At 41.7% G+C, this 72,089-nt stretch overlaps 3 protein-coding genes across 10 annotated transcripts in view; all 3 read right to left on the bottom strand.

Moving 5' to 3' along the window:
- Positions 1-906, bottom strand: part of LOC131400322 (protein ARMCX6-like) — a 1,269-nt gene extending 363 nt beyond the window's left edge. Inside the window, exons 1-2 of the mRNA XM_058535093.1 lie at positions 900-906; positions 1-806 (exon numbers count right to left, since the gene is read on the bottom strand). The exon at positions 1-806 is cut by the window's left edge and continues 363 nt beyond it. Of these exons, the coding sequence (XP_058391076.1) occupies positions 250-806; positions 900-906 (564 nt within the window). The 3' untranslated portion in view covers positions 1-249. The remainder of the gene's footprint in view (positions 807-899) is intronic.
- A 32,590-nt stretch (positions 907-33,496) lies between these two features.
- Positions 33,497-56,795, bottom strand: ARMCX1 (armadillo repeat containing X-linked 1). 5 transcript variants are annotated; one of them, XM_058536363.1, is made up of 4 exons: positions 56,682-56,795; positions 54,528-54,635; positions 36,200-36,321; positions 33,497-35,945 (listed from the first exon to the last, which is right to left on the bottom strand). In XM_058536363.1, the coding sequence occupies exon 4, from the start codon at positions 35,803-35,805 to the stop codon at positions 34,429-34,431; it is 1,377 nt and encodes a 458-aa protein (XP_058392346.1). In that variant the 5' UTR covers positions 35,806-35,945; positions 36,200-36,321; positions 54,528-54,635; positions 56,682-56,795; the 3' UTR covers positions 33,497-34,428. The 5 variants fall into 5 exon arrangements, with proteins under 5 accessions (XP_058392346.1, XP_058392343.1, XP_058392344.1 ...); XM_058536360.1 differs by lacking the exons at positions 54,528-54,635; positions 56,682-56,795 and adding exons at positions 37,109-37,269; positions 38,071-38,172; XM_058536361.1 differs by lacking the exons at positions 54,528-54,635; positions 56,682-56,795 and adding an exon at positions 38,071-38,172.
- Positions 56,796-59,524: 2,729 nt separating this feature from the next.
- On the bottom strand, positions 59,525-70,621 carry ARMCX4 (armadillo repeat containing X-linked 4). 4 transcript variants are annotated; one of them, XM_058536355.1, is made up of 6 exons: positions 70,352-70,621; positions 69,813-69,882; positions 68,974-69,063; positions 68,555-68,638; positions 68,155-68,261; positions 59,525-67,804 (listed from the first exon to the last, which is right to left on the bottom strand). In XM_058536355.1, the coding sequence occupies exon 6, from the start codon at positions 67,657-67,659 to the stop codon at positions 59,863-59,865; it is 7,797 nt and encodes a 2,598-aa protein (XP_058392338.1). In that variant the 5' UTR covers positions 67,660-67,804; positions 68,155-68,261; positions 68,555-68,638; positions 68,974-69,063; positions 69,813-69,882; positions 70,352-70,621; the 3' UTR covers positions 59,525-59,862. The 4 variants fall into 4 exon arrangements, with proteins under 4 accessions (XP_058392338.1, XP_058392336.1, XP_058392337.1 ...); XM_058536353.1 differs by having other exon boundaries at positions 68,986-69,063; XM_058536354.1 differs by having other exon boundaries at positions 68,986-69,063; positions 69,813-69,879.
- Between the last annotated feature and the right edge of the window lie 1,468 nt (positions 70,622-72,089).

The raw sequence follows: 72,089 nt of genomic DNA, 5'->3' as shown, positions 1-72,089 counted from the left end.
ACAATGTGCATTGCCTGCAGACTGCAGAACCAAGAAGTTACTCAGAGCTCCGTGGGAGCCCTGCCTGCCTGGCCACTAAGAGTGTGGTCCTCTGTTTAGCAAGTGTTAACTTTTACCCCATGAGGTGCTGATTGGCTAAGGCTGGATCTTCAGTAGCACCCACTGCAGATTCTTTGACCGAGAACACAAGGGTGCGTTCGCCCAACGGGTTTGGGGTGGATTCAGTCCCATTCTGTTCCAGATAGCCATTTAAGAGGCCAGGGTGTCTGGGAGAACCTGTCTGTTTCCGTTCCTGATAAAGAGGGACGTGAATGAGAGCAGCATTTGGGCACCCAGCAATTCCCCTGCCAAGACTGGCTTTTCAGACAAACCCATCAACGATTTCAAAACCTGAACCTCAGCACATCCACTTCCCTCTGATATCAAAGGAAACTTCAAGTCTGAAACGGACTTGGCAAGCATGTTATTAATAACTGTCATGCTTATTAACAAGTTTAATCCGGCCTGCTGCAGAAATGAGTTGCAGCAATGTGACACAGTCTCTCGACACACTTCATTGATGTACATCTTAATTTGGCCCTGATTTTCGACACTCGCGTTCAAGTTATTCAGGGCACATAATGCCTTCTCCTTAACAGCGGGGTCCGGAGTGCGGATCAGGTTTCCAACAATGGAGAGGCTGGCCAAAGGACTATTGATATCGTGGCTAAATGAAAAGCCAGCTTCCTTGGGCTGAGCAAACAACATTTTTCCCTGAATGAAAGGACACTTGGAGAGGTCAAGAACACAACTGAAATTTTTAATTTCTTATGCATCACAAAAAAATGCCATTGCCATTATGGAAATGGTAATTCTTCTTTATTGGGATATGTCCTCTTTGGAAGACCCTTGGTCCTTACTGCCCATGGTTCATGTCAGCCTCATCCCCAGGACTTTGCTTCTCCTGGATCTTTGACTACAGACCAGAGCCCTTACCGGTTCTCCTCTTTCTGAAGCTCCCTACTCTTCTGGTCTTTTCTTACTGTGGTTGCACCCTCCTCTGATTAGTGGGTAAACACTGTGGCAACTTCTAGCCCTGACCTTCAGAACTGCTTTCACTAAATCACCAGTTTGAGCACATACCACATCTATGACAATTCACCGAAGATTCTCACTCTTGAAAAAGCCATCTAGTTGTGGTGTTCTAGGGAGGAGATTGTTGGAAGTTATTTTCCTGGACACAAGATGCCCTAACTGCCATCCAACATGGACCTAGGGGCAATGAAAATACATAGAGCTTTGATATTAGTCTCTGCAGATAAACATGTCAGCAGTCAGGATACAAGAATATCAGTATTTCTCTTTCCTGATTTAGGGCCTTAAATTTTAAATGTTTCTTCCTTGGCATTTACCTCCCTTTGAGCTCATTCCTGCTGTTTCCTCAGAGGTACAGCATTTGACCTTTCCAGCACCAAAGTAAGAAAGGAGGAGAACAAAGGCTGGGGGAGGGAGAAGCTGAATTGCCTCTAGACCCTGTATTCTGACTCCTACATCCCTACCCTTACCCCTTATCTCCAGGATATCACACTGTGTGGAGCAATTTCCTTCCTCCCTTGCCTAGAGTTAGGTCTACAGCTAGACAGATAAGAGACAATAGAGATTGTTAGATGTACAGGCACGTAGATGCCCTCTCTCCAGAGTAAAAAATCTAGCTTTCAATTGTCTCCCATTTAGGTCTCAGGCACACCCCTCACCCTGCCCTTCAGCCACTTTCATCACCCTGCCCCTCCTCCACAAACGCCCACCTTTTCCACTCCCCTGTCCACCAGCCACTCTCTTGACCTCGCTCTCTCCCTTCAAATGCCCACTTTTCTGCTCTACTCTCATTTCTGCCCCATAAATATTGATGTTGCTTCCCCAGAGCCAAAAAGTATTGGGCTTAAGTAATGTTTTTCTGAAGACAGGATAGGAGTGGAAGAACAGGTTCTGGTTTCACACTTGCCTCTACCACCCCCTTGTGACCAGTTCAGGCCCCACATTTCCTTGATGGAACGCTCACTTGCTTCAGTTTCTACTAAATATCCTATAATTTTCTTCCTCTTCCTTCCTCTTGGATTGTGCTGCTCCCAGCAGACAGACAAACGAACCAACAGATAAGGGTCGGTGAACATTTAGTGCTGAGTGGTAGGCCACAGTTCCTACCTTTTACTGATTCAGGGCTCTGTCAAATGATTCTCACCTCTCACTCCCAGATCCCAGCACCAGCCTTCCCCCCGGCCCCATGCACCATTTAGAGAACTAAAATGAGTTGGTGGGCATCCTGGCGGTGTAGGGAAAGCTGACTCTGTCCCTTCGGGTCTCTGCTCCCCAACCCCACCCTGACCCCAAGACTCCCCAGGCAATACTCAGTCTCACACCAACCTGCACACAACCAGAGCAGTCTCTTCCTTCTTCACTCAGCTACAAACACATCTCTCTAAGGTCAACAGAGGCTGATGGCTGGACCAAAAAGATCACCTCTCCACAAGTCTTGGTCCCCTGAGATACATGTTACCAATGAGCCATGGTCCCCAAGTTCCCTTCCCACCAGCGGGATTAGCAGACATTTGGCCCTGTCCAAAACGTCCATGGAGACATTTGATCCACACCAAAAGGTCCTTGGAATTTGGTTCCATCAAAAATGTCCATGAGCATATTCGGTTCATGCCAAATGGTCCTTGATACTTGGCCCTGTCAAAAACGTCCATGAGTAGAAAACATCCTTAGGTTCAAATAGCCCATAATGTTTATTTATATTTTTGGTTTATAGGATTAATACATAAAAAATATCATCTGTTTTATTGGTCCAATAATTGTATTATGGCTATATTGCCAATAATAACCCTTCTTGCCTCGGTAGCCTAGGTGGTAATGGCCCATGGGGTTAGGTAGATGGGTCCTGGTTCGAATCTTGCAGGAGAGCAGGATTTATATTAACTATGTGTTAATATAACTGTAGGACCGAGGAAGAGTCCTACAGTTAGAGAAATGCACAGAGGACAACAAGTCGAAGATGGGATCTCGCAATGCATGGTGCGTTAACATGTCACTGGGCATTTGGTTGGATGTGGCTGGGTCGTTCAATAAGAGCAGAGTTTGAAAGGAGGAGCTTGGTCAGGCTGCTATGTAAAACGGGCAGCAAACACATTGACATAAACACTTTACAGAGCTTCTGGCTCGTTCGGGAGGGGTGAGAATGGATGTGGCTCTCTTACTACATAGCAGTCTCATGTAACAGCCACCATAGGGGGATACGAGGCATCTAATTAGTCCATTAGTCCCCCTACAACTATCCCATTGCCCAGGGTTAATGGGCAATGTTTCCCTTGAATCAATGTCCTATAGAGGTAAGATCAGGGTAAACTGCAAGAAGTATCTGCTGCTATTTGGAGAGGTTTTAGTGGGTGTGACTCCCACACTTACCTGCCAATCGGCAGTGGACCACCACACCCTCAGCTGGTGCCTACCTACTGGCTGATCCAGCCTGGCTGAACCAGGTGTGGAATCCATAAGACACCAGTGAGGTTTTCCCCTACCAGTAAACCAGTGACCATTGGTCAGACAGCTACAAAACAAAAAAAATGAATAACTCTTCTTCTGTTGCTTGGCAATATGACATCTTTATTTGAAAATTCCCAGCAGAATATGGCAGAAATAGTATACTCACAAAAAGAAAATAAAATGCTACATTATAGTGGTTTTCGTTACTATTTCCATTCCTTTAACAGAGATAGGAGTAAATGGTACTGCTGCTGTGAAGAGAGGAGAATCTGCAATGCCCGATGCACAACTAGTCAGGATCTGGATAACATTACAATCGTTCAAGATGGGACAGAAAAACATCCGCACAATGTTGGTGTTGAAAGAGAAGTAAGGATAACCTAAATAGGTTAAAACGTCATGTAGAAGAAGAACCAAATGCAACACCATCACAGGTACATGGAAGAACTCTTTGTGATATTCATGATGAAGAGGTCCTATTAATGCTACCAGAAAGAAACTCATTAAAGAGGTAAGTAAATAGAATTCAAAACAGATATCAACCTCCAAACCCAACTTCATTGCATGAAATTGAAATTCCAGAGGAGTATAAAATAACCAGATGTGGAGAACCATTTCTTACGCACAATTCCAGTGCTCAAGATGGTGAAAGAATTCTTACTTACACAACTTACGACAATATTTGATATTTAAGTGCCAGTACCACATTATTCAGTGATGGCACCTTCAAGATGGCACCAACACAGTTCAATCAGTAATTTACTGTGCATGGTACAGTATTGGGCTATACTGTGCCATTGATTTATGCACTAACATTGAAAAGGCAAGAAGACCCTTAAAGATATCTATATGAGAAAGTACTTGCATTTGCACGGGAAAGAAATTTTGACATTAACCCTTCATTGTGCATGATAAATTTTGAGATTGCAAATATGAATGCATTTCGACTACTCCTACCAAATACACAAGCAAAAGGATGCTTGTTTCACTTTTCACAATCACTGTGGCGAAAAATATCTTTGGGGGTCTAATATGTGAGTATATGATGATGAAAAATAACACCTGTAAGTGTGCACTCATGTTGTTTGGACTTCCATTTGTGCCTCTGGAAGATGTAAATGAAACTTTTGAGTACATTGTGGAGAATGCAGAAGAAAATTTAGATGATCTAATGGATTGTGTTGAGAGAATGTATGTTCGTGGAAGGCATGGCAGAGGCAGAAGACCAGAAGCTCCAAGACTTCCATCAAAAACTTGGAATGTTTATACATCGGTACTGAATGGTGATCACAGGATGAACAATGCAGTGTAAGGCTGGTATAGCAAATTTCAAAAGCTGATGGCAGTGCATCATCCTTCAATCTGGAGATTTACTGAAGAGTTAAAAGATGAACAGCAATGAACAAGTTATCACCCAGGTTTTCAGTGGTCACATTCAAATACAGCCACCAACTTCACAATGATACCGACAAAGTCAAATTTGTATAACTAAAACTGTTGACAGATATAACAAATATAAAGCCAATAATCAGGTCGATAGCAGGTCGGCCTGATGGCATAGTGGTTAAGTTCACACGCTCTGCTTCAGCAGCCCGGGGCTCGCAGGTTCGAATCTCAAGGGCTTGATGCACCACTCATCAAGCCATGCTGTGGTGGCGTTCCACATACAAAATGAAGGAAGATGGGCACAGCTCAGTGACAATCTTCCTAGGCAGAAAGAGGAGGATTGGCAAGAGATGTTAGCTCAGGGCCAGTCTTCCTCACAAAAGAAAAAAAAATCAGGTACCTATATACTTGAGAGCAATTGTTCATCAACTTAAGAAAAACCCTGCCAAACTTCATGACCAGGAAGAACAAGGATAAATGTGAAATCCAAAATTCATAGTGAATTACAATAAAAATAACAAATACAATTTTAATGAAGTTAAGTGTTTGTATTATTTAAAGAATCATGGACCAAATGTCTCAATGGACATTTTGGACGGGACCAAATCTCAAAGACCTTTTTGGCATGGACCAAATGTCTCTATGGATGTTTTAGACAGGACTAAATATCAAGGACTTTTTTGGTGTGGACCAAATATCTCCACAAACATTTTGGACAGGACCAAATTTCAAAGATCTTTTTGGCAGAAGTAATATATGAAGAAATGATGGTTAAGAATTTTCTGAACTTTCCAAAACATCAAGCCACATATTCAAGAAGCCCTTCAAATCTCAAGCAAGATAAAGTTTTAAAAATCACATCTATGCACATTATATAAAACTACTGAAAACCAAAGACAAGGAAAATATTTTAAAATCAGCCACAAAACAAAAACCTCAGACTACCTTCAAAGAAGCAACAATTACCTGATAGCTGACTTCTCAACAGGAAAAAATGAAAGCCAGACAATGAAAGAATATTTTTAAAGTGCTGAAAGAAAATTACTGCCAACTTAGATTTATATGTCCATAGACAATATCCTTCACCTATATAGGTGAAATAACGGCCTTCTCAGACAAAAGAAAATCATCACTAGCAAATTCATACTAGAAGAAATACTAAAAGTTGTCCTTCAGGCAGAATAAAAATTTATCTTCCTACAAAGCAAGAAAAAAAGAAGCACAAGGGAAAGAGTAATTATGTGGGAAGATCTGAACAATTTTTGACTATATACAACAATATAAGAATGTCTTGAAATATTGAAATACATGGAGAATTAGGCTGAAAATATATAGAAAGTTGGAATACATGACAACAATGGCAGATAAATTGAGGTGAGGATAAGTGGAGTTAGTATTTTAAGTCCTGTGAGTTATCTGGGAAGAGAGTAAAAGGATCAATTCATAGTAGATTTTGAAAAATCAAGAATGTGTGCTGTAATTTATAGGGTAACCACTAAACAATAGTAAATTAGTACAACTTTCAAGCTAATAGAGAAAAAGGGAATGATGAAAAAATCTCAATACATCCAAAAGAAGATGAGAGGAAAGAAACTGGAATACAGAGTAGGCAGGTCAAATAGGAAGCTTCAAATAAGATAGGAGATTAAACCCTAAATGTATGAGAAATTACATTAAATAAAAACAGACTAAATGCTTCAATTCAAAATAATACTGCAAGATTGGATAAAAGTAACAAAACCCGCTATATGCTAGTCACAAAAGATACATCTAAAACTTAAACATATAGAAAGTTTGAAAGTATAAGAGTGGAAAATATATACTAACCAAAAGAAAGTCAGTGAAAGTATACTAACATCAAATAAAACGGGCTTTAAGTCAAAAAGTGTCACTCCGGATAAAGATGGATACTCCATTAGGAAAAAATTGTATAGTTCACCAGAAAGATACAACAATTCCAAATTTGTATGCATCTAACAACATGACTTTAAAATATATAAAGCAAAAATGAACAGAACTATAAGAAATAATAGAGGTCCCCAATTATAGTGGGAGATTTTAACATACTTCTTTTCATGGCTGACAGAATAAGCAGAAAAAAAATAGCAGAGATACAGAAGATTTGAACATTAGCAAATTTGACCTAGTTAATTCAATCCCTGATTGGCATAATGCTACACTCAACAACTACAAAAGATACATTCTTTTAAAAAACATATGGACTATGTATAAAAATTGATCATATACTGGGCCATAAAGCAAGTTTTAACAAATTTCAAAAGATTAAAATCATACAGAGTCTGTTCCCTAACCACGGTGCAATTAACTAGAAATAAATAATAAAAATATAACTAAAAATCCTCATATTTTTGGAATTAGGAAATGCATTTCTAAATAACCCATGGGTCAAAGAAGAAATCGTAATTAAAATTAGAAAACATTTTGCATGGGATGGTAATGAAAATATTACATTCAAAGTTGTAGAGAATAGTCTGCTTCTGGCTATGATGGTCTACTACTAGAAGAACAATCTTTCCACTTAGAAGGACAAGAAAAGCTGAAAAATAAATTGTTATTATATTTAAACAAATTAAATTGCTTAAAGACATTGGAGAGCTACCAAAGCAGGCAGGATTTGAGAGAAGGAAACTCTGGAGAGAAGGGAAACTCAATGAGACGAAATGGACGTTTGACATGAATTTTCTCCTTGAGGCATTTGCCAATTCATTATCAACATAGGTGGAGAGACTGAAAAAGAAGGTGCCAAGAGGCAGAAAACCTGAGTAGAGATTTCAGCAGTTACACAGAGCTAAGGATTCAAAATCTAGAACTCAGGGCTAACTATACAGCAAGGATTTGATGGGCTAAGATCCTGGAGAAAAGGAAATTACAAAGAAATGAAATGGGCAGTCTGAGCTAATTTTCTCCTTGCAGCATTCCCAATTCTTAATAGGTGTAGAGCTAGAAGCAAAGAAGCCAAGTAGAAAGAAACAATTAAGAGGCTGGGAAGATAAACAGAGCTATTGTCAGCTTCATAGTGCAGGCAAGATAGAAATTGGAGTTTGGGGACTTCCAGGGTTGGGGGACCTGATGAGCTTCCCACGCTGTCGGTTAGAACCCCTAGCAGTAATGGTGAACTGGAAATAGAATAGGTCTGACAAAGATTGAAATCCAACCTCAAATTAGTTCAATTCTTGATTGGCTTAAGGTAATTTACTGCTAAAATGCCTTCCCAAAGCTAAAGAAAATTCTCTACAAATCAAGAAAATGTCATCTAGATTTTCTAGATTTTTTTATTCATAATGTTAAGCATTCAAACAAAAGCATACAAAGAAACATGACAGACAGAAATTTTTGTAAAGGAGGAAAAGAAACCAAGAGAAAAAGAAATAGACAATAGACCTATAGAAGATCAAACTATTAGAGGTATCAGGCATAGACTTTAAAATAATTGTGATTAATATGTTCAAGAAAATAGACTACAAGATAAATAATTTCTCCCAAGAACTGAAAATGTGAGGGAAAAAAGAATCAAATGGAAATTCTAAAACTAAAAAGTATAATAGTGATTTTCAGTTTCAACTCCAACATACAAAAAGCTTGGAAGTCCTCACTACCCTCCTCATAATAAAAAAGATGCTGAACAAATGGAAAATCAACAACTTTTCTAAGATCTATCAGAGAATTAAGGTCACAGGACAAACCAACACCCCAAAATCTGGAGATACAGGCAGAATCACAGCTAAGACAATCTTACTTGAAGCAGAAGGCTCTGGAGCCAGTAACTGGTTAGAACATTTAAATGGCAATTTTGATTAATTGCTAAAGGTTAAGTGTGAACTAGCTTAAGAGCTAAAAATTTATAGGGGGGTGCTTTTGGGGAGAGTCCTACACTTTCATTGATTTTACCTCAAGGAACCCCAACAGGTTCTCACAATGAAGATCAGAGAAAAATTCCCTTGTGTTTCTGACAGGGGAGGGAAAAACAACCACTGTGAATTAAGCCCAGGGGAAAAGTAGCCATTTTGAAATACATCCAGAGTGTTCTCCATAACAAAGGCTGTCCTGAAAGGGAAACTACTTTACCAGGGCCTTATCTGACCTGGGGGAAGAACACCTAGCCAGCTCCAGCCCCTTCTAGACTTCCTGTCTCATGTAAAGGGAGAAAAAAAGCACCATTAATCAACTGGATCTAATTAACATATGTAGAATACTTCATCCAACAGCAGTAATAGAATACACATACTTCTTAGGTTCACATGAAATATTCACCAAGACAGACCACATTTTAGGCCATAAAACACACCTTAACAAGTTTAAAAGAATAGAAAGCATACAAAGTATCCTCTCAGACCACGTGTAATTAAATTAGAAATCATTACCAGAAAGATAACTGCAAAATCTCAAAATATTTGGAGATTAAACAACACACTCCTAAATAAAACATGGTCAAAGAAGAACTCTAAAGAGAAATTTTAAAATATTTTGAACTAAATGAAAATGAAAATACAACTTATAAAAAATTGTGGTATGCAGTGAAAATAGTGCTTAGAGGGAATTTATGAAATTTAATGCATATATTAGAAAACAAGAAAGACATAAAATCTATAATCTAAACTTTCACCTTAGAAAACTAGAAAAAAGAAGAGCAATATAAACCTAAAGCAAGCAGAAGAGAAGAAATAATCAAAATTTGAGTAGAAGTCAATAAAATTGAAAACTGAAATTAATAGTGTAAATCAATGAAACCAAAAGCTGGTTCTTTGGAAGAATCAATAAAATTGATTAACCTGTAACCAGGCTAACTGAGAAAAAAAGAGAAGATACAAATTACTTATATTGGAAGTGGAAGACAAGTCATCATTATTGATCCCATGGATGTTAAATGGATAATAAAGGAATATTATGAAAAACTCTGTGCCCACAAATTGGACAACAGATGAAACTGACCAATTCCTTGAAAGACACAAACTACCAAAACTCACACAAGTAAAAATAGATCTTTTAAATAGGCCTATATTTATTAAAGTAATCTAATCAATAATTAATACCCTTCCAAAAAAGAAAAGACTAGGTACTGATGGTTTCATTGATGAATTATACCAAACATTTAAAGAAGAAACGATACCAGGGCTGGCCCCGTGGCTTAGCCGTTAAGTGTGCGTGCTCTGCTACTGGCGGCCCGGGTTCGGATCCCAGGTGAGCACTGACACACCGCTTCTCTGGCCATGCTGAGGCCGGGTCCCACATACAGAAACTAGAAGGATGTGCAACTATGATGTACAACTATCTACTGGGGCTTTGGGGAAAAAAAAATTAAAAAAAAAAAAAGAAATGATACCAATTCTTTATCACCTCTTCTAGAAAATAGATACATAGGGAACACTTCGTGATTCATTCTACAAAGCCAGCACTACTCTAATGCAAAAACTAGACAAGGATATTATAAGAAAGAAAAACTATAGACCAATGTCTCTCATAAAGATTGATGCAAAAGTCCTCAACAAAATATTAGCAAATTGAATCCAACAGTGTATAAAAAAAATTATACACTATGACCAAGTGGGATTTATTCCAGGTATGTAAGACTGGCTCAACATTAGAAAATCAATTAATGCAATCCATCACATCAACAGGCTAAACAAGAAAAATTATATGGTCATATCAATAGATGCAAAAGAAGCATTTAACATAATCCAACACCCATTTATGATAAAAACTTTTAGAAAACTAGGAACAGAGGGGAATTTCCTCAACTTTAGAAAGAATATCTACAAAAAACCTACAGCTAACATCATACTTAATGGTGAGAAACTACATACATCCCCCCTAAGATCAGGAACAAGGCAAGAATGATCCCTCCCACCACTCCTATTCAACATTGTACTTGAAGTACAATTAAGACAAGAAAAAAAATAAAATGTATACAGATTGAGGAGAAAGAAATACAACTATCTTTTGTCCTCAGAGAATATGATTATCTATGTAAAAAATTCCTAGAAATTGACCAAAAAAAACTCCTGAAACCAGCAATTGATTATAGCAAAGTTGCAGAAAACAAAGTTTATATACAAAATTCAACTGCTTTCCTATATACCAGCAATGAACAGTTGAAAATCTAAATTAAAAACACAACACCATTTACATTAACATCAAAAATAAGAAATACTTAAGCATAAATCTAACAAAATATGTACAGGATCTATATGAGGAAAACTATAAAACTCCAGTGAAGGAGATCAAACAAAATCTAAATAAAGAGATATTCCATGATCGCGGATAGGAAGACTCAATATTGTTAAGACGTCAGTTCTTTCCAACTTGATCTATACATTCAACATAATTCCAATGAAAATTCTAGCAAGTTATTTTGTGATTATCAACAAACTGATTCTAAAGCTTATGTGGAAAGGCAAAAGATTGAGAATAGCCAACATAATACTGAGGAAGAACAGCAAAGTCAGAGGTTGCCACTACCTGACCTCAAGATTTACTATGACTCTACAGTAATCAACACAGCATGGTATTGGTGACAGAATATTCAAATAGATCAATGGCACAGAATAGAGAGCCCAGAAATAGACTCAAGCAAATGTAGTCAATTGATCTTTGACAAAGGAGCAAAGGCAATCCAATGGAGAAATTCAGTTAATGGTACTGGAGTAATTGGATATTCATAGGGCAAAAAAAAAAAAAAAGAACCTGGACACAGATATTACAGCTTTCACAAAAATTAACCCCAAATGGATCATAGAAGTAAATGTAAAACTATAAAACTTCTAGAAGATAACATAGGAGAAAATCCAGGTAACCTTGGTGATGAGTTTTTAGATACAACCAAAAGCATGATCCATGAAAGAAAAATTCATAGGTTGGACTTTACTAAAATTAAAAACTTCTGCTCTGCAAAAGAAAGAGAATGAAAAGACAGACCACAGACTGAGAGAAAATATTTGCAAAACACATATCTTATAATGGGCCTGTATTCAAAATTTTTTTAAAAACTCAAGAAAACAAAAACCCAATTTAAAAAATGGGCAAAATATCCGAACAGGTACCTCACCAAAGAAAATACACAAATGGCAAATAAGCATAGGAAAAGATGCTCCACATGAAATGTCAGGAGGGAATTGCACCCACCACAAAGAAGAAATGGTAACTATGTGATGGAGGTGGTAGTTAACATGATGGTGATAACAATTTTGCAATTTATAAATGTATCAAATCAACATATTGTACACCTTAAAATTACACAATGTTATGTGTCAATTATATCTCAATAGAGCTGGGGGAAAAATAAAACAAAAAAGAAAAAAAGAAGGGAATTGCAAATTAAAACAACAATGAGATACCATCATACACCTATTAGAATGGCAAAAATCCAAACAACTGATAATACCAAATGGTGGTGAGAATGTGCAACAGGAACTACTCTCATTCATTCCTGGTGGGAATGCAAAATGGCATAGCCAGTTTGGAAGACAATTTGGCAGTTTCTTATGAGACGAAACATAGTTTTGCCATATGATTCAGCAATCACTCTCCTAGGTATTTACACAATTGAGTTGAAAATATATATACACACAACAACCTGCACCCAAATGCTTATAGCAACTTTATTCATAATTGGCAAAAACTAGAAGCAACCAAGATGACCTTCAATAGGTTAATGAATAAACAAACTGTGGTACATCCATATAATGGGATATTGTTCAGTGATAAAAAGAAATGGGCTATCAAGCCATGAAAAGACATGGAGGAACTCTAAATGCGTATTGCTAACTGAAAGAAGCCAGTCTAAAAAGGCTACATACTATATGATTCCATCAATTGCTATTCTAGAAAAATCAAAACTATAAATACAGTAAAAAGAACAGTAGTTGCCAGGGGTTTGAAAGGGATGAATAGGTGAAACACCATGGATTTTTAGGATGTGAAACTATTCTGTATGATACTGTAATAGCCAATATAAGACATTATACTTTTGTCAAACCCATAGACTATACAACACGAAGAGTGAACCTTGATGTAGACTATGGATTTTATTTAATAGTAATGTATCAATACTGGATCATTAATTGTAACAAATGTACTACACTAATGCAAGATGTTAATAACATGCAAAACTGGCAGGGGAGGGGCTGTATGGAATCTCTCTGTACTATCTGCTCAATTTTTCTGTGAATCTAAAACTGTTCTAAAAAATAGTCTATTAATAATATATATATATAATTTAAATGAATGCAATTGATGGGATTAATAACAAGTTTGAAACAGTTAAAAGAGGGAATTAGTGATCTGAAAGACAGATCCATAGAAAATATACAGACTAAAGCAAGAGACAAAGAGATAAAAATACAGTTGGCACTTTTTTGTAAAGGCCAGATAGTAAATATTTTAGGCTTTGCCGGCCTTGTAATCTATATGGCAACTACTCAAGTCCACATTTGTAGAGCAAAGGCAGTCACAGACAATACATAAATAAATGAATGTTGCTGTGTTCCAATAAATCTTTATTTACAAAAACAAGTGGTCAGCCCACAGGTCAGAGTTTGCTAACCTCTGATCTAGGATCACCGCTATAAGAAGGGTAAAATAACATAATTTAAAAGTTAATATGGGAACAATATGAAATAATAAAAATATTTGTTTAATCAAAGGGAGAAAAAGACAAAGAAAGGAAAAGAAAATGTAGAACAGATGGGCCAAATAGAAAGCAGTGTTAAGTTGGTAGACTTAAACATAAATATTTTAGTATAATTAAACTAAATATAAATGGAGTAAAGTGATGAGTAAATGAAAAAATATAAATAAATTTGCCAATTAGAAGAAAAAGAATGTCACACTGGACAAAACACTAAAATCCAATTCTATGCTGCTTACGAGAGATGCAACACAAGTATAAGGACACATAAATAACTAAAGTAAATGAAGGGGAAAAAATACACCATAAAAATATTAACCAAAAGAAAGACAAGAAGCATTAGTTGAGACAAACGGGAGAATTTTATAATGATAAAAATGTCAATCAACCAAGGAGATATAATTCTAAATTTTTATGTAACTATCGCACAGCTTCAAATATATAAATGGACAGAATTAAAGGTGAAATAGGCCAATTCATAATCATAATAGGGGATTTACTATACCTATCTCAGTAACTGATGCAGCAAGCAGACATTAAAAAAGCAGTGAAGATACAGAAGATTTGAACAACATGATCAACAAACTTGACTAAATGGAAATATAAGAACATTTCACTGAACAATCACAGAATACACATGATTTTTGACTGCTTGTGGACATTTACAGAAATTAATCAAATACTGGATCATAAAGAATGTTTCAATACATTTTAAAAGATAACAGAGTATATTATCTGACTACAGTGGAATTAAAATAGAAATCAATAAGTAAAAGATAACTAGAAAATCCCCAAATACTGGAAAACTAAGCAACACACTTCTAAATAATCTATGGATTAAGGAAAATGAGTGAATGTAAATTTTAAAATATTTTGAACTAAATGATAATGAAAATACAAAATATCAAAATTTGTGGATGCAACTAAAGCAGTGCATAGAAAGAAATTTATAATCTTTGTCTGTATAATGCATGTTTGTCAAGGAGAAAGGCTAAAAATCAATGATCTTAGAAAAAAAACAACAAATTAAACCCAAATGAAAAAAGAAGGAAGTAAATAGTAAAGAGAAGAGCAGAAATTAAGGAAATAGAAACAAGCATATGAGAGAGAAAATCAACAAAGTCAAAAGTTGTTTCTATAAAAAGGCTAAAAAATTGATAAACCCTAGCAAGAGTGATTAAGGGGAAAACAGAGAGAAGCACAATATCAGGAAAACCAGTATCAGGCTTGAAAAAGTAGGCATTGCTACAGCTTCCACGAACATTGAAAACTCAATACAAAAATAAATGGATACAAGCAGAGATACAAAATTTGATTAGTCCTCTATCTATTTCTTTTTAATTGAATCTGTAAAAAAATCTTCCCACAAAAACCACTCCAGCTACAGATGGCTTCTCTGAATAATTCATCCAAATATTTAAAGAAAAAATCATACCAATTTTATACAAACTTTTCCAGAGAAGAGATAAAAGGGAACAACTACCTGTATTAGGATTCTTCAGAGAACAAAACCAATAGGAGATATCAATAGATATAGATATGCATATAAAGAGACAGATTTTATTTTAAGCAATTGGCTCACACAATTGTGGAGGATGCCAAATCTAAAATCTATAGTGCAGGCCAGAAGGCTAAAGACTCAAGAAAAAGTTGATGTTGCAGCTTGAATCTGAAGACAGTCTGGAGATGGAATTCCCTCTTCCTCGGAAGAACTTTAGTCTGTTTTTCTTTCAAGGCCTTCAACTAATTGGATTAGGCCCACTCACTTGATGAAGAATTATCTGTTTTACTCAAAGTTTACTGATTTAAATGGTAATCTTTTTTTTTATTGATGTCATAATAGTTTATAATATTGCGAAATTTTAGTTGTACATTACTGTTTGGCAGTCACCATATAAATGCGTCCCTTCACCCCTTGTGCCCACCCTCCAATCTCCTTCCCTCAATAGTAACCACCAAACTGTTCTCTCTGTCTGTGTGTTAGTTTATCTTCTGCATATGAGTGAAATCATATGGTGTTTGTCTTTCTCTGTCTGGCTTATTTCACTTAACAAAATACCCTCCAGGTCCATCCATGTTGTTGCAAATGGGACGATTTTGTCTTTTTTAATGGCTGAGTAGTATTCCATCGTGTGTGTGTATATATATATATATATATATATATATATATATACACACACACACACACACACACGCACACCACATCTTCTTTATCCAATCATCAGTTGAGGGACACTTGGGTTGCTTCCACTTCTTGGCTATAGTGAATAATGCTGCAATGAACATACGGGTGCACAGCCTCTTTGGATTATTGATTTCAGGTTCTTTGGATAAATACCCAGTAGTGGGATAGCTGGATCATAAGGTATTTCTATTTTTAATTTTTTGAGGAGTCTCCATACTGTTTTCCATAGAGGCTGCACTAGTTTGCATTCCCACCAGCAGTGAATTGGGGTTCCCATTTCTCCACAACCTCTCCAACATTAAATGGTAATCTTATCTAAAAAATACCCTCACAGCAACATCCAAACTGGTGTTTGGCCAAACATCTGAGTACTGTGGCCTAGCCAAGTTGACACATAACATTACCCATCACACTACTCACCTTGTTTTATGATCCTGGCAGAAATATGATACCAAACCTGAAAAAGATATTACCAAAAAAAGTAAAATTACAGGTCAATCTTTCTTATGAACATAGATGCAAAAATGCTAAACAAAATAAGAGCAAATCAAATTGAGTGATATATGAAACAGATAATATATGATGACCAAGTTGAGTTTCTTCTATAAATGCAAGGTTGGATTAACATTTAAAAATCAATCAATGTAACTTGCCACGTTAATGTAATAGAGGAAAAAGACTTATATAATCATCTCAATAGATGCAGAAGAGGCATTTGATAAAATTCAACCTCCCTGATTTAAAACTTTTAGCAACCCAGGAATAAAAGGGAGCTTCCGTAACCTGACAAACACTATCTACAAAAACAAACAAACATCATAGTTAATGTTGAAATATTGGGAGATTTCACCTGAGATCAGTAACAAGAAAAGGATGACCACTATCACCATTTTTATTCATCCTCATACTGGGTATGCTAGACAGTGTAGTAAGGGAATAAAAAGAGATAAAAGCTTTAAGAATTGGAAAGGAAGAAAGATAATCATAATTCACATGCAAAATGATTGCCTATGTAGAAAATCCAACAGAATCTATAAATAAACTATTAAAAGTAATAAATGATTTCAACAAGGTCACTCAATACAGTGTCAATATATTTTTTAAAATCAACTCTATCCCTATATACCAGCAGGAAACAATTAGAAAATAAAAAAATTTAAAACCAAGCCATTTAGAATAGCATTGAAAACCCAGAAAATCCTAGAAATAGTTCTAACAAAATATGTGCAAGTCTGAAGATGAAAGTTCATATATTATTGAAAGAAATTAAAGACCTAAATAAATGAAATGCTATACCACATTAACGGATTGGAGAACTCAATATTATAAATGTATACATTCTCTCCAAATTGATTACAGATTAAGTGCAATCTCAATCAAAATCCAAACAGGTGTGTGTGTGTGTAAATTGCAAAGTTTATTTTAAAAATTTATATAGAAATATAAAGGGCCAAGAATAAACAAGACAATCTTAAAAAAGAACAATAAAGAGGATTTATACTACCAAATACCAAGATATATTATAAAGCTACAGTAATTATGACAGGATTCAAGGACATTGGTGAAAGGATAAACAAATACACCAATGGACAGAATAGAAAGTCCAGAGATAGATCCATACATATATGGAAACATAATTTATCACAAAGGTGACATTGTAGTGTACTGGGGAAAGAATGATCTTCTCAAGAAATGGTGCTGGGTCAATTGGATATCCATATGGGGAAAAAATGGAATCTTGACCCTTACTTCACACGACATACAAAAATAAATTCCAGGTAATCATTTCAAAATATATCTAAATCTAGCCATCATGCTATACGCCTTAAACTTACACAGTGATGTATGTCAATTATTTCTCAATAAAACTGGAAAAAAAATAAATTCTAGGTGAATTGTATATCTAAACGTGAAAGGCAAAACAATAAAGTTTCTAGAAGACAATGTAGATATTCTTCATGATCTTATGGCATGGGACATTTTCTTTAAAAAGAATACAATAAAGGAAAATATTGACAAATTTCTCTTTATCAAGACATCATTATGCAAGTGAAAAATCAAGCCACATGATCTTAACATCAAAACTTGAAGATGATATAAAAAGAAAACTATAGATTAATTCCACCAATGAATGTACATGCAAAAATTCTAAATATAAGAATAATAAATAGAAGGGGAGGAAGTCAAGACGGCAGCGTAGGCAGACTCCGAACTCACCTCCTCCCGCGGACACAGCCAATTTACAACTACTCGTGGAAAAATTACCCCTGAGACAGAACTGAAAACTGGAAAAGAGAAATTCCTGCAACAACGGACAATCCTAACTGAGGTAGAAGAGGCAGAAACTCCCTTCTGGAGAGGAAAAATGCCGCCTTCACAAGCCGCAGCGCCTCACGGCTGCCCGGGAGCAGCCCAAAGGTACGCAGCCCTCCCTGGAGCCGCGGGGCCCTGAGCCAGGGAGCGCCCCCGCTGTGGGCATTTTGTGGACCCAGCACAATCCAGATGAGTGGCATAATATCTGACTTTGCCTGCTACTAAAACATTGGGGAATACCCCCAGAAAAACTGGTTCACAAAGACATTAAAACCGGCTCTTAAAGGGCCCACGTGCAAACTCACCCGTTTCAGAAAGCAACCTAAAATCACCAGAAAGAAAGGTGCACCGTGCTTTGGTGAAAAGAGACTCACATAATAGGTCCTGTGTGCATCTCGGTGAGAGGTGAGACCTCTCCGGGGACTGGGACATTGGTGGTGGCCATTGTTGTGGCCTATGGTGTGGGCGTGCTGACACAGACGCCATAGGAGTTCTCCCTGGGGCCTGCTAGCCCAGGGTCTGCCCCACCTGCTAGAGCACCGATTTAATCCAGCTCAGCCAGGGCAGGCAGCCCACCCTAGAGACTGGCCCCACCCAACAACAAGCCCTCAGGCAACTTGTGGGGCTGCATAGATTGGTGACGGGATTCTCTGCAGCCTGGCAACTGAGCCGGCTTCAGTGGGGCAGGGTGTGCACAAGGAGCGGGTGGAGAGTGTGGGGCAGTGTGGGGCAGTGTTGGAGTGTGTGGAGCTCCCGCCGTGGAGAGAATGGGTCTGCTTCGGGAGGTCGGGGCGTGCACACGGGGCAGGACTGTGTTGACTGTGTGTGTGGACCTGTGGGCGGCAGGGCTTTTCAGCTGCAGAAGACTTGTGCTTCTCAAAGACCCACATAGTGGGTTTGCCCCACCTTCCAAATCCTGAAACAATTGGGCGCTCCCGTGCCTGAGGCCAGCCCCACCCAGCTGCAATCCTCAGAGAGCTGACAAGAGACCTAAAGGCTGGAGGCTTATAGCAACAGTAAGGCCCTGAGCCTAACAACCTGCCACGCTGGGGGCCTACTCACTTAAAAGAAATACTGCAACAGCTGAGCATTACAACAGCTGGCTAGGAGCATAACTCAGTCCCCCTGGGCACCTACAGGGAGAGCAAACAGGCCACAACAGAAGGACACACGTAGCCCACATAGGGGTCACCCCCGGAACGTTGAGAACTGAGGGAAGCACATGGCAGGCCTCCTAAACCATCACTTACATAAGGTCACCTATCCAAGAGCAGGAGACGTAGCTGACCTACCTAATACGTAGCCACAAGCACAGGGAAAGAGGCAAAATGAGGAGGCAAAGGAATACATTCCAAGTAAGGGAACAGGACAAAACCCAAGAAAAGGAACTAAGGGAAACAGAAATGAGCAACCTACCCGACAGAGAGTTCAAACTAAGAGTGTTAAGGATGCTCACTGATCTGGGGAGAAGAATAGATGAACTCAGTAAGAATGTCAACAAAGAAATGGAAGATATAGAAAAGAACCAATCAGAAATGAAGAATACAATACTGGAAATGAAAAATTCACTAGAGGGACTCAAAAGCAGAGTAGAGGATAGAGAAGAACGGAACTGTGAGCTGGATGAAAGACTAGAAGAAATTACCCAAGCTGAACAGGTAAAAGAGAAAAGAATTAAAAAGAGTGAGGACAGTCTAAGGGACCTCTGGGACAACATCAAGCTCACTAACATCCATGTTATAGGTGTCCTGGAAGGAGAAGAGCGAGACAAAGGGGCAGAGAATCTATTTCAAGAAATAATAGATGAAAACTTCCCTAACCTAAGGAAGGAAACAGACATCCAGATACAGGAAGCACAGAGAGCCCCAAACAAGATAAACCCAAAGAGGCCCACACCAAGACACATCATAATCAAAACGTCCAGAATTAAAGATAAATGAGAGAATCCTAAAAGCCACAAGAGAAAGTCAAGTTACATACAAAGGAAACCCCATAAGGCTATCAGCTGACTTCTCAGCAGAAACTTTACAGGCTAGAAGAGAATGGCATGATATATTTAAAGTGGTAAAAGGAAAAATCTTACAGCCAAGAATACTCTACCCAGGAAGGTTATCATTCAAAATGGAAGGAGAGATCAAAAATTTCCCAGACAAGGAAAAATTAAAGCAGTTTGTCACCAAGAAACCAGTGCTACAAGAAATGTTAAAGGGACTGATTTAAGGGGAAAAGAGAAGACCACAAATAGGAAAAATTATCTATTTCCATGATAAGAGGGTAATGGATACAAATGCACAAAAAAGAGGTTAGATATGATATCAAAAACATAAAAGGAGGGAGGAGGGGAGCTAAAGAGTAGAGCTTTCATTGGGGCTGGCCCCGTGGCTTAGCGGTTAAGTGCACGCGCTCCGCTGCTGGCGGCCCGGGTTCGGAACCCAGGCGCGCACTGACGCACGACTTCTCTGGCCATGCTGAGGCCGCGTCCCACGTACAACAACTAGAAGGCTGTGCAGCTATGACATACAACTATCTACTGGTGCTTTGGGGGAAAAAATAAATAAATAAATAAATAAATAAATAAATAAATAAATAAGAGTAGAGCTTTCAGACAGAGGTCAAACTAAAGAGACAATCAATTCTGTATAGAAGACGGAAAGAACAAAGAAGGACTACTAAAACACTGAGAAAAAAAAAGTTAAAAAATGGCAGTAAGTACATACTTATCAATAGCTACTTTAAACGTCAATGGACTAAATGCTCCAATTAAAAGGCATAGGGTGGCTGACTGGAAAAAAAAACAAGACCCATATATATGCTGCATACAAGAGCCACACTTCAGACCTAAAGACACTCACAAACTGAAAGTGAAGGGATGGAAAAAGATATTCCATGCAAATGGCAATGAAAAGAAAGCTGGGGTAGCAGTACTCGTATCAGACAAAATAGACTTTAAAACAAAAACTGTAAAAAGAGACAAAGAAGGGCATTACATAATGATCAAGGGAACAATCCAACAAGAGGATTTAACACTTGTAAATATCTACGTACCCAATGTAGGTGCACCTAAATATATAAAGCAATTATTAACAGACATAAAAACAGAAATAGACAGTAACACAATAATAGTAGGGGACTATAACAGTCCACTTACACCAACATATAGATCATCCAAACAGAAGATCAATAAGGAAACTTTGGCCTTAAATGATACACTAGAACAGATGGACCTAGTAGATATATACAGAGCATTCCATCCAAAAACCGATGAATACGCGTTCTTTTCAAATGCACATGGAACATTCTCCAAGATTGATCACATATTAGGCTACAAAACAAGTCTCCATAAATTTAAGAAGACTGAAATAATACCAAGCATCTTTTCTGACCACAACGGTATGAAACTAGAAATCAACTGTAGGAAGAAAATCAGAAAAGCTACAAATACGTGTTGATTAAACAAAATGCTACTGAACAACGACTGGGTCAATGAAGAAATCAAAGAAGAAAACAAAAAATACCTGGAGACAAATGAAAATGAAAATACGACATGCCAGAATTTATGGGATACAGCAAAAGAGGTTCTAAGCGGGAAGTTTATAGCAATACAGGCCTATCTCAACAAACAAGAAAAATCTCAAATAAACAATCTAACAATGCACCTAATGGAACTGGAAAAAGAAGAACAAACAAAGCCCAAAATCAGTAGAAGAAGGGAAATAATAAAAATCAGAGCAGAAATAAATGAAATAGAAACCAAAAAAACAATAGAAAATATTAATAAAACCAAGAGCTGGTTCTTTGAAAAGATCAACAAAATTGACAAACTTTTAGCTAGACTCCCCAAGAAAAAAAGAGAGAAGGCACAAATAAGTAAAATCAGAAATCAAAGAGGAGAAATTACAACAGACACCTCGGAAATACAAAAGATTATAAGAGAATACTATGAAAAGCTATATGCCAACCAATTCGACAATCTGGAAGAAATGGATAAATTCTTAGAATCATACAAGCTTCCAAAACTGGATCAAGAAGAAGTAGAGAATTTGAATAGACCAATCACCAGTAAGGAGATCGAAACAGTAATCACAAACTTCCCCGAAAATAAAAGTCCAGGACCAGACGGCTTCCCTGGTGAATTCTACCAAACATTCAAAGAAGACTTAATACCTATCCTTCTCAAACTCTTCCAAAAAATTGAGGAGTGGGGGAAGCTCCTTAACTCATTCTACGAAGCCAACAATACCCTGATACCAAAACCAGACAAGGACAACGCAAAAAAAAGAAAACTACAGGCCAATATCACTGATGAACATCGATGCAAAAATCCTCAAGAAAACACCAGCAAATCGCATACAACAATACGTTAAAAAGATTATACACCATGATCAAGTGGGATTTATTCCAGGTATGCAGGGATGGTTTAACATTCGCAACTCAATCAACGTGATACACCACATTAATAAAATGAAGAATAAAATTCACATGATCATCTCAATAGATGCAGAGAAAGCATTTGACAAGATACAGCATCCATTTATGATAAAAACTCTGAATAAAATGGGTATAGAAGGAAAGTACCTCAACATAATAAAGACCATATATGAGAAACCCACAACTAATATCATCCTCAATGGTGAAAAACTGAAAGCTATCCCTCTAAGAACAGGAACCAGACAAGGATGCCCACTCTCACCACTCTTATTTAACATAGTACCGGAAGTCCTAGCCACAGCAATCAGGCAAGAAAAAGAAATAAAAGGGATCCAAATTGGAAAGGAAGAAGTGAAACTGTCACTATTTGCAGATGACATGATTTTATATATAGAAAACCCTAAAGAATCCACCAGAAAACTTTTAGAAGTAATAAACAGATATGGTAAAGTTGCAGGAGACAAAATCAACATACAAAAATCAGTTGCCTTTCTATACACTAACAACGAAGTAGCAGAAAGAAAAATTAAGAATACCATCCCGTTTACAATTGCAACAAAAAGAATAAAATACCTAGGAATAAACTTAACCAAAGAGGTGAAAGAGCTGTACACAGAAAACTATAAAACATTGCTGAAAGAAATTGAAGAAGACACAAAGAAATGGAAAGCAATTCCGTGCTCTTGGATTGGAAGAATTAACATAGTTAAGATGTCCATACTTCCTAAAGCAATCTATAGATTCAATGCAATCCCTATCAAAGTTCCAACAACATTTTTCACAGAAAAAGAACAAAGAATCCTAAAATTTATTTGGAACAACAAAAGACCCCGAATAAGTAAAGGAATCCTGAGAAAAAAGAACAAAGCTGGAGGTATCACACTCCCTGATTTCAAAATATACTACAAAGCTGTAGTAACCAAAACAGCATGGTACTGGCACAAAAACAGACACACAGATAAATGGAATAGAATCGAAAGCCCGGAAATAAACCCACACATCTATGGACAGCTAATCTTTGACAAAGGAGCCAAGAACATACAATGGAGAAAGGAAAGTCTCTTCAACAAATAGTGTTGGGAAAACTGGATAGCCACGGGAAAAAAGATGAAAGTAGACCCTTACCTTACACCATACACAAAAATTAACTCCAAATGGATTAAAGACTTGAATGTAAGACCTGAAACTATGAAACTTCTAGAAGAAAACATAGGCAGTACGCTCTTCGACATCGGTCTTAGCAACATATTTTCAAGCACCATGTCTGACTGGGCAAGAGAAACAATAGAAAAAATAAACAAATGGGACTACATCAAACTAAAAAGCTTCTGCACAGCAAAGGAAACCATCAGCAAAACGAAAGACAACCTAACAATATGCAAAGAACTGATGCATCTCAACAACAAAAAACTAACAACCCAATCAAAAAGTGGGCATTTCTCCGAAGAAGATATACAGATGGCCAACAGGCACAGGTTCATGTTTCTCTGAACAGACATTTCTCTGAAGAAGATATACAGATGGCCAACAGGCACATAAAAAGATGTTCAAAATCACTAACTATCAGGGAAATGCAAATCAAAACTACGATGAGATATCACCTCACGCCCGTCAGAATGGCTATAATTAACAAGACAGGAAACAACATGTGTTGGAGAGGATGTGGAGAGACGGGAACTCTCATACACTGCTGGTGGGAGTGCAAACTGGTGCAGCCACTATGGAAAACAGTATGCAGATTCCTCAAAAAATCAAGGATAGAACTACCATATGATCCAGCTATTCCACTGCTGGGTATTTATCCAAAGAACTTGAAAACACCAATGCATAAAGATACATGCACCCCTGTGTTCATTGCAGCGTTATTCACAATAGCCAAGACTTGGAAGCAACCTAAGTGCCCATCAAGGGACGAATGGATAAAGAAGATGTGATATATATACACAATGGAATACTACTCAGCCATAAGAAACGATGAAATCCAGCCATTTGTGACAACATGGATGGACATTGAGGGTATTATGCAAAGTGAAATAAGTCAGAGGGAGAAGGTCAAATACCGTATGATTTCCTTCATTAAGTAGTAGATAATGACAACAATAAACAAACACATAGAGACAGCGATTGGATTGGTGGTTACCAGAGGGGAAGGGGGGAGTGAGGAGGGCGAAAGGGATAATTCGGCACATGTGTTTGGTGATGGGTTGTAATTAGTATTTGTGTGGTGAACATGATGTAATCTTTGCAGAAATAGAAATATAATGTTGTACACCTGAAATTTATACAATGTTATAAACCAATGTTACTGCAAGAAACAAAAAAATTTAAAAAAAAAGAATAATAAATAGAATCTAGAATTATGGCAAAGAATACACCATGACAAATCAATCAATTGCTACAATGAGAATTCAAACAATTGTCTCAGTCCTGGTGTCCCTCTTACACTTATATTTCATTTTATCCTTGTACTATTTTCTCTATTTGTACTCAATAACTTTTTTAAAGTTATATCTACATCTAACTCACTTTGCCAGACAGAATGTCACTTTCTCTTGCAGATGCTGGCAAAGATGTCTTGATTAGTACTGTGCATGTCTTCAAGATCTAACAGCATGTTTTGTGTTTCTAGGACACCAACATCCTGTCCTTGGTGGCAAGGCACAAATGACAATATGTAACTTGGAGAACAGGATTAGGCAGCAGATTTGAAAATGTTTGAATGCACTGATTAGCTCATTCATTGTTACGTATCCTGAAACCAAAGGTATTATGAGTACTTCACTTGCTGACTCAGAATTTTTGGTCCAGATCACCTTTTACAAATTGTACAATTTTCATTGTCCAAAGTATATTGTATCCTATCCCCACGGTGCTTTAGAGTCCTTCATAATGGACTCATAACACAATTCTTACTATCACAACATTTCCTGACTCAATTTATGTGCCATCGCAAATCCACTTGGTCCAACTGCCACCCCACCCCCCATCCTGGGACCTGCCAACTGCCTTACTTCCTAGCCAGAGTGAAACACAGCAATGATCCATGCTATTTCTGCCACTGCCACTGCCACTGCTGTTCAAGCCACAGCTTGAGGAATGACTTAACATAGTGTCACCTAACAAGAAAATACTATTGCAGCTGCAAACTCGCCAGACTAGACCCATGGAAGTACAGTGGAGTTCATGCTCCAGGGGGTGGACTTTGACCAATGAAGACTGGCTACTCAAGAGAGCTGACAGATAAATTCTTTTTCATTCATTCCACTTAGATAGACTGTTCTTAGATGCACTAATTTTGAGCCAGCCCTGATGGCCTAGTGGCTAAAGTTGTGCGCTCTCTGCTTTGGTGGCCCGGGTTTGTTTCCCAGTCGCAGAACCACACGCTTCAGTTGCCATGCTATGGCAGCGGCTCACATAGGACAACCAGAAGGACCTACAATTAGGATATACAACCGTGCTTGGGGCTTCTGGGAAAAGCAGAAAAGAGCGGGGGGAAATATTGGCAACAGATGTTGGCTTAGGGAGAATCCTTCCCTGCAAAAAGAAAAGAAAAGAAAGAAAAAGATGCAGTAATTTTATATGCCCTCACTGTAAGACACCATGTAATATAAAGTAATCTGCTGTTTTGTTGAAAAGTTCTGTCCAGATGGGTAAGTCAGCCCCTTGTGTTTTCTTTCCCTCTTTTCCTGCCTCATTTCCCTTTTCCCCTCACACATATTTCCTTGTATGACACATCCCAATACAATGTCACCACGTAAACTTTTGTCCCAGGCTCTGCTTTCTAGTCCTGAGCTAGGAAACTGCCCAAACTATTAATCCTATTTTTAGTAAAATGAGTTCTGTAATATAAGACATTAGCAATAATAGCTCAGTGCACCATGCCATTGTAAAAATAGTAGCTCAGTGCACCATTATAAAAATAATGTTTTTACTTATGGAGAAGAATAATATTTTGTAAGTAATCAAAAACTAATAGAATATAAAAAGTCCTTCCACAAAGTATGCTGCTAGGGAAAAGATAAGTGGTGAGAATAGACATCTACTTCATGATATACACAACTGTATCTAACAGAAAAGTTAAAAAGGAAAGCATTGAAATATGTTCATAAAAAGTTTGAAGGGAATAAGAGTCTATTTGTATAACCTAGAGGTAGGAAGGACTTTCCTCAGCATGACCAAAAACCTAGAAGTGATAAAGGAAAAATATGAAAGATTTGCTAACCTGTACGTGATCACCTATAAAACAGGAAAAAAAAAAAAAAAAACATGAGCAACGCTAAATGAATTAGATAGCCACCTACTTTGAAGGTGCCAACATCTAGTTAAGTCAGTTTGCCCTGATTCCCTGAGCACTAAATAAACCACCTACAGATGATGATTTGGTTTCTGATGTAGACTGATCTTAAGGAGACAATGTTGTGAGCAGCCAACACTCAGAATTCAGTCTACTTGGTAATTATATTTCTTACAGTAACATAAATTATCATCCTGTTGGGCCGGCCCCATGGCTTAGCGGTTAAGTGCACACGCTCCGCTGCTGGCGGCCCGGGTTCGGATCCCGGGCGTGCACCCACGCACCGCTTCTCCGACCATGCTGAGGCCACGTCCCACATGCAGCAACTAGAAGGCTGTGCAACTACGACGTACAACTATCTACTGGTGTTTTGGGGGACAATAAATAAATAAATAAAAATTTATTTAAAAAAAAATTATCATCCTGTTTTTATTTTCAAAAAGAAATTCCATCCCATCTGATAACACATTATGTCCTCTGTGAACTTAGAAATGCTCAAGAAACAGGAGGCTGTATGCCCAAACAAAGATGCTTGTATTACTCCTACTCTTTCACATTTTAAAATGCAAATGGCAACAGGGCCAGAGAGTTACACTCAGCCCACTCTCAATGGTGGATTGAATTACATTTGCACAAACCTTTCAGGATAGAGTTACCCCTCCAATAAGGCTTCTTTCCAGACCCCTTCCTTCTCCCTCCCCCCAGGCCTATCCCCAGACACACACATTGCCCAAGCTCCTCACACAAGGCCTGAGAGGGACCCAATGGAGATGGTCAAGTGTGCAGGTCTACCACTCTGAAAGTAAATATTCATTACCCTGCTTTACACCACACCCCAGGGCAGGGCAAACCAGGGGCCATTATCCTAGTTTTCTGCACCCTAGGAGGGCAGCAAGATAGTTCTGATTTAAAGGCAAGGAAGAGCCACAGTTTAAACAGAGACCCCAGAAAAAACCTTCAGCCTGGGATGTGATGTAAAATGAACGTAAAAAGATAGCATTGAAAATAGTCATAATCGTTCTTAGAAAAGCCATTCTCAAGGGAACTTAGCAGAGAAATTAACCAAACACAGGCATAAACACAAACTTTCCCTGAACCACATCAATCTGCTAAACCTACACTTAGAATCTCTTTTGAAACAAGGCAAGTAAAATATGAATTAAAAAAAAAAACAGTTTCCTGAGCCTTGAAATATTGTGCTTTGGGTGACAATTTATAAGAGAACTATACTCCGTGTTTGTAAAGTCTCTTTTGAACACATTTGTCTGGGATAGACCACTTATACTCCCAAAACCATTAGATGAGAACAAACCCAAAATAGCAAGATAAGCTCTGAGTTCCTAATTTCCTCGGTTTCCCAGGAGCTGCCATCCTCTCTAAAGCGAGGACACTGCCTCCTCCCTGCCCCCAAGAGCTGCCACAATCACAGCCACAATCCGAGAACTGTGCCCTTCCCAAAGTGATTGAGAGTGGCAACCTCCGATGTGAAAACATCGGGACATCAGCATGTGCCTTGCCTGGACCAGGCGGTCACACATTTGTCTCACACAGCACTTCCCAAAGTCCGGGTGATTCAATTCTAAATGATACCAGGTAAGGGACATCGAAAGTACATGCAGTGCACATAGGGCTGTGCCACGCTAAGACTAGTTTCATCGCAGTCTCTGTTCAACAAGGGTTCCAAAAGATCTTGGCATCCAGTCACACCCAGGGTCACCGTATTACCACAGCAACAGCAATTATTATTCTGTATTAAATGCCCACTGGTGCACGACCTGGTGTCATGGGAATTGAATGGTCACCCCAAAAGACACAGAAGCACAAAGAGACTAGTGCCAATGATCCCCCAGGAGGAGGAACTAAAGATAACAGTGCGAGGGAGGGAGAGGGAAGAAGAATGGGAAGGAAGGAGAAAAGAGACCTGCAAGAGCAGATGGACGCTGGTCAGGCCTGTGCCCCTGCCGTGTGGTGGCTTTTTATTACTCAACATGAACCTCATTTTCACCCCAGGCATAAAAGTCCCTCAGCTCCCCAAGTTCAATATATCAATACAGAAGTTATTATTTGCTCCACACCCAAACTGCTTATCCTACCTGACACATAGGAGCAACGAGATAAATATCAGTTTCTCCATTCCTCATCCAAGCCTCACCTATTGGGAACTCCTAAGACTTTACTCCTTCTTCTACACCTTGTTGTGTGGATATCTATATTATGGACTCAATATGAAGAATCTCATTTCCATCTCCCCCTTCATCAAGGGGAGTTTTGTGTCGAGTATCTATGGAGGCATTAATACAGATGTTTAGCTCCATACTAAACAATTTTAAAGCAACCAATTGGTCAAGTTTGGAAGGCCGCTAGCTCTGCCTCTTACTAATGGAGTGATCTTGGGAATCTTACCTAACTTCTCCAAGTCTCATTTCTTCTGCAATAAAGGTATAATAATATTTACTTGACAAGATTGTTGAGGAGATTAAGTGAGGGGGGAAGGAGCTATGTAAAATGCCAGTGTCTGACAAATATTAGGTACCACTCACTTCTTTTCCTCTACAATATATATATCTTTGACATAAATGCATTGCTTATCAAATTTGACTACTATTATTCTAAAAAGAAGAAAACGCAAGGGCTTCTAATATTGTCTGAAATTATTATTATTACAATCTCACTTAAATATTTACATACCTAAAATTAGGCACAAATGCCTTTGCTTATAGCTCTTGTAGGAGAGGAAAAATCTTTCCCCTATCCATCTTGGGATATGGACTGGGACTCTGGGACAAAAAACAGATTAACAAGAGAAAAGTAGGCAAATTTATTTATCATAAGTTTTACTTGGCATAGGAGCCTTCATAAGAAAATGAAAATCCAAAGTGGCAAAACCTGAGTGCTTATATATTAGGTTGAAGGATAAGAGGCAACTGTATAAAGGTAACTAAAGCATGGGGAGACTAAAGGAAGACAAAAGCTATTTTAACAAGATCTGTTTGTACAAAACTGTCTCAACTCCCCAACTCTGGTGATAAGAAAACGTCTTTTCTCCTGGCACATAGAGAACATCATTCACATGTGATTTTTATCTTCTGCCTTCAGGAAGAAAAGGGGAGGTCAGAGCATTCTTCTTGTACCTGCTATTTTTCAAGTGCTTTTAGCTCAAAACAGTCTTTATGTCAAAGTGGCATATTTTGGGGTGGCATATTCTGTGACCCTTCACTATCATACAAAGTATAAAACAAAAAAACTCACAGATTAAAAATAAATCAAGCTAAAAGACCAAACAAATTAATTTAACATTAATTCCATGAGATTGATAATGTTGCTTTGGTGGCTCTAAATCACAATCTGCCACATGAATACAGTACTAACAGCAACAGGACAGAGGCTCTTGATTGAAACATTCCTTCAGTAGGGAGAGTGATGACTCCCCCTCAACCCTCTGCCAGTTTCCTAACTCAAACTACTGCAAAACTTCTATCCTTACAAAATGATGTACTTATTATGGAGTAAATTCATCCTTTATGTATTAAGTACATCTTTACGTTTTTCTCATTGACTAGAAACAGAATTTTATTGATCTAAGATGGCTTTGATTATTAGATACATCATTATTTTATATACCACTAAGAAAGAAAAAATTATTTCTAATTAAACTATGACACAAATATAAGGTACCATCAACTGTAAGATGCATCATAACTTCAGGGATACCATACCACAGGAAAAAAAAGTCTATCTTATGATCAATGAATACAGTAGTGCTACTTAGTGCCATGACAATGTTTTAACATAAACACAAAATTTGGCTCCCAAGTCATCAGGTGACACTTGAAAATACAGAATATACTTATAATGAATTTCTTTAATGAAAACAAAACACTAAAAAAACATTTATAGGGAATTTGTGAGACCCCAAAAACATGTATGTGTATTCCCAGAATTCCACCAACCCTACTTTGAGAAACAGTGCCTTAGGCTTCATGTCTAAACCACAGTAACATCACTTAGGCATCAGGAATGTTGTAAAAATTGATGAGATCACATCGAAGAAGCATTTTCAGTTCTTAGAAGGCAACAAAGACCCTATTCCTCAGAGGAATTATTTTAACAGTTTATTAAATTCCACTAGGCCGAGAGGTACATAAAAAGATGCTCATCATCACTTATCATCAGGGAACTGCAAATCAAAACCACAATGAGATACCACCTCACACATATTATAATGGGTATCATCAGAAAGAGAAGAGGTAACAAGTGTTGGCGAGGACATGGAGAAAAGCGAACCCTTGTGCACTGTTGGTAGGAATGTAAATTTGTGCAGCCACATGGAAAACAGTATGGAGTTTCCTCAAAAAATTAAAAAAATAGAAGTACCATATGATCCAGCAATTCCACTTCTGGGTATATATCCAAAGGATATGAAAACAGGATCTTGAAGAGATATCTGCACGCTCATGATCATTGCAGCATTATTCACAATAGCCAAGATAAGGAAACAACCTAAGTGTCCATCAACGAATGAAAGGATAAAGAAGATGTGATACACACACACACACACACATATATATACACACACAATGGAATATTATTCAGCCATTAAAAAGGAAATCCTGCTGTTTGCGACAACTTGGATGAAAATTTATGGCATTAAGCTAAGTGAAGTAAGTCAGACAGAGGAAGATAAATACTATATGATATCACTTATACGTGGAATCTAAAAAAGCTGAACTCAGAGAAACAGAGAGTGGAGTGGTGGTTACCAGGGGCTTGGGGGTGGGGGAAATGGGGAGATATTGGTCAATGGGTACAAACTTCCTGTTATAAGATTAACAAGTTTTGGGGATCTCATGTACAGTGTGGTGATTATAGCTAATACTGTAGTGTATACTTGAATGTTGCTAGAGAGTAGATCTTTTTTTTTTTTTTGAGGAAGATTAGCCCTGCGCTAACATCTGTTGCCAATCTTTCTCTTTTTTCTCCCCAAAGCCCCAGTGCACAGTTGTGTATCATAGTCGTAGAGCTGTAGCTCTTCTATATGGGATGCCACCTCAGCACGGCTTGATGAGCCGTGAGTAGGTCCATGCCCAGGATCCGAACTGGTGAACCCTGGGCCACCACAGCGGAATGTGCAAACTTAACTGCTACGCCACCAGGCTGGCCCTAGAGAGTAGAGCTTAAATGTTCTTACCACAAAGAAGAAATGGTAATTATGTGACAGAATGGAGGTAGTAGTTAATGCTATGGTGGCAATTATTTTGACATATATAAATGTATCAAATCAATAGGTTGTACACCTTAAACGTACACAGTGTTATATGTCAATTATATCTCAACAAAGTTGGGGGAAAATACATCTCAACAAAGTTGGGGGAAAATACAACTAGCATATGGCAGAATGACACCTTAGAAAAAAGGTAAACCAAAAATTATCCACCTATCTTTTAGCTAATTAAAGGTATTCACTTTTATTGATTAACTGCTATGTTCCAGCACTATTTTAGCTTTTTACATACATTACCTGATTTAATCATATAATATAAGGACTTTTATTATCCACATCTTGACAACTCATCTATCATTTTAACACATCTTCCATTTTGGTCTAAATATTTTCCCACTCACTATGTGCTCCAAACTTATCCCTATAAACCCCACTCATTCTCCCATTCTATCTCCTTCATTTCCAACCTAGCCTGTATCCAACATTTTTCCTTCCCAACAGTCACACAAAATATCAACATATATATTACAGATAAGAAATCACAAATGAGGAAAAAGATTAGAATATTAAAATCATGTATTATTCTGTTACTCATAATCATTCTTATTTTGGTATATAGCCTTTCAGAGGTTTTAACACATGTATATGTTTTATATTTCTCAAAAAGCGATATACTATGGATACAGTCATGTAACTGGCTTTTCCATTTAAGATTATATGCTGAATTTTTTTCCATGTAAATACGTGTAGATGCCCACCAACATTTTCAAGAGCTGCATAATGTTTCAATGTGCAGACATACACTAATTTGCTTAGCCAAGTGCCTATTTTAAGACACTTGGGTCATTGATGATTTTTCAATCTTCAAAACAGTGAAAAGATGCACAGCCTTGTATAAGCCAATTATTTGATTATTTTCTCAGGATGAATTTCTACAAGTGGAATTATTGAGTCAAAGAGCACGCACATCTTGAAGGCTTCTGAAACATGTATCCAAATTGACCTCGTCCTAGTGTAGGCTCCCACCAGCAGTCTGAGAGTGCCCCTCCCCACACACCCTCACCACCCTCTGGGGTGGGAGAGTTGTGGATCTTCTCCAGTATGGATACCAACAGCCCTCGTGATGGTTCCATAAAGGTCCTGCCCCAACCAAGCTTATAAAAGTAATCTGATAGAAGCACTAAAAATTATTCTTTCTTCTAGTATATTTTCTGATTATTTCAAAATAATAACTAACGTATTCACTTACATAGACACCAGAGTTGGCCAAGAAAGAGGATGTTTTCCTGTCAAATGGCCCCAGGCCCCTAAAAGAAAACTGTCCCTCTCTGTATGCCCCCAGAATAGGTTCCAGAACTTCTTCCTTCGGAGGGTCTCGCACTTCCTTCCTCCCCTTACCATTCCCACGGCCAGCAGTGAAATTTCACGCTTTTATCATCTCACGCCTGGACGATGGTGGTAACTTCCTAAGTGGTGTTCCAATCTCCAGTGGCCACTCCTGTCCCCACCCCCAACTCCAACCCATCCTGCACACAAATCAGCCACACTGTTTTCCTTTCATCCTGTCACTCCTCTGGTCACGAAAGGCTTTGGTGTCTCCCAGGGGTGGATGGAGTGATACACAGGCACCTCGGTTTAGCAGTCAGGGATCCTCCACGAATGGGACTCACCCCAACTGCCAGACCGTATTTCCCATCACTCCCCTCCCCACACGTTGCACTCCAGGCAGCCCAGCCTCCTCTCTGGAGCAGGATTCCCACTTCCATGCCTTTCTTCCCGCCACTCCTCCCTCCTCCAATGCCCTTTTGCCCCATTATTATCCAATCCTTCAAGCCTAGCTTACTTAAGTGTCCCCTCCTCTGTAAAACTTTCCCTGAGCACTGTTGCCTGCAGAAGTTTCTGCCGCCTCTAAGCACTAATAGGAAGCAGCTGGCCATGATCAGAGGCTCCCGGTTTTGTTAATATCTTTTTGTTTCCACACATCTTGCCTTTCCAAATAGATCCTAAACTCAAGAACATGATAAAAAAATTTTTTTCCTGCTGGTTAAAACAGACAACTTTATTGATTAAACACGAGTCTAAGATTAACAAATGTAAACCAATACAAAAGTGTAGCTTATTTATGATTAGTTTGCTGTCAGTTTAGGTAGAGGAAAGAGTAAAAATATCTCAATCTAGGTAGCAAGATGGAATCAATAAATGCTTTCTTTGTACAAGCTCTAGTATTCATTTGGCATCTTTAGAATGGTCCGGCCTAAAACCAGCCATCACAATCAGCATCACTGTTGATGATCTGTGATAATCATTATTCCAAAATAGCAGCTGAAAGGATCTCTTTGCCGTATAAGCACAGTGAAAAACAAAGAATTTACAAAATGCATTGTTCTCAAGTGCAAACTAAAAGAATTATCTCGATCCTGTTTGGGACAGACCCTCAATTAGAGTTTGGTCAATACTTTTAGGACTTTTACTTTCACCACCAGATCATTGTGACTTGCTAATGCTTTGATTTTCTTAACACACACTCCAGATTCTTTGAATAAGAAAAAAAGTGAGCTTCTGCTGAATTCTTTCCTGGATGATGCAAGCCCTTCATTTTTTATGTTGTCATTTATATTCTCAAATATGGTAAGGATGTTAAGAAGAATCTCTCTGTCCCATTCTTTATTAAAGAGGGAAATCAATTCTGATGGTACTTTACAACTGACCAGCTCTCTTGTCATGGCCGGATTTTCAGTAAAGTTTATAATTAGTTTCATAATCTGAATCTTGGTGAAGTAATTTCCCAGGAATAACAAAGCAAAAAAGTCTGGAAAAGAATAGGAAAGCAAATGTTGGTAATGATTAGTCACAGTCATGTTGGTTAACAGTCTTAGTCCAGCCATCTGCACAGCTGAGTCCAGGCGACAGATCATGGTGTCATCACACACTTGACTGATATATGTCTTAATCTTGCCCTGATTTTCAGCATTCACACTCAAGTTATTAAGAGCGTTGTAAGCCTTTTCCCTAATAATGGGATCTTTTGTTTTTATCATTTTTGCAATAATTGGGAGACCACCCAATTCCCGAATGGCATTTTGGTTAAATGAATATGCTGCATTGTTACCCAGAGTGACCAAGGCTATTTCTTGAATAAAAGGATCGTTTGATCTTTCCAGGATGTTAAGGACCTTTTGAAGGTCAGTAGCACCCAGAATATCATCAATTTTATAGGGAAAGTTGAACTTGCCCCTGCGAACAGGCCATGCTGTAGCTGGAGTCCTGGTGCTCTTACCTCGGGTTCTTCCCTTGGATTTTCCACTTGTCCTGCCCCCAGCCCTAGCTCCACTCCTGGTAGGGTGGCAGCCTCCACCCCTACCTCCTGGGCAGGGTAAACTCGGTGCAAGGGTCCTAGTCCCAAAGATGGTACCCAACCTGGTTCCTCTGACTGCCCTTGCACTTGCCTGTTCCTTCAGGGTGCTGAAAAGGGCCTTGGCCTTGGCTTCTAGACCACCTCTGCTCTGGGCCCCCAAATGGGCCTCCACCTTTATATCTGAACCTCTCTCGAGTTCCATGCCCACCTCAGCCTTGGCCTTTGAGTCACCCTGAACTCTAGCTCTGGCCCCTGCTCCAGCATTAGCCTTAGCTCCTTTCCCAGTCTGAACCCCAGTCTCTGCAATAACTCTAGAGTCCTCCTCATTGTCATCTTCGTCGTCATCCCAGATTTTCTCACTCTCATCTCTTCCCCAGGTCAGTTTGTATACGCAGTAGCAGGCGCCAGCCCCAATCACCATGCCAGCGGCCACACAGCCAGCTTCCCGAGTACGGCCCATTCTAGCGTGAATGTCTGAATCGAATGTCTGAACCCAGGCAGAGAGGGGCTTGCTCTGGCCCAGAGGACTGCTCCCACGTCGGAGGGCAGAGTCTTCAGCTATAGCTGGCAGGCTCTGCTGCAGCTGCAGATACAGCAGACCTAGGAATAAATGAAAGATTTGAGGCTTCAGTCTCCTCCTTTTGTGCCTTTGCATGCAGACAGACTAAACTACAGACGGACAAATGGAAGGGAACATAGCAGGGACTCAGAGCATAGTATCTAGATCACTGATTCCTTTCCTCTATGGGGAAGGTAATTTTGAAAATTTTCAATGCTTTCTCCAGCTTCTCCAACCTCATGTTCAACCACCCCATCTCAGTACGTTAATTTAAGGTATCTAATCAGTTCCCTACCTCCTTTGCCCCTCCAGATGTCCCGGGGGCAGTGGCGTTCTCACATACACTACCCAGGTCCAGGCAGTTTCTTGCTTTTCTTTCTTGCCTTTAAGTGCACTGCTGCACTGCGTCCTGCAAACCTGCATACAAAGGAATAGGGAGGGGGATGCTGAGAGCTCAGGGGACAGAGGGTCCTCAGCCAGGACAGGACACATGTCCCTCTCTGGAATCCCTGGATCCCTGGCCCTCGTCCTGTGCTGAGTAGCCCAATATTTCCCACCTTCAGTTACCCTCCTCTCCTAACAGAGCTGCAGCTTTGAAATTCATTATCTCCCTCTCCCGCCTCCAATCCTCCACCCCATCCCCAACCCCGAAAGTTACTGCCTCGAAGTGAGGCCATACCCCCTTTCCTGTATCAAAATGGTTGGTGATGGAGTGTCTAGAAGCCTGAGAGGCGTCATATGCACAAAGGTCTGGAACTCCGCCCTTACCTCCGCCACCCCCACCATCTCAGAGGTACCAGGACACTCCTTTCCCCACCGGTTATACCAACTTCCACTGCTCCGGAGCAATTTCCTTCCTCCCTCCTCTCAGTTCCGCCTCCACCAAACCTAAGGACTGACAGCTCTGGGACTGAGTGCTTGATGGACAGACCAACACCAAGGACACTGTACCCCAAAGAGTAATTTGGAGCAAGGTCCCCCCCACTCCCACCCCAGGGCTCTCATGACACCCTCCCCCTCCCAGCCACTTCCCTCCCTGTCGTGTACCTGCAGAGCACTTTCTTTTGCAAGCTTCGAAATGGTATAGAAAAGAGGGAAGGAGCGGGATGCGTAGGAGGTCCATAAGCCCACTCGAGTTTTCGGTCTCCACCACGCTCCACCCCGGGGGTCCCCAAATAGTGCCACCACCCTCACTCTAACCTACTCGTTTCTGGACAATTTTCCTCTTCTTCCGACTCCTAGGGTTGAAATGCCTTCAGGCGCAAGATCTACTGACACAGACAGGCGACACGGCAGAGACGGATGGCTGGGAGGACAGACCAGCACTTCGGAGAGTCCCGATGCCAGCTTATCCGAATCAAGACCCTGATTGTCAAACGGATTTCACCTTTTGATCTCTCACACTACCCCCACTTCTCAGGACTCCGCTGACATCAGCCCTCTTCCTGTATGGCGTCCACCTACCCCTACCCCAGCCCCCACCCCCAGCGGTCGGCCATTTTCCAAGCAAAAACCACACCCCCTTCGAACAACTGGAAAGAGGGGAGGCGGGGCGAGGGAGTATGGAAAAACTAGAAGAGCGAAAGAAGACCAAATGATCTCTTCGATCTCCCTCCCCGACGCATTCCCACCCCTAATGACCACCCTTTTTCCTCTAGGCGCTGTCACATCCTTTTTCCTACATAAAATAGCAGGGAGATAGCTGGACAGTCAGTAATGGGCCCAAGCTGAGGCAAGGACCTCAGCCAACCCCTCTCTTCCAGGGACCGCGGAGCAATCCCACCTTTACACTGCCCTGCAGGGATTCGGGGCGGCTTCTTTATTCCTTTGCTCCAAGTGGTACAGCGCCCTACTGAAAGACGGGGAATGACAGACAGACGCACGGTCCCAAGATTCTAGATTGGTAGATGGACCAGCACTCAAGACACGACTCCTAATATCTGCCCTTCCCCCTCTTCCCGATTCAGGTCCCTGGATGCCAAAGGTTTCAGGTTTCGCCTCTCCTGATCTGGGGTCGCCCCTGGAATCTGGCCCCCAACGTCCATCATTTTTGCTCTTGGAGGGGCCGGGGATAGTGCAAGAGTGTGGAGCTTTGTCCCTCTTCTGTCTCCACCCTCCGCTACCCGCACCGCAGGGATCTCCCAGGCAGCGCCCAACCACACAGACCTGCTGGGATCCGGGCAGTTACCACCTCTTCCTTTCCTGGCCACAGGCCCGCCCGCCCTCGGGGTAATAGGGAGATGGTAACCGGACCAAACGAAGACCAAGATTAGAAGGAGGTCTGCACACGTCGGCTCCTGCTCACGTGAGGGCCACGTCACCCGTGAGCTCAGGACCCCAATTACCACTCCCACCAGCAGTGCGGCAGGAGCCGGCCCACCCCTTTCCTTCCCCGCCACATCAGGTCCTGCCACTCATTTTCCTCTGCCAATCCCAGAAAACAGAAGTAGCTTCTTCTTGTGGTTGGAATATGCCTTTCTTTGGTTAACAGGGAGACTGCATCTGCTCCCATGTCCACTGGTCTTTTCTTCCTCTTTGAGGAATAATTTTTTCCCTTCTCCCTGTCCAAATGCCTCTCCCTTTACCCCGCACCCCCAGCCATGAAAGTCCAGCATTTCTGCTGCACCTCTATAGGAAATGGGAGGAAAGATCTCAGAAAAGGATATAGGCAGTGGGAGTGTCTTACTTTCTTAAACTTTTCTGTTCATTTTTTAAAAATCAATAATGCATTACTTTTATATTGGGAAAATAAAATGATGCTATTTTCATTTGAGAGAAGAATTTAAGTAGGAGGGAGAAACCCAAAAGGTCTCATTAATTTCATTATATTTATTTATAACACAAGGAAAATGTTTCTACTGGTTATAGCCTAACAGTAGCTTTCAAAAGATACTAACCTGTTTTAAAACTGAAAACTGGAATTTTTCATATGATCTATGAATTAGTCCACGAAGAGATAACTAATCAACTAATCTTGGTCATTTTATGCAAATGATCTATTCCTTTTTCTACTTTTAGATCAAATTATAATTTGATAAAACAAAAGCAACGCAATCGTGTCTTATTTGATTAAAGAAAGACATGTATTTACTGTTTCAAAATCTTGGCTGACTGCTGTGGGAGCCTGTCGTGATCTGACAGCTGTTCTGAACACCTACCTCCGGATTAAATACCAGTCTACCAAGGCAGAGGGAACTGAGAGTGTGAGGGATGCAGAGATGGTCCAATCCTCCCCGTCCTGTGTCAAGAGGGGAGGGAAGAAGGTGCTGCCCCTCTACCCTCTCCCATATCCCAGAGCGTCTCATCCTCTACAGTCAGGCACCTGACTGTTGCTCACTCGAAAAGCACACATGGACAGGTGACCAAGGTGGTAAATGTCACCTTTACTCAGATGACTAACCTGGGTAAATGCCTTTGGCTTCTTTCCTCCCTCGCTCCCTCCCCCAGATTCCCACAGAGGTAACTCAGGGGTGCATAGAAGGGACTGCTGCCCCCACATAGCCCTGCGGCTGCGGGGTTCCATGAAGCATGGAGAAGTGATTGCTGGGGGAAGCACCCAGGTCTGCCTGCTCTGCCCTCACTCGTGGTGCCCGAGTTAAGGTTGCCCCTAAGACTGCTGCTACCACCTGGCCTGAGAGGTGCCTCTCACCTCTGGCTTCCTTGCCGCAGGGCACCCAGGAAGAACCTAGCCTTGCTGTATGGTCACTGCCTGCAGCCCACAGCCACCTTGGTGCCCCCTCAGTCAAATGTATGCCCGGCCCCAAGGGACTCTCCCCACTGACCATAATGATTAACCTAGAGTAGGCGTTCTCAACTGGCCACCTCTGTGGTCTACCTGAAATTGTATCAAAGTTATGTGCATACATAGTATGTTCATTTTAATAAGGAGAGGGATCATAGCTCTCATCAGATTCTCACAGCCATCTATGACTTTTAAAAAAATACTAAGAACTACTTGCCTGGAAAAAAAGATATATTCCCTGAATAGAAATCGATCTCTGTGTCTGTCTCTCTTGCTCTCTCGTTATACACTCTCCTAATTTTTTTTAATGTGCAAACAATACAGAAATGTATAAAGTAGAATATGAAAATGCCCTGCAATGCTTGTTCCACCACAAACCACTTTTAACAATTTCCATTTTTCTTCATACAAACACAAAGAGTATATGTATGCATATGTGTCAAGTTCCAAGTTGAACAAAAATATACAGAATGAAACGTGTGACATTTAGTGACATAAAGTGCAATGAACTTGCACTTTAATTTGAGAACTGACATCTTTAAAAATTGAGTCTTTCTATCCATGTGGACTTTTATGGTCTTCAATAAATTTTATATTTCTTCAGGTAGGTCATACTCATTACTTGTTAAATTTATTCCTAGGTATTTTATTGTTTTTTTGCTTTGGGGGATGACATTCTTTTTATGATTATATTTTCTACCAGGTTATTGCCTGTCTAAGGAAAAATAGTTAATTATGATATATTTATTTTTAGTGACCTTTCTTAAATTTTCTAATAGTTTTTCAGTTGATACCTTCGGTTTTTCTAGGTATGCATACATAATCATCTGCAAACAATGATTTTTATTTCTTCTTTTCCAATATTTATATCTCTTATTCTTTCATTTTCTGGATGTACTGCACTGACTAGAACTTCTAGAACTATGTTGAGTAATAGTGGTGGTTGAGGGCCTCCTGATCTTGTTCTTAAAGGAAATGGAAACACCCTTAATATTTCACCATTTAGTGTGAACTTTGCTGGTTGTTTCTAATGTGTTCTTTATCTGTGTTTGCTTGATTGGGGGGGGTGGAATGTCTAAAGGCTGCACTTTCATAACCCTTTATATACGACAGAAAAATTCAGTTGTCCACATCATAATATTGGGAGGGGGAGAGGACGAGGGAGAATTGCCACAAGTGCTGTGCTTATTATGAATATGTTGGTGAGCAAAAACAGACACCGACTCTGCTCTCATAGTGGAAACAAGACCTTAATGAAATAATCACACATACATACAAACCGAGAAAAATACTGTGAAAGAAAGGAACACTGTCAAGATAGTAAAAGAAGTGGCGGAGTCTGGGGATCAGGGAAGGCTTCCTTGAGAGGGGAGAGGGAGTGAAATTTTGAGCTGAGCTGAAGGAAAGCAGACGTTAACTAGGAAAAGGGGGGAGCAGAAAATAAAAATGTTCAAATTCTCCGCCCTTCTGATAACCACTGTGATAACCCATCTACCTGAGACCTAGGATAAATCCTGTGAAAACCACTGCTAACTTTTCAATTGACTCTTTCCAGGTTTTGTTGCTGTTTCATATATGCCAACAAAAAAATACATATGTAGATACACTATATGTGAGTGTGTGTACACATATATCTTTTTAAAATAATTTGGGATCATATTATGCATATTATTGTGCAAACTATTTTTTCACCTGACATATCAATGTCATGTACATTGTTTCATCAAATACAATAATATTCTGTAGTGTGGATTTACCAAAAATTTAACCAATCTGTTATGGATTGATATTTAGCCTCCTTTCAATCACTGTCTGTCACAAAAATGCTACAATGAAGACCATTGTCCATATACATGTTGGCAACTGTGGCATTATTTCCTTAGGGTAAATTCCTAGAAGTTAAATCACTGAGTCAAAATGGATGTTCATTTTAAATTTTATCCATGCTGCCAATTTTCACCTGTTAAATTTTGATATATATATTCCATGTTGTTCTCTAAATTAAAAAATTTAGATTTCTTTAATTATAAGTGAGATTAAGCATCTTCTCATAGGTTTGTTAACCATTTGTATTTCTCTTTCTATGAACTGCTTTTTCCCATTTCTCCACTAGGCTTTTCATCTTTGCCTTATTAATATGTAAAAACTTTCTGCAAATTAAAGAAATGACCTCTTTGTCATAAGTGTTATAAATATTTTTCCAGTTTATAATTTTCTTTGGATTTCTGCTATATAGAATTTTTTAATCTTTATGGCACAAAATTTATCAATTCTTTCTTTACGTTTTTGGGGTTTTGTGTCCTGCTTAGGAAGGCCTGTATTTTCTTCTAATTTTTATGTGTGTTTTTGATACATTTTTGGTCCATATGAAATTTGTGTGTGTGTGTGTGTGTGTGTGGTTGCCTTTATTATCAGTAGGTGCCAGTAGTTTAACCCACCATTGCTTTTATACCATTTGTTTAAATGTCAACATAGCATAAAAAGCAAATAACGTCTTAGTGTTATTATGAATACATTTTTTCCAGCTTTATTGAGCATATAGAATTATTTTTTTCTAAATAGTTAGCAAATTGTCCTAATACCAATTATCAAATAATCCCTCTGTAGCTAACTGATTTAAAATGCCACCTTTATCATAAGCTAAATATCCACATATATTTGGATATATTTCTTGATTCTCTATTATGTTCCTTTAATCTGTTATTTTTATTTCTTTTTATGTCCCAAACTGTTTTAATTATAGTATCTTCATAATATGTTTTAATATCTGGGAAGATAGGGCTTCTTCAATTACTCTTCTTTTTCATAATTTATCTACCTATTCACACGTGTTTGTTTAGAGATAAAATGTATTAGTTTGTTAAATTCCCCTAAAAATCCTGTTTTTATTTCAATTTGGATTACATCTAATTGACAAATTAATTGAGGCATAATTGGCATCTTTACAAGAATATCTTACCACCTCACACCTGTTAGAATGGCTATTATCAAAAAAACAAGAAAGAGCAAGTGCTGGTGAAGATGTGGAGAAAAGGGAACCCTTGTGTACTGCTGGTGGGAATGTAAACTGGTGCAGCCACTATGGAAAACAGTATGGAGATTCCTCAAAAAAAATAAAAATAGAACCTCTATATCATCCAGCAATCCCACTTCTGTGTACATATCCAAAGGAAATGAAATCACTATCTCAAAGAGATATCTGCACCCCCATGTTCATTGCAGCATTACTCACAATAGCCAAGACATGGAAAGAACCAAAGTATCCATCAAAAGACAAATGGATAAAAAAATGTGACATGATATATAGATAGATAGATAGATAGATAGATAGATAGATAGAGAATGAAATATTTTTCAGCCATAAAAAGAAGGAAATCTGGCCATTTGAGATAACATGGATGGACTTTGAGGGCATTATGCTAAGTGAAATAAGTCAGAAAAACTATAAATACTGTATGACATCACTTATATGTGGAATCAAAAAAGCCAAACACATAGAAATAGAGAGTAGATTGGTGGTTGCCAGGAGCTGGGGGGAGGGAAAAATGAAATGTTGGTCAAAGGGTACAAACGTCTAGTTGTAAGATGAATAAGTTCTGGGTATCTAATGTACAGCATGGTGACTATAGTTAACAGTACTGTATGGTATACCTGAAAGTTGCTAAGAGAGTAGATCTTAAACGTTCTCACCACAACAACTACAACAAAAAAATGTTAATTATGTGATATGATGGATGTGTTAACTAATCTTATTGTGATAATCATTTCATTATATATATGTATCAAATCATCACGTTGTACACCTTAAACTTACACAATGTTATATGCCAATTATATTTCAGTAAAGCTGGGAAAAAAAGAATATCTATCTATCCAAAAACCCAGTTTTTCTATTTATTTGTCTTCATTTATTTTTCTCAGCAGAATTTATAAATTTTTATTTTGTTTTATGGGGGTTTTTTTGTTTTGTTTTGTTTTTGTTTTTTTGTGTGTGTGTGAGGAAGATCAGCCTTGAGCTAACATCCATGCCAATCCTCCTCTTTTTTGCTGTGGAAGACCGGCCCTGAGCTAACATCCATTGCCAATCCTCCTCCTTTTTTTTCCCTTTTTCTCCCCAAAGCCCCAGTAGATGGTTGTATGTCATAGTTGCACAACCTTCTAGTTGCTGTATGTGGGACGCCACCTCAGCATGACTGGACAAGCGGTGCATCGGTGCGCACCCAGGATCCGAAGCTGGGTGGCCAGTAGCGGAGCACGCACACTTAACCGCTAAGCCACGGGGCCAGCCCCTAAATTTTTAAAAAATAACTCCTAGGACATTGCCTGGCACACTGTAGGCTATCAACAAATATTTGTTGAGGGAATGAATATGTCTTGCAGATTTTTTGTTAAGTTTATACTTAAGTAGCTTACCCTTTCCCATGGCTATTGTAAGATGAATACTTTCTTTATCTATATTTTCTGTTTATTGTATTTATATATGAAAGTGATTGGTTTTGTATTGATTGTATAACCAGCCTCTTTATGGAGTTCCTAAAGTCTCAAATAGTTTTTAGTTGATTCTCTTAGATAACTTTGCCTCCTCCTTTCCAATATTAATATCACACATTTTTCTCTTGGATAATTGCATTAACCAATACTTCCAGAACAATGTTAACTAATTGTGGAAAAACTGGCATCCTTGTCTTTTTCCTGACTTTTGTGAAAAAGTCCCAAAGCTTCTAGTCTCTATCCCTCAAGCATGGAGGGCTTCTTGTTAGAAATTCATATATTTTTATCATATTAAAGAAGTATCCACCTATTCTTATGCCAATAAGTTGTATCCAGAAGGTATCTGGCTTCAAGTACAACTTGATTAAGATTCTGGCTTCATTTTTTATACAACTCTCTCTACTACGTCCTTCCTTACATATAAGTTTCATCCTCAAGCTGACCACTCTGATAGAGCCAAAGTAGCTATAATAGTTCTAGGCCTTTCCATGGAATATCTTTATCAATAAGAGTCCCAGCAGAAAAAAAAGAATCCAACTTAGCTGGTTCAAGAGACTTGACTGTAGGGACCTCTCAAAAAGATATATGCAAGGTCAAGAGACAAAACAGGGGATTCTGAGGCACCCAGAGATTAGCAATAGCACGAAGATGTTACCCCAGGCCTAAAAGGGCAAGAAAAAGAAATAGTATTACTGAAGCCTTGTGAGAGCTAGAGCCATGGAGGAGGGACCTTCTGGCAAGAGCTGAAGTATTGACCCGTCACTGCCAATATATTTATTGACAGTCACTGCCAATAGAACAGCCCAAATCAGGGAGGGAGCAGGGAAAAAATACATTGTCTTCTCTCTTCTGCCCTCTAAAGTTCTGTCAGTGCATTGCATTGGCTAAATCCAAAGAGACTCCAACCAGGAATGGAGCCTGGGGGATACAATCCATAAGGGTCAGCCTCCCAGGGCATAGAACAGCACAGAGAAGGGAAGAAAATGGATCAGGAGGTGAAGCAACATAAAGAATAACCAACACAGTCCAAAATAATAAATTTTGCCACTCAGCATTCATTCTTGCCCTTTACTCCAATGAAGAAACTCTCATCTCCAACAGGAAGGCAGGGACAAAAAGTCCCAATGGCTACTGTACTGTCAGGGAGCAATGCTAATTCATACTCTCCACCTGAAACCTAATTTATAACAACCATCTCCAGTGTTTTTCATATATCAGAGAAAGGAATGGAAAAATAATAAATTATCCACAAAAATACACCTAGCTGCTACAGTTCCCCTCTGTAGCTGGTCATGAGGCCAAAGTCAATAATCATAACTTCGTTCTTCCACCACCCATTTCAAATTCCCCTTAGCTGGTCAAAGTTATTTCCATGACGTAGTGATCCTAACCTTCAATCTTGTCTTTATTGGATTTCTGCATCATTGACCAGGACTATTGGGCAAGTGAGTACTAAGAGGTACCCCAGAAGCTATCTCTGAGCTCCAAGCATATTTCTTGTAGTCATTGTATAGCAGCAACCCTATTTCCCCATGGTAATGGGATCCAATCACTCCAGCCAGTACAGTAACCCCTTTCTCTGTCTGTCAGTTCAATAACATGAGGAGACCAAAATGGCCAGGGTGCAGTTTCAGCTTTCAATTTAATGGAACCATGGCTTTATTTCCTGGTGGAAGTATTCATCCCTTGGAAAAATAGAACCTCCAAACCTGCCGAGCCCATGGTTGTGGAGACAAAATATATATATTTCTGTATTGGGTTAATTGGTGTAATAGTTAGAGGGGCCACTCCCTCCTCCACCCCTTCATTCCCAGACCTGTGTATCTTCACTATGAGGGAAATAGCACCATATATTGGTCACTGATTTTAAAGCAGCTATTGTATTCTTGCAGTACAGCACTCTCAATCTGGAACAGCTGATTCCATAACTTAGCCTTCAGTATGTCATTTACTTTTCTATCAGGCAAGCTGCTTCTGCATGATGGAGTAAGTGATAAAGGCTAGTGAATCTTTGGATATGACTCCTTTATTTTACTTCGTCTACCAATAAATGAGTTCCTTGGTCAGAGACAATGTTGTATAGGATAATCTGGTGATGATCAAGGCATCCTGGAAGTACATGGATGGTGGCATTGACAAAATCATTGTTAGCAAAGAAGGTAAATGTGTGTCTGGAATATATATTGATTTCCATGAGGAAAAATTTCTGTTCTCACCATGATGAAAGGTGTCCCATATAATAATCTTACCACCATGGGGCTGATTGGTACCCCCAGGGAATAATGCCTTATTATATTGAATGGTTCATAATCATCTGATTTTGTTGTCAGGTTGGGCACTCAGCAGTGTTAATACAAGATCAGCCTTGGTAAGTGGAAGTCCATGTTGTTGAACCCATGCATGCCCTTCATAACATTGATGCTAATCTAACAAAGCACAAAAAAATAGGGACAATTATCACTATTCTATTCTTTTACTACAGTGTTAGACTGAATTTACTAATATTTTATTTGGGGTTTTTGCATCCATATTTATAAGTTAGTTTGATCTTTGGCTTACTTTTTTAGTTCTATTCTTCTTTGTTTTGGTATAAGTCTTATAAAGCCTTATAGAATTAATTGGTTAGATTTCCACCTTTTCCTATGCTCTAAAACACTTTAAATTATATAAAAACTATTGGATCCTTGATGATTGTTGAGGTAGGAAGAATAATGTCCCCTCACAGATGTCTATATATTGGAACCTGTGACTATGTTACCTTAGATGCCAAAAGGGACTTCGCAGATGTGATTAAGTAACGGATATTGAGATAGGGAGGTTATCCTTGATTGACTGGGTGGGCCCAATGTAATCACAAGGGTCCTTATAAGGGAAACAGAGAGGCAGAAGAGTCTAAGAAGATGTGATGACAGAATTATAGGTCAGAGTTATATGGGACGATGGGCCAAGGAATGCAGGCAGCCTCTAGAAGCTGGAAAAGGCAAGAAAATGAATTCTCCGCTAGAGCATCCAGAGGGAACACAGCTCTGTCAATCCGTTTTAGACACTCGATCTCCAGAACCGTGAAATAATAAATTTGTCTTGTTTTAGGCCATTGAGTTTGTGGTAATTTGTTACAGCAGCAGTAGGAAACTAATACGTTTTTGCTGTTTTTAAAGAAAAAAGAACAAAAGAGAAAGTTTTTTATATTTACCTAGATGTTTACCATTTCTATTGCTTCTCTTTCATTCCTGAATTCCAGATTTCCCTCTGGTATCATTTCCCTTTACCTTGAAGAGCTTCCTTTAGCATTTCTTGTAGAGCATGTCTGCTGGCAACAAATTGTCTTGGTTTTCCTTCATCTGAGAACATCTTTATTTCATCTTCGTTCCTGAAGGATATTTTTGCTGGATATGGAATTACGTGTTGGCAATTCTTTTCCTTCAACACTTTAAAGATGTTATTCCGCTGTCTTCTGGCCTTCACTGTTTGTGACAAGAAAACTATAGTCTTTCAAATTGTTGTTCCCCTATAGCTAATGTGTTGTATTCCTCTGGCTACTTTCAAGGCTTTTTCTTCAATATGGTTTTTAGCAATTTGATAAGATGTATCTAGGGATGATTTTCTTTGAGTTTATCCTGCTTGAGATTCATTGAGCTTCTTGAATCTGTAAATTTATGACTTTCAACAAATCTGGGAAATTTTTGACAGTTATTTCCTCAAATATTTTTTCTATCCCAGGAGGGGCAAGCCAAGAAGATCAGGAGCTGCTACCCTTTCTCAGAACCATCTCACAGAACAAGAGTGTCACTCAGGTAAAAGCAGGTCCCTGGTACAGTGGTTCAGGAGTCCTTCCCAAGAAGAAAGACAAGATATAAGGGTGAATAACTCTGCAGCTCTGCCTGAGGGGTCTGACTTGATTTGGAAAAGGTAGTAGAAAATTCCATGCCTACAGGCATTGTCAAAAACAATGGAGATCTTGGTGGAGAAGAAATGAGGAGGCTGGTAGCACTAATACAAGAAAAATGTCAGAACAGTCACAAGTTTACTAGAGAGAACCAGGGAAAGAGACAACCAATAAGATCCCTCCTGGGATCATATATAATTGTGGGGGTCAGGAAGAATGTGTGCATAAGCTAGACTGCATCCACGTAGGAGAATCAGAAAAAGGCATGGAACAGGCTTGAAGGGATTCCCCAAGCCACACACAGATCCATAAACACAGGGCAAAAGCCTCATTGGCACAAGTAGCTTAAACACAACCTCTGACCAAGCACTGGCTGAAGCATAATCTATTCTGACCCAGGGGTGAATCTCAGAAAGCCAAGATTAAAAGTAAAATCCCAGTCATCCTTGGCAGTCTGGAAGAATGTGTGAATGCCCAAGGCTATGCCCTTTCAGGAGCTATCAGAGAAGGAACCTCCAAGCTACTCCAAGGAACCTCTGATCAGAGAATCTCAGTCCCTGGCTGACTGGAGGAGGGGCAAAATATGTAAATTCACTGAAATGCAAGACCAGCCTCCAAGATTCACACATATCCAATTGTAAAGGGTAAATATCTAATTGGCTAAGGGAGATTAAGCACAACCTTTGACCAATAACTGACTTTGGCTAACCCAGGGGCAAAACCTAGTTAATCAGACTAAAAGATAAAAACAAGGGGAAAATATCTGAGTTGGGACACCAGAAGTGCACACTCTGGGGGGAAATAGACTTCACAGAATTAGTCCTGCCAAGTCAACAGACAGATAAACAAATGACTAAGAAAATAATGACAACAACCACTGGGAGGAGGATCAGTATCCAGGGTTGCTATAATATATTATCTAAAATGTCCAGCTCTCAACAAAAATTAAAATACATACAACAACTACATAGGTAAATAAAAAAGACAGTACAAACATATTTTGTTATAACCATTTTTTCTTCTATCTGATTTAAAAGACACCTTAATAAAGAAATATGAACAAATCTATGTTTATGTACATAAAATGTAGAAAGAAATGTGATTTGTATGATAATAACAATGCAAAAGAGTGGCGAGGGAACAGGGCTATTAGGAGCAAAGATTTGAAATTAAGTTGGCATTGAGCCAAACTTGATTTTTATAAGTTAGATTGTTAATTGTAATCCCCAGGGCAACCACTAAGAAAATACATTTTAAAATATAGTAAAAGAAACGAGAAAGGAATGAAAATACTACACTAGGAAATACCTATTTAACATAAAAGAAGGCAATAATGGAGGTTAGAGGAACAAAAAAGACATAAGACATATAGAAAACAAATAGCAAAATGGCTGATATAAACCCTACCTTATCAGTGATTGCATTAAACATGAATGGATTAAACACTCCAGTTCAAAGGCAGCAATTGGCAGAATGGATTTTAAAAATATGATCCAACCATAGGCTGTCTACAAAAAACATTCAGATTAAAAGACACAAATAGGTTGAAAATAAAAGGATAGAAAAAGATATACCACGCAAACAGTAACCAAAAGGGACCTGGGATGGTTATACTAATACCAAAAAAAATAGGCCTTAAGATAAGCACTAGAGACAAAGAAGGTCCATTTATAATGATGAAAGGGTCAATCCATCAAGAAGATATAACAATTATAAACATATATGCACCTAATGATAAAGCTTCAAAATATATGAAACAAAACCAGACAGAATTGAAAGAAAAACAAAAATTTATACAAGGAATAACAATAATATAAAATATATGCCAATTACTATGTGCCAAGTACTACTATGAGTGCTTAATCTTTCATCACAGCAATCCTAGAAAATAGGTATTATTGTTATTCCCATTCTAAATATGGGGAAAGTGAGGCAGAGAGAGATGAAGAGATTTTCCCAAGATCACACAACTATTAAGTGACAAAACTAGGATGTGAAGCCCAGCTGTCCAGTAGCAAAGTCTATGCTCTTAACTACTCCTTCTCATGACTCAGCTGTGAATAATATTTACAGAGACACAATATAAACACTGAATATTGATTTAATAAAATATAGTGATATAACAATATGTTGGGAGAATGTGATTGTATATGGGGTGGGAGGTATAAGATAACTGAATCCTTCCATTGTAGGAAGTCATAACTGATGTATAAAAATTAAAAATCAAGAAATAAAAGTATAAACAGGTTATTTAGAAATATGGAGGTGATACCAGAAGAAATAGTTAAAAAATTTGAAAGTGATTGTCTCTGAGGAGCAGAAATCTGGGGTGGGGAAGGATGAAGCAAAGTTCTGGTGGACTTTTTGATGTTGCTGTTATAAGTCTATGGTACTCTATAACTATAAAAATTACATTTTTGTGTGTGTGAGGAAGATCAGCCTTAGCTCCAATTGGCATTGGAGCTAACATCCAATGCCAATCCTCCTCTTTTTGCTGAGGAAGACTGGCCCTGGGCTAACATCCGTGCCCATCTTCCTCCACTTTATGTGGGATGCCGCCACAGCATGGCCTGACAAGCGGTGCGTCAGTGCGCGCCCAGGATCCGAACCCGAGCCGCCAGCAGCGGAGCATGCACACTTAACTGCTACGCCACAGGGCCGGCCTTGAAAATTACATTTTTAAAAACCAGGTTCTGAAACTGAGCATAGAATAGGACTCCAATTCTGGGTAAAGAATGTACAGAAAACTTGAGGACTGTTATGGACTGAAAGTGTGTGTGTGTGTCCCCAAAATTCATATATTGAAGCCCTTATACCCAATATGGCTGTATTTGGAGATGGAGTCTCTAAGGAAGTAATTAAGGTTAAATGAGGTCATAAAGGTGGGTCCCTGATCCGATAAGATTAGTGTCCTTATAGGAAGAGAGACCAGAGAGCTCACTCACTCTCTCTCCACATGCACAGACCAAGGAAAGGCCATGTGAGGTGTATAGCAAGAAGGCAGCTGTCTATAAGCCATGAAAAGACCTCTCACAGAAACCAAATTTACCAGCACCTAAGCTTGGACTTCCCAGCCTCCAGAACTGTGAGAAAATAAGTTTCTGTTGTGTAAGCCACCCAGTCTGTGGTATTTTGTTATAGCAGCCCAAGCAGACAAATACAAGGACATTATGCTAAGTGAAATAAGCCAGTCACAAAAGGATAAATACTGTATGATTCCACTTATATGAGGTACTTTGAGTAGTCAAATTCATAGAGACAGAAAGTAGAATGGTGGTTGCCAGGGGCTGAGGGGAGCAGATAACGGGGAATTGACGTTTAATGGGTGCAGAATTTCAGTTTGGGAAGATGGAAAGAGTTCTGGAGATGGATGGTGGTGATGGTTACACAATGCGAATGTACTTAATGTCAAAGATGGTAAATGTTTTGTGTACTTTACCATAATTTTTTTAAAAGGGGAAAAAATAATGTACAGAGATATGCATTGTAATATTGATGGGAATCTGTACCCTGAGTTTCAGTTCTGCACTCCTCCCTGCTGAAGTCGCACATGTATCGAGCTTCCTCAGCATTCTGTTCTGTCCTTAGTTTTTCAATCTGTATCCCTTGCTGGGACTACCTGACTCACTCCCTAGCTACAGTTATCATCTATAATATACATCTTTTGTCAGACCTTTCTTCTGAGCTCTAGATCCATACCTTTCAAATGAGCACTGAGTATCTCCACTTGGAAGTCCCACAGGTACCTCAAATTCAAAGAGTTCAAACCAGATTCATTCCTTCCCCCTCCCAAATCTGCCTCTTCATGTTTGAAAAGCAGAAAAGGAAAAGAAATGTTAATACCCTTCATCCTTCATCTCCTACTCCAGACTGCCCTCTTTCCCCTACACTACACTGCCTTGAGGGCCAATCAGTTCATGTGTTTCCCAGAAATGGGCCTTTTTGCCCAAGAAGAAGGACTGCATTTTCATCTTCAAACAGTGATGTTAAATTATTCCTCATATGTGCGTGATCCAGCAAGGCCAGTGTATCCCAAACCTTAAAACAACCCCTGAGCCCAGAGTCTGCTACAACAACAACACTAGCGTAAGATTCTGGGGCCACAGTCAGATCCAGAACTGGCTATAAGACCACTTAACTCTCCAAAACATCTAGGAATGTTATCCACTGCTATCCTAGCCTCAGTGCTGCCCTTAGAACTAGGCACAAGTGCCCCTCCTAAATCCCATGCTTTGAAGGGTCCTGCATATCACACACACGCACACATACACACTCATTAAAGAACACATGGGTGTCTGTGTCACACGGGATATGGCGCTCATTGTCGGCGCAGTGTAACTCATAACCCTAAACATCTGCACTTTGACTAACACTGTTCAGACTCCAGGAAAATGCTTCTCCACATCTGTTTCCCAGTATCCTCTAAACAAAAGGCAACTGCGTCCAAATGCCAGGAAGATTTGTGGATTGTGTCACTGCTGACATAAGAGAAAGACGTTATTTCAGATGCAGGGAAGATTTGAGAAGTGGAAGCACTTAGAGAAGAGAAAAAACAAGCTAACTTGTCAAAGCCTTCTTCTCAGATACATGAATGCAATAGGTCTTCGCTCAACAAACTATCATTTCCCAGTAGTGTCCATTTTCTTGCTTGTCTTTGTTTTCCAGTTTGTGGTTTCAGAGGTAATAGAAAATTAGTGTAGTATTTACAACAGTTGCATATGGAGACTAAGGAACATTTCACAATATTAAGCAACTCATATTACTCCTGATTTTAGGATGGATGGATAGGTAGGTAGGTAGGTAAGGTAGGTAGGTAGATAGATAGATAGATAGATAGATAGATAGATAGATAGATAGATAGACAGAGAGACAGTTGTATAAAGCATTGTCATAAATTGGATTCCCCAGGAAGCAGATTCTGAGACAAAGATTAGAGTATGGGAGGTTTATTAGGGAGTGCTCTTAGGATCAACACTTATGGAAGGAAAGGGAGGAAAGAAGCAGGAATAAAAAGAGAAAGAAATCAAACTTCAGTGCACTATCAATAGAATGTCTCAGCATACCCTGTAAGAAACTCTGAAGATAGGATGAAACTTCAAAGTTATCTCTAGTTGTGGCAAGAGGGCCAGGGCTTTACGCACAGCATCAATGAGTCATTGGATGTGGACCACCCTGAGAATGGGGTGTGATTTTGAACAAGACAACTCTCAGCTGATGCAATCCCTGAAGCAGGCTGACAGGCAAGGACTCTCTGATGGCAACATTCCTAACAATCGAAGTAAAAAGAGCTTTATTGTTAAAGGGAGCTCTGGGCAGGGCGTTGCAGTGTCCACCACAGTCCTCCCCTTGTGCCTCCCAGATTCACTTCGTGTAAGTTCTGAGATCAGCTCTTCCAGGGGTCTGGTGGGCCTCTCATTCTGGGGGAAACTTAGGACAAACTATAGCCCCCAACACTGCAGCTGGTCTCCAAGCTGCAAAATATTCTCTCTCTCTTCCACTATCAATTATAGATCCCCACCACCCTTAGGGTCTTGGCAGTTTACCTGGTGGTATGACCCAGACCCTCATTCCTGGTAACCACGGCTTTCTCAGACTGGAGTTACTATACTTGCTGATACCCACATGCCAAGCCCACCTAAGTATGAACAATGCTTGGGGTTCTCTTTCTCAGTCAGCTTGTCAAAAGAGATCCTCCATGAGGCCACAGGTGTAAGGTGAGTGAAAGGTGCTAGTGCAACAGTGATGAATATCATGGAGGATCCACTCTAGCTGATTGTGCAGGTGCTTGTGTCCTCCAGTTCTGCTTGTGCTTGATCCTGTGTATAAAACTTCCATCTTGTTGCTGGGCCTGCCCACTCTTACACCTTGGTGGATCTGACACAACTCAGCTCATGATGGGCAGTTCTGGCTGCATAGTCACTTGCATGGTCACATGATGTCCTATGGCCAGGCATTCCATCTATACCAGGACATAGTAGCATACCAGAAACTGTCTTCAAAAGGTACATAATTCTCCATTGCATGTGGTATGGCTTTGCTCCAGAACCTAAGTTCTTGACTAAGCTGTGACTTTCCCATTAGGGCTTACCAAAAACTCCATATGGCAACTTTTGCCAACACAGATACCTCTAATACATTAGGGTCTATCTATCATATGGGCCAAGTGGCAGGACTGCTTGAAACTGCAGCCTGGACCTGCTATAGAGTCTTCTCTTGCTCTAGGGCCCACTCAAAGCTGGCAGCTTTTTGTGTCACCCAGTACATGGGTCGAAACAATAATTCCAGGTATGAAATCTGCTGCTTCCAGAACGCAATGAAGCCTACCACACGTTGGGATTCCATCTTCGTGGGGAAGGTGAAAAATGCAATAATTTGTCCTTTACTTCAGAGGGAATCTCCTGGCATGCCCCAAACCATTCAATCCATAAAAACTGCATTTAATGTAGCCAGCCCCTTGATCTTTATAGGGTTTATCTCCAATCCTCTGGTGTACATGTGTCTTACCAAGGCCTCCAATGTGCTATCCACTTCTTACTCCTTTTGGTTCAATTAGCATGATGTCATCAACATAGTGGACTAGTATTATATTCAGATAGTCCAGATCTCTTCAGACTATATTATGACAGAGGACAGGAGAGTTAGTAGGGCCTTGAGGAAAAACTATAAATGTATACTGTAGCCCATTCTATGCGAATGTGAACTTTTTCTGATGTTCCACTCTGAGAGGGATAGGAAAAAACACATTTTCCAAGTCAATAGCTAATTACTAGGTACCTAAGGCCATGTCATTCTGCTCTAGCAAAGACAGCATATTTGACATGGCAGCTGCACTTGTGTCACCACTTGGTCGAGTTTGCAGTAGTCTACTGTCATATACCAGGCTCTGTCCACGTTTTGCAGAAGCCCAAACTGGTGCATTAAATAAAGATATGATGGTGAGACCACACCCCGGCATTCTTTAGGTCTTTAAAGGTGGTACTAACTTCTGCCGTCCTCCCCAGGATGCTGTACGTTTTCATTTACTATCTTGGCCGAGGAAGTAGAGGGCAGTTTCAGAAACTTTCACTTGGCCTTCTCATCTACAAATAGCTCTGACTCCACAGGCCAAGAAAACAACATGGGGCTTGTACCAACTATCAAAATATCTATTCCAATTATACATTCCTAGACCAAGAAAATAACTACCAGGTGAGTCTGTGGACCCAGTAGAACCACTGTGAACTAGGCCAGGAGCCCATTTAATACCAGGCTCCCATCTGACCCTATTCTAACAGGGGGACTATGATGACACTTTAGGTCTCTGAGTATCAATATCAACTCAGAACCAGTGACCATCAGTCCTCAAAATGTTTGGGTATTCCTCTTTTCCCAGTGCACAGTTACCTGAGTAAATGGAAAAACTGGAGGAATCATTACTACATATATGTTATAGGGTCCTTCTTTCTGGGAACCCAGCCTCTCCTTCAAACAGTGAGTTCTAGATCAAAAAATGACTTAGGACCAGAAGCTGGCCAAGGGATTGTGACTTTTTATTGAGGCAACTTCTCTCAGACTCTTGATCATCTTTGATTTCTTTTGATTGTATAGATTGTTGGCTGCCTATTTTCCCCAAGGCACTGTTATATTAACCACCTGCATTCTATTAACTACCTCTTAACCATCTATTCGGCAGGGGCACTGTGTTATATTAACCAGCTCCACAGCTCTCTGCAGGTCAGGCCTCTCTGCCTGCCACTCTGACCCTGTGGTACATTATGGTATTTGCATCTACCTAACATCTGACAGTTGAGTACAGTCATCCTGCCTCTATTGTTTCAGAGCCATCGCCATTTCTATCAGTTACCCTCATCCTGTAACATCCTCTCCTACTCTGAGCCCTGGCCTGCAGAGGCGAGCCACCACTGAACTTCTAAGTGATGCTGGTGCCCCTCTCACAGGTGCATTCTTTACAGCTTTGGCAAATGGCGTACCCTTTGGGTCTACCTGCAGAACATAGTCCTCAGGAGGGTTTTCTGGCCTTACATACATTTATTCTATCATTCCCACTTCCCTGAGCCTTTAATCCCTTCTCCCATCATCTGCTATGGAAACTCTGGCATTCATACCTCACTTAATATGGGCCATTGTTTTTTCCATACTTTGAGGAGCCATTCTAGTAGTGAGTTCACATGGTCTCCTGGGGTCTTTCCCAGGGTGTTCAATCCTCTATCTTGGGAGAGAATTCTCAAATCAATTAATTCTCCTTTATTCAATTTTATATTCCAGCTCCCCTGATCAAGGCCCTCAGAATTCAGTCCCATGCTTACTCCCTCAGCACCTGCTAGTACACGCTGGCTAGGTCCCACAGCTCCTTCTTGGGGTATTCCCTTTCCTTCCTTATGAGGCCCAGCACAACCCCAATGAGGTTACACTGTGACTTAACCCTAGATATAGGCCCAGCAGCCAGGATGGGAGGTTGAGGCAGATTCTGAGGGAAACACACGTTATCTTACAAAGGCTCTGCATGTTCAAGCAAAATGAAGTTCTAGCCCTTAAAAGGAAGGAGTGGGACACTTCTGAATGCTCAAGCAGTTCAGGGAAATCTCAGGATACAAGATTTTTAGGGATATCAATCCAGATGTCCCCATACCATATGTGAGGGTCCCCATTCCTTCCTACCTAGGACCCTGATCTTGACACAGCAGATTTGACTTGGTTGGGATTTTAACTTTTTTGAAGCTTGCTTTCAATAAGTCTTGAGCCTGGTCCTCAGATTTCTGTACCCTCTACCTGGAAAAGATGAGGACCTCATTATATGCTATAAATAAAGCCCTCAGGCTTTCACATATAGCTTTTAATTGTTGATTAACTTAATTCAGCTTTTCATTATTTTTTTCTACAGATTAATCAAGCTTAGCAATAGCCACCCAATTTTATGGCCTTCTTTATTTTTTTTTTAAACTTTATTTATTTATTTTTCCCCCCAAAGCCCCAGTAGATAGTTGTATGTCATAGTTGCACATTCTTCTAGTTGCTGTATGTGGGATGCGGCCTCAGCATGTCCTGACAAGCGGTGCGTAGGTGCCCGCCCGGGGTCCGAACCCGGGCCGCCAGCAGCGGAGCGCGAGCACTTAACCGCTAAGCCACGGGGCCGGCCCTATGGCCTTCTTTATATTTAATATTTCCCACATATTTCTCAAAGCTGTTACCTGGCACCAGTTAATGCATTCCCTTCACCAGTGCTATCCCAGTTCACCACCAGTGAAAGCTCTAACAATTCCTCTGCCACCTGTTCTAGGTGCCTATCTACTCCACCTACCACCAATGATGGGGTCCTCATTGCCAGCTGGGCAGCAGATGATCCACCTCCAAAATTTCATCACAGTGTATGCTTTCCTGAACCACTTCTCATACCAACTGTTGTAGCTTGCCTTCCTGGAGAGCAGACTCAGACACAGAGTTCAGCATGAAGGGCTTTTATTAGGGAATGCTCTTGGGATCAACACCTGTGGAAGGGAAAAGAAGGAAGCAGAATTGGACGGAGGGAAAAGTTAAGCTGTCTCATTTGGGGCAAGAAGGCCATGTTGATCAGTCATTGGATGGGAAGTACCCCAGGAAGGGGGTATGACCTTGGAAGAGCACTCCTAGTAACTGAAATAATAAGCCCTCTATTCCCGAAGGAAGATTAGGGCAGCAGATTGCAGAATCCACAAGTTTGACATCATTTTTTCCACTAGAAAGTTGGTGGCCATCAAATGCTAGAATTGAGAACAGTTTTACTTTTAACACAGTTACTAAAGTTTAAATTTCCAAACATTTGCACTTACATTTACAGCTTTTTTTAAATAATATTTATTTATAATATTTTTTATACCTTCCAAATATTTACACATAAATATGTGAGCCTCCATTTATACTTTTTCTCTAGTCCTCTGATATGCTATTGAAAAGTCTGCTTAGCCTGAATCCATCCGATTCCTTTTGATAAATTATGCAAAAAAATCCTGGTTTATTATATAAAAATCAGAAAATACAGAGGAGTAAAAAACAGATACGATCACCATTAATCTAACACCCATAGGAAACAACTAACATTCTCAGAGTATACACCAAAGTTTATACATAGAGATAATTTAAATATATACTTTTTCTTCGTAAAAAGTATGGCATGTGCTTTGGCAGCCTATTTTCCTCGCTTAAGATTATATGCTGAATTTTTTCCAAGTAAATACGTGTAGATGCCCATCAACATTTCAAGAGCTGCATAATGTTTCAATGTGCAGACATACACTAATTTGCTTAGCCAAATGCCTATTTTAAGACACTTGGGTCATTGATGATTTTTCAATCTTCAAAACAGTGAAAAGATGCACAGCCTTGTATAAGCCAATTATTGGATTATTTCCTAAGGATGAATTTCTACAAGTGGAATTATTGAGTCAAAGAGCACACACATCTTGAAGGCTTCTGAAACATGTATCCAAATTGACCTCGTCCTAGTGTAGGCTCCCACCAGCACAGTCTGAGAGTGCCCCTCCCCACACACCCTCACCACCCTCTGGGGTGGGAGAGTTGTGGATCTTCTCCAGTATGGATACCAACAGCCCTCGTGATGGTTCCATAAAGATCCTGCCCCAACCAACCTTATAAAAGTAATCTGATAGAAGCACTAAAAATTATTCTTTCTTCTAGTATATTTTCTGATTTCAAAATAATAACTAACGTATTCACTTACATAGACACCAAGAGTTGGCCAAGAAAGAGGACGTTTTCCTGTCAAATGGCCCCAGGCCCCTAAAAGAAAACTGTCCCTCTCTGTATGCCCCCAGAATAGGTTCCAGAACTTCTTCCTTCAGAGGGTCTCTCACTTCCTTCCTCCCCTTACCATTCCCACGGCCAGCAGTGAAATTTCACGCCTTTATCATCTCACGCCTGGACGATGGTGGTAACTTCCTAAGTGGTGTTCCAATCTCCAGTGGCCACTCCTGTCCCCACCCCCAACTCCAACCCATCCTGCACAGAAATCAGCCACACCGTTTTACTTTCATCCTGTCACTCCTCTGGTCACGAAAGGCTTTGGTGTCTCCCAGGGGTGGATGGAGTGATACGCAGGCATCTCGGTTTAGCAGTCAGGGATCCTCCACGAATGGGACTCACCCCAACTGCCAGACCGTATTTCCCATCACTCCCCTCCCCACACGTTGCGCTCCAGGCAGCCCAGCCTCCTCTCTGGAGCAGGATTCCCACCTCCATGCCTTTCTTCCCGCCACTCCTCCCTCCTCCAATGCCCTTTTGCCCCATTATTATCCAATCCTTCAAGCCTAGCTTACTTAAGTGTCCCCTCCTCTGTAAAACTTTCCCTGAGCACTGTTGCCTGCAGAAGTTTCTGCCACCTGTAAGCACTAATAGGAAGCAGCTGGCCATGATCAGAGGCTCCCGGTTTTGTTAATATCTTTTTTTTCCATACATCTTGTCTTTCCAAATAGATCATACACTCAAGGACAAAGACATGTCTCTTTTTTTCTGCTTAAAACACACAACTTTATTGATGACATAAAAATAAAGTCTCAAATATATAAACATAAGTCCACACAAAGGACCAAAGATTACCTTACTTATGAAGAATCAGTTCAGTTTCTGCTCATGAAGCATACTAAAAATATCTCAATCCAGACAAGGTAAAATCAACACATGTATTTTCAGTACAAGTTTGAATTCATTTGGTGTTCATAAAGTGGTCCAACTATAGACCATCATAAGTAACATCAGTTTTGAAGTTATAATGCAATTTACAATGTGCATTATTTCCAGTCTGCAAAACCAAAATATTACTCAGCTTTGTTTGGAAACATAAAACTAATCAGAGTTTACTTAATAACAGTTCAACTCTTTCTTTCACCTCAGGGTCATTGTATTCTGCTGCTAAGACTCGAAGTTTCTTGGCACATGCTTTAGGTCGTTGGAATACGAAATAAAGGGAATTTTTGCTGAACTTGTCCTGGGTAAATACTTTTGCTCTTCTTTTGAAATGATAATTTATATTTTCAAATAGTGAAAGAGCATTAAGAATATTCTCTTTTGTCTCTTTCTTGCTAAAGATATTAATCAGTGATGTTGGTGCATTAGCAATGAGTAAGTCTTTTGTCATAGATGGATTTTTAGAGAAATTCAAAAGCATTCCCAAAATATGGTCTTTAGTTTCTCCACCTCCCACAGTTAACAAACGAAGAAATTCTGAAATATAATTTGTCACCATATGCTGATACTCACTAATAATAGTCAGGTGCTTTATCAATCTTAGTCCAGCCAGCTGCACATTTGAATTCAAGGGATAAGTGATGGTGTCTTCACATACTTGATTTAAGTACGTTTTAACCTTCCTATGATTTTCAGCAGCCACTGAGATGTTATTCAGTGCATTTAAAGCCTTCTGCCTAACACTGGGGTAGGGATTATTGAGCAAGCTTTCAATAATTGAGATTTTACCTGCATTACGAATGACTTCATGGGAAAATGGATAATCAGGACTGTTATATAGAGCATTATTGGCTATTTCATGAATAGAAGGATCTTCAGTCATCTCAATCATGCAAATGAGTTTTTCAAGTTCTCGTGGATCCATATTAGCTTCACGTTTACAGCGGCAGGCCCAGGGCTGAGTTTTCTCCCCAGACCTGATCTGCTTTCTGAGTTCCTCTTCAGGTGGGAAGCAGGAGTCATTTTGGTATGGGAATTTCATTTCTGTCCAGATCATGGCTCCTGCCCATGACCCCATTCCTGCCCCAGGGACCATGGACGGATATGTGCCTCTTGACTCAGCTGACTTTTTGGCTTTAGTCTTAGGTGTAGATTTGTCCTCACTTCTGTTTTCATTACCAGCCCAGAACCAAGACCTTACATCGACTCCACCAGCAGCCTCAAGTTTATCCTTGGTGCTGGCCTTACACTCAGAATTGACATCTTTCTCACTCTTGGATCTGGACTCATTACTGTTCTCACTCTCAGCCCAAAACAAAGACCTTAAACTGATCTCCTCAATATCAGGGCTGGATGCTCTACTTAGCTCATCCTCATCTACATCCTCAGCCAAAGTCCAGGACCGCATGCCAGGCTTTTCCCCAGCCCCAAGCCTAGATCCTGTAGTGGTTGCATTTCCATCCCAGAGCCAAGACTCCTTCCCGGCCTCAGCCCCTGCCCCAGCCCCAGCCTCAGCCCCCGCACGGGAATCCATACAGGCCATCTCTTCAGATCTGATCCAAGACTCAATATTGGTCTTGTCCTCAGCCCCAAATCTGGAACTAATGATGGACTCCTCCCCAGCCCCTGATGTAGACTCACTACTGGCCTCGTTTTTACCTCCAGGCCTGGATACAAAACCAACTTCTTCCCCTCTCCAGAACCAGGACCCTGTAGTAGCCTCACCTTCAGCCCCAAACCAGGATTCTTCATAGGCCTCTGTCCTGGCACTGACCTGGGACCTTCCACTGGCCTGGTCCTCAGGCCTCAGCCTAGACCCTCTACTGGCCTCATTTCCAGGCCTAGACCCAGCCCAGGATTTTCCACCAGTCTGATCCCTAGCACCAGCCTGGGAGCCTCCTCCCCTAGCCTGATCCTCAAATCCAGGTTTGGAACAACTACGAGCCTGACCTCCAGCCCCAACCCAGGACCTTCCACTGGCCTGACTCCCAGAGCCAGCCCAGGACCCACCATTGGACTGGTCTGTGGGCCCGGGACTAGACCCTCCAATGACCTGGTCTTCAGCACCAGACCAGAACCTTCCTCCACTGGCCTGATCTTCAAATCCAGGTTTGAGACAGCTACCAGCCTGATGCCTAGCCCCAGCCCAAGAGCCTCCACTCACCTGACTTCCAGTGTCAGTCCAGGACCCACCACTGGACTGGTTCATGGGCCCCAGCCTAGACCCTCCAACTGCCTGGCCACCAGCCCCACCCCAGGACCCTCTTGCATTGGACTGACTCCCACGGCAAACACAGAACCATCCATTGGACTGATCCTCGGGCCTTGGCCTGGATCCTCCACTGGCCTGATTTTCAGTACCAGCCCATGAATCGCCCATGGACTGGTCCCTGGGCCCCAGCCTAGACCCTCCACCAGCCTGGCCCCCACTGTCAGCCCAAGACCTTCTTCCACTGGCCTGATCCTCAAATCTAGGCTTTGCCCCACCACCAGCCTGATCCCCAGGTCCAGCCCAGGACCCTCCATTGGCCTGGTCCACAGCCTCAACCAAGAACCCTCCACTGGCTTTGTCCCCAGAGTCAGCCCAGGACCTTCCTCTGGACTGGTCCTCAGGCCCCAACCTGGACCCTCCACCAGCCTGGCCACCAGCGCCAACCAAAGACCCTTCTTCACTGACCTGACCCTCAAATCTAGGCTTGGACCCACCACCAGACTGATCACCAGTCCCAGTCCAGGAGCCCCCACTGGCCTGGTCCATAGCCCCAACCAAGAATCCTTCACTGGCCTGGTTTCCAGCACCAGCCCAGGATCCAACACTGGACTGGTCCACAAAACCTGGCCTAGACCCTCCGATGGCCCGTTCCCCAGCTCTTGCCCAGGACACACCACTGGACTGGTCCTCAGGCCCCAGCCTAGACCCTCCACTGGCCTGGCCACCAGCCCCAGCCCAGGACACATTTTCACTGGCCTGATCCTCAAATCTAGGCTTGGATCCACCATCAGACAGACCACCAGTCTCAACCCAGGACCCTCCACTAGCCTGGTCCACAACCCCAGCCCAGTACCCAGTACTAGCCACATTCCCAGCCCTAGCCTCAGCCCAGGACCCTCCATTAGCCTGAATTCCAGCCCCATCCTGGGACCTTCCACTGGTCTGTTCCTCAGGGCCAGCCCAGGACCCTCCTCCATTGGCCTGGTTCTCAGCTGCAGTCCAAGACTCTCCAATGGCCTCTTCCCCAGCCCAGGATACCCCACTGGCCTGGCCTCCAACCCAGGAACCCTCCCTGGCCTGACCTCCAGCCCAGGTCTCCCCAATAGCCTGGCTCCCAGTGCCAGCCCAAGACCTCTCACTGGCCTGGTTCTCAGCCCCAGTCCAGGACCCTCCAAAGGCCTTGTCCTCAGCCTCTGCCCAGGAACTTCCACTGCCCTTGCCCCCAGCCCAGGACTCTTCACTGGCCTGCCTTCCATCCCAGAGCCCCACACTGGCCTGGTCCCCAGCTCCAGCCCAGAATCCAATACCAACCACATTCTCAGCTCTAGCCCCAGGCCAGGACTTAATGCTGACCTCATCACAAGCCCCAGCCCAGGACCTAATACCAGACTTATCACTAGCCCCACTCCAGGACTCAATACTGGCTTCATTTTCATCATCAGCCCAGGACACGCTATTCTCCCAGTATCCATCCCTGGCCTGAAACCTAAATTTGATCCATCGCTCAGAAGCAATCCAATCCTCAATACCAATCCCACTCCAGTAATAGTCACGGACCTTAGGCTGAGTCTTTCTGCAGGCCTGAGTGTCGGTCCCACCCTCACTCTCAGGAGTGGGCATGGCCTGAGCCTTAGGCTTTGCATAGACCTCATGTCCTGTGGCTTCTGCTTCAGACTTAGGTACAGCCTTGTCCTTTGCCCCAGGCAAGGTCTTACTCTGGGAATGGGCCATGGACTGAGGCTGACCAGAGCCCATCATATCTGCCCCAGCCTCTACCTTAGACTCAGCATTGGGATTGCCCCTGACCTTACTCCTGGCACCAAGCAAGGCCTCACCCTGGGGACTGGCCACAGCCTGGGGCAGGGCTGAGTCTGTTGTAGCTGGCCCAGTCTCTGCCTTAGACAGAGCATTGGGATTGCCCCTGACCTTATTCCTGGCACCAGACATGGCTTCACCTTGGGAATTAGACATAGCTTGGAGCTGGACAGAGCCCATTGTACCTGTTCCAGCCTCTGCCTTGGGCACAGCATTGGGATTACGCTGGACCCTCTTCTTGGCACTAGGCAAGGCCTCACCGTGAGAACTGGCCACAGCTTGGGAATGGGAAGTGCCTGTTGCATCTGTTCGAGGCTGGGCAGAACACGTTGTATCTGGCCCAGCCCCTGCCTTAGACCCAACATTGGGATTGCCCCGGACCTTATTCCTAGCACCAGGCAAGGCTTCACCTTGGGAATTAGACACAGCATGGGGCTGGGCAAAGCCTGTTGTATCTGCCCTGGTCTCTGCCTTACACACAGCATTAGGATTGCCCCTGACCTTATTCTTGGTACTAGACAAGGTCTCATCCTGGGAAGTGGCTACAGCCTGAGGCTGAGCAGAACCTATTGTATCTGTTTGAGGCTGGGCATTGCCCCTGAACTTTTTCTTAGTACCACAAAAAGCCTCACCCTTTAAATTGGCCGCAGTCTGGGACTGGGCAGAGCCCACTGTATGTGCTCCAGCCCCTGCCTTGGATACAGCATTAGGATTGCCCTGAACCTTATTCCTGGCACCTGGCAAGGTTTCACTTTGGGAATTAGACACAGCCTGGGGCCGGGCAGAGTCCACTGTATCTGGCCCAGCCCCTACCTTAGACACAACATTGGGATTGCCCCTGACCTTACTCTTGAGACCAGGCAAGGCCTCACCCTGGGAACTGGCCATAGCCTGAGGCTGAGCAGAACCTGTTTTATCTGTTTGAGGCTGGGGAGAGTCCGTTGTATCTGGCCCAGTCCCTGCCTTAGACACACCATTAGGATTGCCCCTAACCTTATTCTTAGTACTAGACAAGGCTTCACCCTGGGAACTGGCCACAGACTGGGGTTGGGCAGAGCCTACTGTATCTACTCCAGCCTCTGCCTTGGACACAGCATTGGGATTGCCCCGGATCTTATTCCTGGCACCAGGCAAGGCTTCACCTTGAGAATTAGACACAGTTTGGGGCTGGGCAGAGCCCATTGTATCTGCTCTGGACTCTGTCTTAGACATAGCATTGGGATGGCCCTTGACCTTATTCTTGACATCAGACAAGGCCTCACCCTGGGAACTGGCTACAGCCTGAGGCTGAGCAGAACCTGTTGTATCTGTTTGAGGCTGGGCATTGCCCCTGACCTTTTTCTTAGTACCACAAAAAGCCTCACCCTTTAAATTGGCCACAGCTTGGGACTGGGCAGAGCCCACTGTACCTGCTCCAGCCCCTGCCTTGGACACAACATTGGGATTGCCCCGGACCTTATTCCTGGCACCAGGCAAGGCTTCACCCTGGGAATTGGCCACAGCCTGGCAGCCCACTGTATCCGTTTGAGTCTGAGCAGAGCCCATTGTATCTGGCCCAGTCCCTGCTTTAGACACAGCTTTGGGATTGCCTCTGACCTTACTCTTAGTGCCAGACAAGGGTTCACCCTGGAAATTGGCCACAGCCTGGGGCTGGGCAGAGCCCACTGTATCTCCTCCAGCCCCTGCCTTGGACACAGCATTAGAATTGCCCTGGACTTTACTCCTGGCACCAGGCAAGGCTTCACCCTGGGAAATGGCCACAGCCTGGGGTTGGGCAGAGCCCATAGTATCTGTTTGAGTCTGGGCAGAGCCCATTGTATCTGGCCCAGTCCCTGCTTTAGACACAGCTTTGGGATTGCCCCTGACCTTATTCTTAGTGCCAGACAAGGCTTCACCCTGGAAATTGACCACAGTCTGGAGCTGGGCAGAGTCCACTGTATCTGCTCCAGCCCCTGCCTTGGACACAACATTGGAATTGCCCCGGACCTTATTCCTGGTGCCAAGCAAGACTTCACCTTGGGAATTAGACACAGCCTGGAACTGGGCAGAGCCTGTTGTATCTGGTCCAACCACCACCTTAAACACAGCACTGGGATTGCCACTGACCTTATTCTTAGTACCAGGCAAGGCCTCGCCCTGGGAATTGGCCATAGCTGGGGGCTGACCACAGACCCTCAGTTCTGCCTCAGCCTCTACCCTAGAAATGGCATTAGAATCACTCCTGCCATCAACCCTGGAATCAGGCAAGGCATTGGCTTGGGTCTTGGCCCCAACCTGAGGCTGCGCACAGGTTTTCATGTCTGTCCCAACCCCTGCCTTACACTTGCCTTTGGCTTTGCCCCTAGTCTTACCTCCTGTACTAGGTAAGGCCTCAACCCGGCTCTTGGTGGAAGCCTGAGATTGTGTCTTCGTGTCTGTCCCAGTTCCTTCCTTAGACATGGTGTTGACATTGCCCATAGCCTTAATTTTGCCATGAGGCAAGGCATCAGCCTGGACATTGGCCACAGGCTGAGGCTGTGTATAGAACTCAACGTCTGTCCCAGCCCCCACCTTAGACATGGTATTGGGATTGCCTCTGGTCTTATCCCTGGCATCAGGCAAGGCCTCAGCCTGGGAACTGGCCTTCAAGTTTGCCTTGGCCCCTGTTTTACACGTGGCATTGGGGTTGCCTCTACCCTTAACCTTAGCATCAGGCATAGCCTCAGCCTGAGCATTGGCTACAGCTTGAGGCTGAGCAGCAGCCCTCATGTCAGCTCTAATTATTGCCCTAGACGTGACATTGGTATTTCTCCGGTCATCAACCTTGGCACCAGACGTGGCCTCAGCCTGTTTCTTGGCCACAGTCTGAGGTTGTATAGAAGCTCTCATATCTGCCCCCACTCCTGCCTTACATATGACATCGGTATTACCCCCAGCACCAACCCTTACCCCAGGCATGGCCTCAGGCTGGGCCTTGGCTACAATCTGAGGTTGGGCAGAAGGCCTCATGTCTACCCCAGACCCTGCCCGAGACACAGTTTTGCGATTCCCCTTAGCCTCAACCCCAGCACTAGGCATGTCATCAGCCTGGATCTTGGCCACAGCCTGAGACAGTGCACAGGAGCTCACATCCACTCCAGCTTCTGCCCTGGACATGGTGTTAGGATTTCCCTTATTATCAACTGTGGTACCAGGCCTGGCCTCAGTCTGAGTCTTGGTCATACTCATTATCTCTTCCAGGGCTCTTGCCTTGGTCTCAGCCACAATTCCAGTCTTGTTTATGGCACTCATTTTAGCCACTTCCTTGGTCACTGCCAAGGCCTTACCCTGTGTCACCATTACTCTGTTCATGTCTGTCTCTTTTTCAGCCAATATACGAGCTTCTGCTTTGGTCTGAGTCATTGCTTCTTTCTTGGTCTCTGCCCTGGCAACCAATGTCCAAGCTTTAGCTTTGGTCTGGGTCACTGCCTCTTTCTTGACTACTCTCCTAGCCTCAGAGTCAGTTTGGGTCACTGCCTCTTTCATGGCTACTTCCTTGGCTTTGGCCTTGGCCTCAGTCAGAGTCACTGCCTCTGTCATGACCACTGTTTTGGCCTCAGATTGGGTCTCTGCCTCCGCCCCAGCCATTGCCTTGGCCTGGAAGTTGCCTTTGGGTCTGGCTTTAGCAGTGGCCTTAGTCTCTACTTCAGCCCCAGCTCCACCTCCTGCTCCAATTTCTGCTCCAGTCTTGACCTTGGATCTAGCCTCAATCTCTGTCCCAGTCATGGCTTCACTCATGGCCAAGGTCTGGTTCTGTACACCAACCACAGTCTCCATCTTGACTCTGGACCCATTTCTGGCAAGTCTCCTCACACTCTGGGCTCTACCCTTGGTTAATTTGTAAATGTAGTAGCAGGTACCAGCCCAGATCACCAGTCCCGCAGTCACCCAGCCCACTTCCTGAACGCGACCCATGTAATCACCCCTCCTGAAGGCACGAACAAGGTACAGGGGGACTCAATCAGGCTGGGGAAAGAGGGTAGTAGGTCTGGGTGTAGGCCTGTGAGGGTGTTGGTCTTCAGCAACTCAAAGGCCACTACAGCTGCCACTGGAGGTGGACCTAGAAGTGGAGGAAGGAAATGGACTAAAATTTCTCTTCTAATTATGTGCATCATATAGATAGATACACAGAAGGAGAGGAAAGTATAGAAATGATGTGCTTGGTGGAAGAAAAGGATGGTTAGAAAACTCTTTCTCCATCCATTTTATTTTATCCCTTCCCCATCTTCCCCAGTGCCTAACAATTTTCCCCCAAGGTACTTCCATACACATGTCATTACACGAAATGAATGGTGGAAAGGATGGTGGGAGGGCTGACTATGAATGGTAGAGACTGACAAGCCCTAGACCTTGATTTTTACTGGACCTACTCTGGTCACCACTCCCATAGGTCCCTACCCTCATACCAACCTGTAATGATCGAAGCAGTTTCCTTCTTCTTTCCTTCCTTCCTCTTTCCTTCTCTTGACTGGTGATATACCCTAAAGTAGATCTACAAACTCATGAGATCTGCGGACCTAGAGACAGTCAAACATATAGACATATGGAGGGACAGATGAGAGTAGAGATTTTGTTCTTGATGTGACAGGCATATTATTAACAAACTACCTCTCTATCCCCCTCAGTTTACCCCACTCCCTGTACCAAAATAAAGGTGAAGGTGTGGGGTAAGTGACAAGGATGGCGGGAAAGGTGGCTGGGAAAAGGAGAGCCTGAGGATCCTCCAGACTGGACACTGGCCCTACTGGATGCATGCTGGTCTCCACCAACCCGCCCCAGAAGTCTACTCAGGCAGTCCGCATCCTCTTACCAGTATATACTGATCAAGGGCAATTTCCTCCTTATTTCTTTGTTTTCAGTGAGCTCAAGCCCTGCAGCAGACCTTCAGGCAGATCTATGGAAAAGTAAACAAACGGGAGGTTAGAGACTGAGTGCTTTATAGAACAGACAAGCACCCTGGTCACTGACCCCAGTACCTGCCTTACCAGAGCCCATGTCCAGTTTGCCAATGTGTCCCATCTTGTTGTCCCCCCCTCAAGTCCTCTCTCAGTGGCACTCCAGCCCACCCTTACCCAAATATTCCTACTGCTTCCTACACTGAAACAGTCGCAACAGTGTGGAAATCTGGCAGAGTGTAGGAGAGGCAGAAGTACCCTCCACTGAGACCCTCTCAAGTCTCTGCCACCTTCTGTGCCCAATCCTCTCTTGTCCTCCCCAGACACTGCCCACCTTCACACCAACCTTCATGGTTCCAGGCCAGTCTCCCCCTTTCCCTTGCTTCCAGTGGTAAACAGCTCTACTATAGGCCCATGGGAAGACCTAGGAACAAACAGAGAAAATGAGAAAGTGAATGTTGAGTGCTTGTGACATCCCAGCATCTAAGACACAGGTCCTAGTATCTGCCTTACTGGATTTAGAGACCCATTCACTAGCAGGCAGAATCTGGGTCTTCCCCAGCACTGAAATGGGCAAGGTGGAAAAGGGAGGCAGGAAAAAATAAAAGGGGAGAGATAGAGGCAAATTGTTTCAAAACCACCTGTAGGAGCCTAGGGCTTCTCCCAAAAGTCCATCATTTCCTTCACCAAGATGCTCAGACAGGCAGGGGGATTCTGGAAAACTGGAAAACTGCCAGAGAGATGGAGGCCCCCAGATCCCATATTCTAGAATCATAGCCTACTGTCATCCACTTCCCCTTAAACCCATCTATAGGAGTCTCCAGCAGATGAAACAAGTTGTGGGGGAAGGCTTTTGCTTCTGCAAAATCACTATCCCTCCCTTGCAAAGGCTATCTCAAAAAAAATAGTAATGTTGTTTGATACAACAATTTGTATTTTCTCAGTATTATCTGAAGTGCAAATAATAGCATCCATAGAAAAGTTCGCTGCCTTTATTGCTCTTGAACACACAATTTAAGTTAAAAATCCAAAGCTTGGCAAGTAAACGCAGTTTAGGGAAAGTCCCCTAGTTAGCCCCACCACATATCCCAAGCCTCGGCGCCTAAATTCCTTTCATAGAGAATTCACATAGAACTTCAACAGTTCACAGACAGGGCCCCCGCTCACACTAACCTCCAGAGATCCTGTGCAGTTTTCTCTCCTTCTTCCCTCGCCTCGCCACAAACAGTGCCACACCGAACTACTGTCCGTCAGACAGAAGAGAGTAAAGGCACTGAGTGCTTGGACCAGCACGCAGGACACAGATCCCAATACTCACCTTTCTGGATTCAGGAACCAGCTTATCAAACGTCCCTCCCCGAATTCCGACACGCCACCCCCACCAACCCCGCCGTCCAGACACCAAGGCCCACCATTTTCCTGCAAACGCCACCGTGGCGTGTCCCTTCCACTGAAATGAGCAGGAAGCTGAGCAGACTTCTGAGGTCAGCGATTAGAGTCAGACATAGATACAATCTCTGTATTTTCCTCTTGAGACTCTCCCCCCACCATCCGCCCGGTCAAAGCCCTGCACAGACGTAGGCAGGGGGATGGGGACTAGGGAGAATCAGAGGCGAAGGCTCCTGGAACTTGAGCCCGCTGTGTCCCCCACCCCCAGACCCATTACCGTCTGCTGCCGCCCTGGCCTCAGCGCGCGGCCCCGGGGCCCTTACCTGCTCCGCTTTCCCCGGGCCCGATGCCAGCCCGCCGTGCGCAGGGCAGCGGGGAGCTGGTATCCAGATGGCAGTGACGACTGCACCGAAGGCTGCGTCGCTCTGCAGCTCCCGGTCACGTGAGGGACCCGCGTCGCCTACGATTTCTCCCTCCTCTCCACACCCACCACCGGCCGACCTGTGGGGAGTTCAGCAGGACCCTCCTCTCCACCTGCGCACACACGAACTCCCCCTCCACTCGTCCAGGCGCGAAACCCCAGAGCGCAGCGCCCTGTCACTCCACTCGGTCCTCTCCAATCTGAGGACCCCAAGTGGTCTCACCGCCGTGCGGTTGGGGTCTGCCCTTTTCTGGTTACCAGGGAGGGTCTGGATCCTCCACCCACCCCCAGGCCTTAGCTCCAGGCTTTTCTGCTGCTTCTTTGAGGAATTCTCTCTTTCTCTCTTAGGCTATAGGTACGCTCCCGGTCGGGTACCTTGCTACATCAAAATTGGCTAGGGAAGGGATGCCAGGAAAGAAAGCAGAGAGTGCATGCAGAGGCTTAACTTTCTTCTGCTCCTTTTTTTCTTCTTTTCTTTTAACATCACATTCATTGTTTTTGTAGTTGGGAGATGCAGTCAAGCCATTTTCATTCGACACTTAAAAATTAGGTGGTAGTAAAGATAACAAAACACTCATTTGTTTACATTATTTTTTGCCATATTAAAAAATGTTTTCTAGTTGCTGTAAACTATTTCACAGATTTCAAAACAGTCTAGTAATTATTGACATTTTAAATACAAAATTTTCCTAAACAAAACCAGAACGTTTTCAATGTGATCTATAAATTAATCTTTGGAAAGACATTCAGTTTTCTAATCTTGGCAATTTTCCACAAGTGATTTACAGCCTTTTGAAGTTCTGGCTGAACTTATGATCTCATATCAGGTGTCTGAGAACTTCATAGATGACTCCTGGGTGATTGAATGAAGACCCAACTCCTGATGAACCAAGTACCTGAAAAGTAGTGATTTCCCAGATTAACCTGTTTTCCATTCAAGGGGTTTTATTTGGATTTTACATAAGCATATGATCAAATCAGTCTCATCACACCCTCGAAAGGACCAACTGTTATCCCACTGATGGAAATGAGACTCAATAGATGGAATTTTCATTGAATCATGACACTTGTGAAATACCTCTGGCATCTGTCATTCATGTACTATGTCACCCTAGCAGCAGCTGGTATTGAGCATCTTTCCAGTGGAGACAGTGGTGTGGCTCTGTGGGTGACTGTGAATCCCTGCGACACCCCTGAGATCCATGTCATTGTTCCCTCACAAAAAGCACAGTTTACAGGATCCCAGGCAGTCGCCAGGAGAAAGAAGCCTTTTCATTCCCTGCTTTCTGTTACAATTTCACCGCACCACCCACACAAGCCCCTCAGAATAATCCCAGAACTCGGGGACAAAGTGTGCAGTTAGTCCCCAGACATCCAGTTGTCCCCCGCTGGGGAGTTACTCTAAGTATAGACCCTTCAGGCAGCCTCTTTGTTAGAACGTTGAAATATGACACCCCAGCAGGAAGCTCCCTTGGTGAGGGGCCCCAGTGTGGGGGAGGCCCTTTCAGGAGGTGAGCCGGGGAGCCCAGAGTGCCACAGAACCTTACTAATGGCTTTTCAGAACTCAATTGCCCGTGACCAACTTAGGTTCTCCACAAATAGAAAGTTTCATATGTTGGTTACATAAACATTTAAAACTT

This window comes from Diceros bicornis, chromosome X, assembly GCF_020826845.1.
Source record: "Diceros bicornis minor isolate mBicDic1 chromosome X, mDicBic1.mat.cur, whole genome shotgun sequence".
Classification (NCBI taxonomy): Eukaryota; Metazoa; Chordata; class Mammalia; order Perissodactyla; family Rhinocerotidae; genus Diceros; species Diceros bicornis.
This window is presented reverse-complemented; position numbering and strand designations above follow the sequence as displayed.

Coding starts and splice junctions, on each gene's coding strand:
- ARMCX4 (XM_058536355.1), bottom strand. CDS start 67,659: ATGGGTCGCGTTCAGGAAGTGGGCTGGGTGACTGCGGGACTGGTGATC.
- ARMCX1 (XM_058536363.1), bottom strand. CDS start 35,805: ATGGGCCGTACTCGGGAAGCTGGCTGTGTGGCCGCTGGCATGGTGATT.